Raw genomic sequence first — 72,089 nt, forward strand, 5'->3', positions numbered from 1 at the left:
TAAAAGAAATGTCTAAATTGGACAAAAATCATGAACACCTGCCCTCTAAAAGACATGACATTTTTCCAGGCCAGGTTTTTACAGTTAAGTAATACTAGTTTGACAGAGTTTGCAAACTTTCAAAAACGGGAAAGCTCACTCTCAGTGTTGGAAAATGGCACATAGGAAAATGAGATTCCTGGTGCAGGTAGTAAAATAGTGGTAAAATAGAAGGAAAACTTCCATGTGCCCCTTACTCCATGCTCAATGAACCGCTTAAAAAGACATTCCTCTGACACAAACACAACCAATGTCGTGTTCATCCTTGAGGCCAAAAAACAATATTTTCGTAACCACCTTGTTCCCTTGGTGAGATTGGTTCTGTGTAGAGTGAACAATTAACACATGACAGTATGAGCAAAGGTCAACAGGAATCTCCAGACAATCTCTCAGGAGCATATGTTTCAATTATTCACTGATTTATATCACTGTCATATTTCCAAGAGTTGGCAAAGAGAAGGATTTCTTTACAAAAAGAACAAAGTGAAAGATAAAGTCATTATCTGCACAGCTGGTTGAAATCTCCAGGGGAGACTTTCATGGAATTATGCATTTTGTAGTAATTTGATCCCATCTAGTGGTACATTCAGGTTCTGTTTCAAGCTCAAAGTTTTTCAGCAATTTGCCAGTAAAACAAGTGGGTTCAGATGTATCCACTGAACTCCGTTGTCTTTGTTTAGTTTGTCATTATCTGTTTGTTCCAAAAACAATCCAAAAGAGGGAAACTGGTACATAAATACAATGCATTGCACCTGTATAAGCACAAAAGTTCACACACTACATCATAGTTCAAGTACAAATTCTGTTACTTTAAAATTTCGAATAGCAATGGGACCTAAACCACAGATTTTAACTTAACTTCCGTGAACATAATGCACCTCTTGAGTAAGTTCATTTACTTCAAGATCATAAGTTTATATATTTCACCGAGAAATGCAAATACACTTTGCTTTGGTGAGGTACCAATTTCTAGCGTGTTTATTCGCTAGGTCGCTAAGTTGTATGCCTACTCCACTCAGAGAGGTGTACAACTCCACATTTCCATCCTCATTGACACATTTTCCCATTCTTTTCATTTTAATTATATTACACTCAAACAAAACAGGGTTTGCCCATTAGCGAAACTTATCAAAGTCAATTTCCATTGTAACATGTGGAGAGGTGTTAGTAAATGGTGAACTGTGACCAGGAGATGGTGATATAGCGCAGACCTGGCCTTCTGATCACAAATTTATTACAACACTGGTCATGCTCCTCTGTGTTGGGGATGAGGCTTTTTTGGCCATCAGAGAGGTTTTTGGGACCTTTTAAAGCTCTTTTTAAACACTTATGGGTTTCTGGGGCAGGGATAGAATAGGTGAATTCTGTATAAGAACCTGACAAGATAATGCTTTTCAGAGACTTTTATTGTTTTTTTTTTGAAGTGTTTAATTGTTAAAATGATCAGTCAAAATCAGACTGAGTGTATATTGAGAGCACAGCTATAAATGATACTGGAATATGATGCAAGGCTATGTTTGTAAAGGCTATGGCAACAGCCACATGAAAAACCAACAAGACAGCATCTGAAAGTCAATGAATGAAGTGAATAAAGAATATGCTAAAAAGCCCAAACTTCACCAAAATTCTGAATAATTTCTTTCTTTCTTTCTTTCTTTCTTTCTTTCTTTCTTTCTTTCTTTCTTTCTTCATTGACTTACCTCTTTGAACATAGCACTGGTATGAGAACAGCATATCCATATGAGGTAAGGCATTACATTTCTTAAGAAATCAATTTCATTTGAATGAATCAACAAGCTGAAGCTTTTTGGGAAAAGAAAAGAACAGAAAAGCAATAATAAAGGTCCATTGTTTTTGTTTGCTTGTTTTTGATTGATTGATGATTGTGAAGTCATATATTTTATGGTTTACTCAGTGAGAATCATGTTCTGACATTAACTACTAAAGAGAATTAGTGTTACACCTAGGATAGGACTGCAGATGAGATGTTGACTCAAGACATGAGCATGTCAATTATTTTAAATAGAAACACAGCAATGGTAGATATTAGCACTGCACAATAATTTGATTCAAGTGAAAAAGTTTCCCTCCTCCCTGAATCCACTGAAGTATTTTCATGTCATTGGTCTCTGGCAGAATGTGAAGCATTTCTCCCTCAGTCTTCTCCAGCTTTTCACCTGAATGGGAATATAGCATATAGAATATAGTACATAGAATATAGAATATACCCTGTAAAAGACAATAACACATAGAATTAAAAAGAAACTGTTTAGCACGCAGGACCAGAAGCAACTTTTTCCACTTGATATCTTCCCCTTTGATGAATTCTCCAAGAATTTCTGCCGCCCGAAGAATTTCTCCAGACTTGTTAATGATGTTCATTTGATCAACTTCATCTGCTGCATCATCCTTAACTCCTGTGTTATTGCATGTCCCCCTTCATTGTTGATGCTTGAAACATTTGTGAATCAGGGCAGGTAGCAACGGACATTAGTCCATTTGCTAGACTTGTCATACCTCCTATTATTCCCTCAACGAAATCCATGCCAATCATTTCCCATCCACTAGGAAGTGAATCGATTGCTTTGCTGTATTTCTCTTGTGCATCTTCCAATTCCTTCTCCATTGTCTTCATTGCTTTCTTAGATCTTTCACTGGCTTCTCATGATGTTTGCTCCCTCATTTTGGCCTGTTCCAGTTTCCTTTTAATTTCATTCAGCTCCTCTCCATAAAATGTTCTGCATTCACACATGCCTCCAGGAGGTCTTGAATTATATTGATGACATCAGTAAACTTTTGTTCTGCTGCACAGGCCAACTCCACACAGTCATCTGCAATAACCCGAATGTTCTCCAGCTGGTCAGGTAGAAGGGCCTAGACAACCTCATCACTTCCCTGAAACAGGATCTTCACTGCAGTCTTCATGTAGGCTGTTACAGTGGAAGTGTGAAGGCGGATCTGATCCATATTCTTATGGGCTTCATTAAAAGCCCACCAGCCAGAGTTACACACTTGTTTGAGGCAGGCACGGAATGACTCTGGGTATTTGATGTGCTTGTAGCCATCTTTGGGTGGGTTTTTGTTGATAGAGAAGTCAGTTTTAAAGGAAACGAGGACCAGTTCTCCCAGTATAGCTATGAAGAGTGGTCCTGGTGTGAGGCACTCCTCCCAGTTGGCATAAGGTTTCATTATGAGCTGGGTGGACTCTCATGTCTTTTGCTGTGGTGATACTCTGAGTCTTCTTCACAAGTTCAGAAGCCATCACTTTGCTGTGTCTGTGATACAAACAAAGGGGTATCTTATGGAATCGCTCATTATGTGTTCTGAAACAGAACTACAGTTAAATGCAGAGTCATTCCAGGTTGAGTTTCCCTAAAACATCAGCGTGTTACAAATATAAAAAAAAATCCAGTCTTGAATTAATTTGTTAATTTACGAGTTAAAACCAACTGATTAATTACGAAAAGCCAACAAAGTCTTGTTTGCAACACCAAATATGGACAGTGGCCAAGAATTCCACCTGTGTCACAACGTGGACACAGTTTAGGACAACATTTTGCAATTTGTCAGGCTGAATGTATTGAAATAGCATAAGATCATTTGTTTTGTGATTTTTTTGTAATGGAGTAAACAACAGGTGAAATAGATCCAGCTATATTTTCACTTCTGTATTTATTTTCATAGTTATGTGTGGTTGTGGGCTTCTAGGTCTATGCACTTGATGAACAAGAGACATTTCACTACATTCAAATGTAGTGTAGAGGATAACTCCTTAAGGATATGCTTAGAGAGGGGAATGCTTCTCTGGACTGTATAGAGACCAGACGCAGCTTCTTTACAAGTATTATCACATGGTAGGTACGTTCAGCTTTTTCATCATAGTTTCTTATGGGAGCAACAGTCCTGTTTAAATATTTGTACTGATTTGCATTAACTGGTCTCTTCATTTCCACTGGTTTTATTATTTCCAAATTCATCATATTCATTTTTATTATCAGTCTTCCCACCTTCATCTTTTCCCCAACATCATCCTCACATTCTCCACCAATGTCCTCACCTTCATCTTCTTCTTCATCATCCTCATTCTTAGACATGATCAACACCCTCCTCATCCTCACCCTCTTCATCTTCGCATCCCTCTCTGTTTTCATCATTTTGATCATTTCTTTCATAATCATCATTATCATAACTCATACAGTGACAGAGTCTTTTGTAATGTCCACTGTGTTATCAGAATTCGCCATGGGAAGTATGAGGGCCTGTGGTCGACTATTTAAAAAACAGATAATGAGTGATTAAGTGTTTTCTACAATCCCTTTATTTTTCATAATCTTTTTATCTTTAGAAAAAAAATAGATGATGTGAGTACAATGTAATTATTAAATACACAGAAATTCATACAGACATGAATCAGGGTTAAACTGGCATTATCCTGACAGACATTTCTCATTTTTATAGTTTTTCGGAAAACCCTGCTTTAATCAGTAATGAAATATGAAGAGATATTTGAGGAGGGGAACCCATAGTCTGAAATAAAACTGAATATTTTTTTGTGAAAAACATTTTTTAAAAGTTATTATTTATTTACTTACTTTTTTTTTACTTGAAATAGGAAAACATAGAGTTTAAACTGGATGCATGTGCAAATTTTCTTTACATGTCAGAGCAGATAGGACACTGATGAGGACAGTATAACAGACAGGATGGCAGGTTACAGGATGACAGGTACTGTTTATTCTTTTTTCCATCAACAAACTGTGAAAATGTTTTATACATAAAATGTGTCATTTACAAAATTTTTCAGACAGCCTGAATTCAAAGCCAGGTGAACAGGGTTTGGCAGAATAAGAGATTTCATCCAAGTCTGTCAATCTCATAAACTGCATAAACACTAGAGACATACTAGCATTGTATTCATTTAATAGAAATAGTCATATGACATCACTTGCATTAAATCCATACATAAGTTCATACTGTGTTTGGTATAGTGTGTTGTATTTATTCACATTTATCATGCTTGCCAAAGCTTACTCTTTCCTGAGAGATTTGTGCTGTAGAAACATCATCAAGATAAACAAGATAACTGGGTTCAGACCAGCTTTCAGAAAATCAAGTTTCTGATCAGAAATAACATTAATGACAGAGACAATAACAGTAGAACAATTTTCACTTTATATTTTGCTTTAAACAGAGATAGTATCAGATCTAACTGTGCTGTTTCACTATCAAGCAACACTTCACTGGTAAGACCCTCAGAGGAGAGTGATTATAGCCATTAGCAATGCACGGAAACATTCTTTCAGTAAAAGTGTGTTTGAAGGTGTGTAGGTGTGTGTTATTTATAGGATCAGAGAATGAGAGTTTTCCTCTGTCCCAGTCCAGTTCCACTCTGATCCTCTGGAGTTTATTATTCACTGTCAGTGGAGTCCATGACCCTCCTGAGGCCTTTGATTCATACTGACCATGATCAAACTCAACACACCAGACACCAGTATCAAAGAATGTGTCTCCCTTCCTCTGGTTTGACTCTGTGGTCACGCCCAGGGCCCATTCAGTATTGTCTCCAACATCAACATCCCAGCAGTGTGTCCCTGAGTTAAAGCCCTCGGAACCCAACACACATGGATGGAAATCAAATCTCTCTGGATTATCAGGAATCTGCTGTTTATCTTTACTGCCACACAAACTGGTCAGATCCTCAGACAGGATGAGCCATGGTGCTGCAGTGTTGGGGTCCAGAGTCACGGGAGCTGAAGAGAGAGATCAGAGACAGAGAGAGAGAGAGAGAGAGAGAGAGAGAGAGAGAGAGAGAGAGAGATGAAACATAGATTTACATAGTTATTCTTATGTTATTGTAGAGAACTTGGACCATTGTGCATATAATTACGCGAAAGGTATGGAGTCTATCACATGTTAAACTCCATTAATAAATGACACTGTAATGCAGTAAATCATCTGTGTCATGTGAGAAAACAGACCAAACATAATCATAATACATAATCATGAGAATATTTCACATTTTCTTCATGACAGAACAATGACTGACATATTTGTGGTGCATACGGCGTATTATATGCTGTGGTTATTCCACAAAGAGGTCTTCTGTATGATAACAATGTGAACTGTGAATATTAATATAACAAACTGTCGTTCAGTCACATGAACTAAATGTGACTGAAATAAATGGGAAATATGTCACTGTTTCATCTGAAGACAAATAAAGTAACAGCTGTACAGCGTGTCATGTGGTGTCACTGAGATAAAATTAAAAATGTCTATATCTATCTATCTATCTATCTATCTATCTATCTATCTATCTATCTATCTATCTATCTATCTATCTATCTATCTATCTATCTATGCATACATATTGTCCGTCAACCAACTTCCAAAGAATATTTGAAAATAGCTGTGAAGGTAATTTGACATTGATTTATGAAGACATTAAATATTAGAAACTGCCTTTTATTGCACCATGTGTTACTGTAAAATCAAACTCACTGTACTGAATAATGTCCTGCATCTTCTCCCACACTCTGAACTTCAGGTTGCCCAGGTGCTTTGCCACATTGATCAGTGCTCCTGAAACCATCTCTGGATCCTGCGGTGTGCACTGGGCTCTAGAATAACAGTAAGGAGTCAGTGCGGCTGTGGGTTTGAGTACTGAATCACAGAGGAGAGAGATAAAACTTACCTTTTCATTGTGCTCTTGAAGTTCTGTGGAAATACCAAAGAGTGTGTAAAGATTAGGTATAAAGCTGTGTATTTTAAGAGATCACATAGAAACAGGCACGGAAAGGGAGAGAGGGAAAGAGTTGTGATTTTTACCATCAAGAGTAAAACATCATTGGTGCCTAACTCCTCTTCTATGGCTCTGATTTTGTCTGAAAAAGATGATATCTCTCTACTCATCTCCTCAATCTTCTCCTTCATCATCTGACTCTTCTGCTCCTCTTCCTCTCTCAGTGCAGTTATCCTGACTGTCTCTTCATCTTGTAGAAACTGGTGAAGTTTCTCAAACTCTTTCCTAATCTGTGTCTCTGTGTGTTGGGCCTGGATCTGGAAGGAGAAATATTTAGATTTGTGTGAGATTTTCTTAAACATATCTCTTCCTTCTGTATTAAGTCATTAGATATTGTCAATACAGATTCATTCCTCATTTCTCACCTTAATGTACTCTGCTGATTTATGATAGTTTTGCTGAACTTTTAGAAAGACTTTAATTTTTTCCTGTAAGTGCTTTAGTGCATACCTCAATTCCTCCTGGAATATAACAGAAAAAAAAGGTTAAATGTTTTTCCCAAGGCATTGAGGTGTCCTTTAGAAGCAAGCTAGACGTCTTTCTTGTAATAAATTAATCTACACCAAAACTGTTCTTAAAATGTGTATTTTACTGCACAGATTGGCAGTTGTGTTCTCTGTCGTACATTAACATGATTAATATTTCTGTAATGTCTGTTTGCAGACAGAAACATCAGCAATGACAAATTTTTTATATCTGAATGGCTGTGTTGAGCCAGCTACTGCAGAATAATGTACTGGTGATTAGTCTAATTGCTTACAGTGTGTGTGTGTGTGTATGTATGTGTGATTGTGTGTCTGTCTGTCTGTCTATATATGTTTGCTTTGTTGTCAAACTATTAAGATGCTACAGATATTTAGCTATGAATTCATTCTGAATTCATTCCGTTTTTTTTTTTTTTTTTAATAGGGTTTTTAAATATGTAATAGGCTTAGTCTGTTGCATACTTGTACTTGTTGGTTTAAATATTGTTGTTAATTACTGCTATTTGACCGTATTAAGTCCAAGGTATATGCACTATTGATTAGACCCTGTTGTTCCTGTTTTGACTCTACCAAAGTCCGTTATTACTGTAAGCCCCCGCATGACCCCACCATCAATACAGGAAGGTGGAGACTTGAGTCCCAGCTGCTCGAATATTACATACATGCTAATATGTTTCATAATACAAAGGCAGCACAAAAGAATGTAAAGTTTTGGTGAGAGCAACACCATATTTGCTCAGGGATGGAAGTTTTATGGTTTTACTTTAAAAGAAAAGTCTTACCCTGTAACCAGGAGCAACCTCATCTACTGGACAGAATCTGTGGTTTGTGTGTTTTTCTGAAGTTTGACAAACCAAACATGCAGGTTGTTCATCATCCAGACAGAACAGTTTGAGTTTCTCACTGTGCAGACTGCAGAGTTCCTCAGACCCTGATGAAGTTTTTGGAGATTTTTCCTGTAAATACGCCTCGCGTGTGTTCATTAACACAAGGCTAAGGGGAGGCTTTGCTTTTGAAGATCTTCTCCTGCAGACAGGACACTCCTTGGAAGTTTTTTTCTTCCAGAACTGCTGCAGACAGACTTTGCAGACGCTGTGACTGCATGACAGGAGAACAGGATCCTTTAAGCCATCACAGCACACAGGACAGGAGAAATCCTCTTCTGAGACTCTTGATTGAGAGGCCATAACAGCGTAACCAGTGTGACGAGTCCTCTGCTCCTATGAGTTCCTGGGTAGTAACTGTATTTTGACTTTATGATTTTGAGTTTTAAAACAAAGTCTAAACTCACAGGAACATCTGTCTTCTGTCTGTACTCCACTTTGATCCTTGGACTCTGTCAATCCTTTATTCTTTATTTGCTTAACAATAATTAAACTTTAATATAAGTTTTGTTCACAGGGTCTAGGCATAAGGTCGAGCTCTTTTTGCACTCCAGATAAACTGACACTTTCTGTCTTACTTCATTCTTATGAAGTGTGTCAGAGGGCAGGGTTTACAGGTGAGGGATTCTGATTGGTTTATAATATCTTTTGTTTTCAATATGTCTGATGTATTCAGTTCTCCTGCAGAGGACCAAGTGTAAGGGCTTTCCTCCAATTATCAGCTTATTCAGGCCCTTAGCAACCTTTCCATTAAATATTCAAGTGTATTATATTTCAGATGGGGAAAATCTTGTGCTAATACAGACTATGAGAATTTCCTACACTGTAACTATTTCATAGTATGTCAACATTAAGTAAGAAACTGCAATATACATTATAGAAAATATAATAAACTATATATACAATAACAGGCCTTTTTTATATCTATAACAGCAGGTTTGAGGCAGACTGACTTTATTTTGCTTGTTTTATAACCAAACATTCCAAATACATTTCACCCCTACTCTAATCTTCATCCAAATGTAAAGTTTGAGAAAAACGCCAATTTTGCCAATTCAGCTTGTGATTCTGTATAATTTCAGACTGGAAATTTACTATCGGAAAGATATTTTTATTCTCTTTTTTTCCATCATAAAATGTCTAGGTCAGTATTGTGTGATACAGCATAATCATCTGTATGTCTGCTATAAATGAACACTGTTAATTAACATAATAATTAGCAAATGTTGTGGTTTCTTCATCTGAGCCACACTCATAATTAACTTTACTACTTCACTTAAATAATGCTGACATTAAACACAGACATACATGAGTCATGATGAAATTGGCACAATCCAGTTTGATGTTTATCACTAGCTAACATAAGGCATCTTTATGTTATTCTAAAACATACCAGACAGATATATGTGAAATGACATCACAAAGCCTGGTAAGAACTTTCTATGGTTTTGTGTTTTAAGGAAATGGAAATGGAAATGTTTTCTGGGGGCTCTGATGGGCAACTACACCTCAAGTAATTGTTACTAAATGTGGTTGCTTCCAAAAACTGCCACCAGCAGTGACCTTGGGGTGGAAGAAGACTGAAGCTTCTTAGCTTTTTGATTGACAGGACCCCCTGATGTCTGAGAACGCAACAGCTGGTACCAATGACTGACAATGCCAAACATCAAACACTACCATGGCATGAGATGGCCAAACACTACATCTTGCCCTCTGTTTGACCTTGACAGCTATCCACTGGGGGTGGAGACTGACACACTGGAAGATGGTACCACTCGTTTCATTGGGCTGGAAAGATTAGACTCAAAAAACAAGACAGACAAGTACCTTGTGTATGAGGGAAGGAGGAGTCAACATTCCCTCTGAAAACAGAAAGGGCAAAGTAAGGTTAAAGAAACTTTAGAAACAGAAAGTGAACTGACATGAACTCAAGAATCACTCAGTAATGATCAGTACTAAACCCCTTTGGGCTTTCCAGTCCCCCCTCTCTCAGCCAAGACTCCTCATACCTTTTAAACCAGACTAAAGACTTATCTGTTTTCTTATGGATAATAAAACGTATGGATAATAAAATTGTGATTTGACTTTGTTATATACATGTAATGCCCTTTGCGACCATAAATATTGATATGGGGCTCTAAATAAACTTGTATTATTATTATGATGATGATGATGATGACGATGATGATGATGAAGTGGAGATGCCTGTCGTAGGGAATGCATAGTGCATTTGCCAGTATCAGTCAGCAGAGGGCTCTGTCATCACTGCACTAATAATCTTTGCAGGGACAGCAGGCTAAGGAATCTGAATTTATTAATGCACATTTGTAACCCATTAGGGTAAGCACATAGACAGAATGGAGCAGACATCAGTGTTTACCAATGAAAGAGTTGTTTTGTTTAATGTTAGTGAGAAACTTGATTATTAAATAAACTAAATAAGCAACTGAAGTGGATAAACACTTTACAATACTATCCTACCAAAACAAATATAAGCAAAAATCTAACAAATATAACATAACAGAATGGATGGAGCATCATATCACAATCAGAATTCTCAACACAGTTGCAATATTAGTTATCAGCTGATAGCTGACATGCTATGTCCAGCCTTACAAAAAAATCAGTGTGTGTGTGTGTGTGTGTATCTGTGTGTGAGTGCATTTGTCCTGTGAATGGACCACACAGTCATACCACGCTACACAGTTCAAAGTTCATCAGGTGAATGATGGACATTACAGTTACAAAAGTTTCCTTTGTCTGTACACAATTTTCGTTCCTAATCTGGGTGGCTCACCATCTCCTCAGCAAATCCTATCAAACAAATAATAAAAAAAACAAAAACTATCCTGTGTTGTAAAACAAGTCCACAGCAATCTATTCACAACAATTGTGCTTTTACCTCTTCCAGAGCAATAAAAAAATGAAACTTTTTCAATATGTTACATGGTATTGTATGCACTATTATACATGTATTCTTCATTTCATATATTGTATCATTACTTGGTGGAGAAATACTATCCGTTCCTGCAGACACACTTCTTCATCATTCCCAGATACCAGTGCATAATGTGCCAGACCTCAACATCCCAGCAGTGTGTCTCTCAGTTAAAGCCCTCAGAGCCCAGCACACATGGATACATGAAATCAAATCTGTTTAGATTTGCATGGATATCCTGTTATTTTTCTCCTTTTATATTTATCGTATCTTGCTCATTCACAATGTCTGAATCACAGTTCACATTTTCACCCTTATCATCATTCCTGGGCACATTTGGGAAGTGTGTCAAAGCTCAGATTTAAACCGTGATGTCCACACAGAAGATAATCTTGTACCAAGTTAGACATGAACCCTACTGCGTTCTCAACTTTTCCAACACATTGAGGACTTATATATAAGTGAGGTCTTTGAAAATTTTCACTTGTTTTTTCCTGTCTGAAATCTTTTCACCTTCAACCTGCTTGTAAAAAAGGAGCAAATTAGCAAATAGTTAAACGTTACACTAGAATGTATGACCTACATCACCAACAGTGATTGGACCAAATGAGAATGGGAGGTCCTCTCAGCAGGCAGTCAGATAAAAATGAAACACACGTCATAAACTCTTGAGAGGAGCTAAATGGAAACAGTGACTTTAAAATAATGGTGATTAGATGGAGCTCAAGTGTGTGTTTTTCTTACTGATCTGTGTAAAACAAAGAGAAGGAAAATAAGAACTTCCCGTCTTTATTTATTTTCTCTTTGTGTCCTTTGAATGAGAACAATGCGTTATGTAATAGCATGAGGAACAAATCTTCAGGGGGTTGAGGGGTTTGAAATGAAACAGTTACCTGAAACAGTACAATGATGAGGTGTTTTAGTTTTTAGGAGAGGAGAGACTGAACTCACATGCATTTTTCCACTCTCACATTCAGAACAAATGAAGACATATTAGTCATGTTTTATAGTTACACATTTCAATAAAGTCAAATGCTGTTTGTCTCAAAAAGGAAAAAAAAACTTCAGAATGTGTGAGTAAATTTTGAAAACCTGAAATCTTACAGTGGCCAATCTATGACTCAGTGGTTCATTATTATCCAGGTGTAAGACCAGTGTGAAGGCTCAGCAGATATAAAAAGTGTGATCAGTAAAATGAAAACTGATGACACCGAGATCTGGGAAGAGGGAAGTCAGAATAATTAGAGAAAGTGTTGGACGTAAATAAGTCAGAAAAGTTGAGGAAATGGAAAAGAATCATTTAAAGCCCATAGAGAAGAAAACTTAACATCTGGATTCAGTCACACATTGGAGATCTTAATTCCATATTCACAACAGTGACACTGTTTATAAAATAAAACAGTCAGGACAGAACAGAGAGAATACATATGAAGAGAATGGATTCAGTGACTATGCTACAGTATATGATATGTGCGGTACTAGTCAAAAACCATTTCAGAGAAATGGCATGAATAGTGAGTGATTTTGCCAAACAAATATTGTCTATGGAAAAATAACAGGCAATAGGTCTCTGTCATGTAAAATTTCCAGTCTACGGCCTAGATCGTTCACAATATTTGGAAGTCTGTAGTATAATGTTTCCACTTTCTCTGTAAAGACTCAGTCTAGGCCTTTTGCTAGGTTGTATAGCCTTCTGCCGTTTAAATGAAACATCACAGTTTTATTCATTTCACCTTGTGCATTGTTTTTCATGCAGTACTTTGTCATGCTACCCTGTCATGTTGTTATATGTGTTGAAATGGTTTTCCCTGCTCTGCTGAATGAATTAATATTGGAGAAATTTGCAAACAAGCTCTCCTTTAAAAAAAAAAAAAAAATAACAGATGACTTAGACGACTGAAAATTGCAATAAAATGAAGTTTTTTTGTGAGGGCCCTTAGCAGGCATTCCACAAACACCGAAACTCTTAATTTCTCTAATGTGTGTCCTTAGAAAGGGAAATCACCATTTGCCGTCATTAACAACAGTCATGTTGTAAAATAATTAAGTAAAAACATTCACTGAGACTGAGGGAGATTCTGGATGATTGTGCAGGTCTCTAGGCATAAACAGGATGAAACAAATGACTTCTGGGAACTTACAGGTTTAGGGTTCAGACTTCAAGTATACACATCGACAATTCAATTCCAAACTACCAAAGGGAAAACCAGGTGTATTTGTCCAAAAACAGAACAGGACTAGACCAACCTAAACAGGTAGAACTAATGATTCACTAAGAAAGCAGCAAGCTTATATGCAAATATAACACAGAATGGCCAGCAGAGGGGGGAAGAGAGAGAGAGTGTGTGACAATTAGCAGAGAGCGTTTTCCAAACCCAGATCCCTTTGAGATAAGATGAAGTGATGAAATTTTAGGTTAATTACTCCACTTGAATTGTTAAATCTGACAATAAATGAATTGTCAGTAAATTTAAACATCAAGCTTTTACTCCCTTCAAATCTGTTAGAAAATCATGCTGAGAAAATAATCAGTGAAATTCATGTAAATCATTTTTAACCATCATATAACCTTACTGTCAGTTAACTGGATGTGATGTGAAGTGTAGAATGTTGATATCAGTTTGTTAAACATAATAACGGACATTTGACGTGAGTTAATGCAGAGACATTATCAGATCTAACCGTGCTATTTCATTGTTAGACAACACTTCACTGGTAAGACCCTCAGAGGAAAGAGTTTACAGTAAGTATAGAAGAATGGAAACATTCTCTCAGTAAAAGTGTGTTTGAAGGTGTGTAGGTGTGTGTTATTTAGAGGATCAGAGAATGAGAGTTTTCCTCTGTCCCAGTCCAGTTCCACTCTGATCCTCCGGAGTTTGTTATTCACATTTAGAGGCATCCATGACTGTCCTGGGCAGTGTGTCTGATATTGTCCATTGTTACACCACACAAACCAGATTCCATCAAACACCTTTTCCCCTTTCGTCTGGTTCGACTCCATGGCCACATCCCAGTCTGCACAGTTCTCAACATCAACATCCCAGCAGTGTGTCCCTGAATTAAAGCCCTCAGAGCCCAGCACACATGCATATCTATCAATTCTCTCTGGATTATCAGGAAGCTGCTGTTTCTTATAACCATAACCCACACTGGTCAGATCCTCAGACAGGAAGAGATATGGTTGTGCAGTGTTGGGGTCCAGAATCACAGGAGCTGAAGAGAGAGAATAGAGACAGAGAGAGATTGATTATACAGTATGTTTACATATTCAAAATTATTCACATGTTTGTGTGTGTGTGTTTGTGTGTCGCTGTGTGTGTGAGAGTGTGTGTGTACATATTTCCGCTAATATAGGAGGACATTATACTGAAAGGGCTGGCAACGCCAAAAACTTAGGTCAAAACCACAGCCCCGCTAGTAAACAAAATGCATAGGTGCTCTCAGAAATGTTAAACTAAAACTAAAAACTATAGAGTTAAGGTGTTTTCTTTGGTTGGGGTTAGTTTTAGGCTTTGGGATAGGTTGTTATTTTCTACTAATATAGACTATATATTATAAATACATCTGTCTCCCTCACTTAGAATATAGACTCTATATTATAAATACATGTCTCCCTCATTTAGAATATAGACTCTATATTATAAATACATCTTTCTCTCTCATTTATAATGTAGACTCTATATTATAAATACATCTGTCTCCCGCTCTAATATTTCACGAACAGACTGCCTCAATCCCAGTTTCTTTTAGGAAAAGACTCTGTCATCCTACAGTCAGACCAATATCTGACGAAAACTCTTAGTGACCGTTAAGCGCAGTGGTAAAATGTCACCTGAAGTTTGTTAAATTTTCCCTCTTTCGGTCTCATTATCCAGTAATCAAACTTACTGTACTGAACAATCTCCTGCATCTTCTTCCAGACTCTGAACTTCAGGTTGCCCAGGTGCTTTGCCACATTGATCAGTGCTCCTGAAACCACCTCTGGATCCTGCAGTGTGCACTGGGCTCTGGAATAACATTCAGGAGTCAGTGCTGCTGTGGGTTTTGAGTCACAGAAAAAGAAGAGAACTAAGAGTCAAGAGGTTGCTTACTTTTGCTTTGTGTCCTCAAAGTTCTGTGAAAGGAGAGCAAAGGATTTAACCATCAGATACCTACCGAATAATTCTGATTTATTGATGGGGGGGGGGGGGGGTGGTAGAGAGAAGGTAGAGAGGGATAAATAGAGAACAAGGAAATGACAGAGGGTGAAGAATCTTTCACCTTCAGGACAGAGATGTCTTCAGCTTTTATCACCGCCTCTATTGTTCTGATTTTTTGTGAAAGAACAGATATCTCTCTGATCATTTTTTTGTTCTTCTCCTTCATCATTTGACTCTTCTGCTCCTCTTCCTCTCTCAGTGCAGCTATATTTATTGCCTCTTCATATCGTAGAAACTGGTGAAGTTTCTCAAACTCTTTTCTAATCTGTGTCTCTGTGTGCTTCACCTGTAACTGAAATGAGAAATATTTAGATTTGAGTTAGTTGTGTAGTTTTGATGATGTTTATATAATGTTTTGCTGATGTTTATTTCTGCGATGTAACGTTAATGTTTCCATTTATATATTAGACATTGTTAATACATACTCATTCTTCATTTCTCATTATTCTCACCTTAATGTGTTCTGCTGTTTTATCGCAGGTCAGTTTGACCTTTTTAAAGATCTCCAGTTTCTCCTGTAAGGGCTTCAATGCAGTCTTCAGCTCTTCCTGGAATAAAATAACAATTTACAGAAAAAAAAGTTGATAAATTTAAACTATTTAGATGTGTGCTTTCCTAATGTACAATTTTCCCTCGACAGAAGCTAGATTATTCTCACTTAACAAGATTTAGAAAATTTGTGTTGTAGCGTACAGATAAAAATGTATGAGCCAGTTGTGTTTCCTGTATATAAAATTTCTGTATTTTAGGAGGTTTTATGTGTGTCAGTGTTGTCAAGCTCTTAAGATGAACACATCTCCTCTGACACTGATGTTGCTGTTGTTGGGATTTGGGAATGTGGGAATAATAAGTGTAAACTGGTTGAGACTGGGAATTACTGTCATGGACTGTGAGGTGTCCTGTGTGTTCATCCACACAGAGTTGAGGAGTAAAGGGATGCTGGTTTGTGGGAAAATAAAACACTGTTCTTGACTGGCCCGTCAGCATCTAACTGGGTGTTTCTATTGGACAATCACCAATGTAACTGATACAATCTCATATGAAGCATGACCAGACCAGGATGGCCAATGTCGCATTTTTAATTACAGGTGTTTAACTTTTTATAAGTTAACTGGTTTTTTCCCCCCTAGGGTTTGTGAACAGGGTTAATTAATTGCATATTTCTAACTGCTGTTTGAATCATTACTATTTTGACAGTTTTGCTTAAGCCCTATATATGGTATTACTTATTCCACCTCTCTCACACGTTCATGGTGCACCACTCACGCTGGTAGGTCGACTGGAGGGATACCCATATTATGTATGGTAAAATTATTTTGCTTTCATTTGCATCTGTTTATATACTGTTATTTGCTGTGATAGAGATGCTGGTGTGCAGTGGTTCCTCCCTGTAGACACCACAGGGGGACGCAGAGTCAAATAGTGGCTGTGGAAACACTTTAGAGCACAGACAGAATGGGCACCAACTCTGTGTTTGTGTGGGTGTGTGTGCGTGTGTGGGCTTTTTTTCTTACCCAATTACTTATTTTGACTTGATCAAATTCCTTTATTATTGTAAGTTCTCACACAACCCCCGACACCTATACAGGAAACTGGAGACTTGAGCCCCAGGTGTGGGTGTATTACATATTTGCTAATATATTCCATGATACAAAGGCAGCACAAAAGAAGAAATCCAAAGTTTTGGAAGGAGCAACACCATATTTGCTTAGGGAGGGAAGATTTATTGTAAAATTAAAAAGAAATAATAATATTAGTTAATTAAAGAATTAATATTATTAATATTTTAATATTCATTAATTTTAATAATAATACATTTGAAAATTAAATGGCCAGGAAAAGGGGCTTACCCTGTAACCAGGAGCAGCCTCATCCACTGGACAAAATTTGTGGCCTGCGTGTTTCTCTGAATCCCGACACACCACACACACGGGCTGTTTCTCATCCAGACAGAACAGTTTGAGTTTCTCACTGTGCAGACTGCAGAATTCCTCAGACCCTGATGAAGTTTTCTGAGATTTTCCCTTTAAAAAAGCCTCACACAGGTTCTTTAACACAAGGTTAAGGGGAGGATTGGATTTTGAGGCTCTTCTGCAGACTGGACACTCCTTGGGAGTTTTTATCCTCCAGAACTGCTGCAGACAGATTTTACAGACACTGTGACTGCATGACAGGACAACAGGCTCTTTAAAAATGTCACGGCACACAGGACAGGAGAAATCCTCTTCTGATAATGTGGACTGAGAAGCCATGACAGTGTAACCAGTGTACCACGTCCGCTCCTGCTGTGACGCCCTGGATAGCAACTGTACTTTCACCTTATGATTTCGGGTTGCAAATCAAAGCGTAAATTCACACGAACCTTCGTCTTCTGCCTGTGCTCCACTTTGATCTGCAGGCTCTGTAAATGCTTTATTCTAAGTTTGTTTAACCGTGGTTTAATTTAGGGTTGATTCGTGGAATCTGTTTGTAAGTTAGAGCTCTTTTGCGTTTAAAATACACTGAGACTTTCTGTCTTGCTTTCGTTCTTACTCTGTCTTACTTACTTCCTGTATGAGAGGGCAAAGTTTCAGATGAAGTATTCTGATTGGTTTACAATACCTTGTGTTTTTAATATGACGGAGGTAGCAAAATCTCCCTCTACAGGGCTAAGTATAAAGTTTTTTTCTTTTTTTTTCTTTTTTTCTAGCTCCTAAAACCACCTGCGGGCGTCCCATAACGTTCTTTGGTGGTACGCTGCCTCCAGTGCTCAGTTAAAGAGAAACTTCTCTATGTCGCTTGGAAGAAGCAGCCCCGTGACCAAAACAAATGGGTGTATTTTGACCATGATTATGCAGTGGACGTACAGAACAAGAGGAAGGTATACATACTCGTTAAAAAGGCGCCGGAGGAGAATGGAACACGCTTCGAAACTCCGTTAACCAGAATGCACGTTTACCATCCTGGTAAACGCGCATCATCCTGTACACCAGTGCCACAAACAGCGGAAGATCTGTGGAAACGAGGATTCAGCGTGGGCAAAGTCACGCGTGGGACGAAGAGCGAGGGCATAAGGGAGGAAACGCTAGCCCGACTTCTGCCGTGGGAGACGTCCAAGACTCGGCGTGGTGGAAATAAGAACCAGTTTCAGCAACAGGTTCGGGAGAGATTGAGACGAGTATCGTCGGACGGAGTCAGGAGCTACAGCAGGGGATGGGAGAGCGATTCACTCCTGACTCTTTATAATCGGATTATAATGACAGCTGATGCCTACAGTTAGGATCAAAATTATTCATACCTAAGCCAAATTTGGATTTATAGTTAGTTTTGATTTGACCAGTAGGTTTCATCTGGCTGGAAATGACATAACCAAGTGACAAAAGACGGTAAGACATTGTGTCAGAGATGTTAATGGTAAATTTTAACTAACTTTAACTGTTTTTGTCCATTTTTACTAAAAATGTTGTGTCCAAAATTATTTTTAACCCTTGAAATTGTCGCAAATTTGTGAGAAAATGAAGCTCTTATACCATTCCAAATGGTCCTAGTAATTTCTACTTTGTTCTAGAGTATTCTAATCGACTATAAATTGAGAACAATTCATGCAGTAGTTCTCATTTGCCATTTTAAACTCGACCCTAACCTGACTGGTTGGTTAATGGACTTTTTAACTGATACAGTAGGTCACAGTGTGTTAACGGCGTTCTCTCTAACCAGCTCTACTCATCTGCTGGCTCCCCTCAAGGCTGCCCCCCCCCCCCCCCCCCCCCCCTTCTTTACATCACATACACTAATGAGTGGCACAGCAACTATAAGAACAGACACATCCTAATGTTTGCTGATGATTCTGTTATTCTCAGCCTTCCTGTACGGGGAGGAACAGGATCATGGGCTGGTGGTGGATTACTTTGTGGTTTGGTGTGATGAGTCTTTCCTCCAACTTAATGTGCCGAAAACAAAAGACATGATCATTGATCTCAGAAAGGCATCACCTAGCACACTGCCAACTGTTATAAAAGGTACTGGCATTGACCTAGTGGAGAGCTACAAATATTTGGATTTTGTTCTTTATAATAAACTGAGTTTCCAACCCCATGTTGATGCTACCTCTAAAAAGGTCCAGCAAAGACTTTTTTTTCGTGAGGAAAATCAACTCTTTTAATGTTTCTACTGACATGATGACTCTGTTTTATAGAAGTTTCATTGAATCCGTTTTAACCTTTTGTATAATTGCTTGGTTAGGAAATATAACACTATCCAATAAGAACAGACTTGGAAGTCTTGTTAAAATGGCCAGTAAGATCTGAGGGAGAGGAGCCAGGCCAAGTGTTTGGTCATTTATAATAGGCAGGTCCTTAGGAGGACACATGGTATATTGGACTGCCAGGACCCTCCACTCCATATGGAGTTTGAGCTATTGCCCTCAGGCCGTGATTACTCCATGTCTCTTTCATCCCAAATGCTATTAATATGCTCAATGGCAATTAACACTCTGGGCGGCATTCCTTGCACTACCCTGGCACATTTGCACTCTTGCACATTTGTATTTAGCAGGATTTCCATTTTCCTGTGCTATTTTTTAAAAATTAATTAATTAATTATTTTTGTTTTGTTTTGTAAAAAAAAAGTAATTTATTGTTTGTTGCTGTTGTCCATTTGAGTTCTGTCACTAAGTGAACCCTTGCTGCATAACAAGTTTCCCCTAGTAGGACAATAAGATAATCTTGAAAGACCTCTGCTCAGTTACTAGTCAATTGCAAGTCATGGCCAAAACCAGAGAGCTTAGTGAGGACCTCTGGTTGCACATTGTGGCTGCTCACAACACAAGGAAAGAAAATAAGGCCATATCCAAGTGTTTTCAAGTGCCAGTGGCCACAGTGCAAAGCATAATCTAAAGTACAAGGAGTTCTACACTGTGAAAAATCTCAGAAGGCAGGGGTAGGAAGCCAAAAGTGACCCCTGTGCTGGCAAGAATGGCAGTGTGAGAGACCAAGAAGAATCCAAGGATCGCCACCAAGGCCATCCTGATGAGTGTAAGCAATTCTGGTACCAATATCTAAAGGCAGACACTCCAGCGGACACTGCACAAGGCTGGTCTCAATGGACGCTGACCAAGGAGGACTCCACTTCTCCAAGACAGAAAAGAAGAAAGCTTTTGGTCATCAATTCTGTGCTTGGATGACCAAAAGTTTTCTTCTTTGTCCAGGTGAGCTTTTGCAAAGGCTAGGCGAGCCTTTGTGTGCCCGTCTTGGAGAAGTGGAAACTCAGTCACAATGTGCAACCAGAGGTCCCCACTAAGCTCTTTGGTTTCGGCCATGACTTGCAATTGACTAGGAACTGACTAGAGAACTACTTGAGCTGTTCTCAATTTATTGTTGATTAGAACGCTCTAGAAGATGGTAGAAATTACCAGGGCCATTTGGAATAGTATAGGAGCTTGCATTTTCTCATAAATTTGCGACAGTTTGAAGGGGTATAAATAATTTTGGACATTTTTAGTAAAAATGAAAAAAAAAAACCCATAGAAATAGTTGAAATTTATCATTAACATTTCTGACACAATGCCTTACCATCTTTTGTCTCTTGTTTATGTCATTTCCAGCCAGATGAAACCTATTGGTCAAATCAAAATTCACTATAAAGCCAAATTTGGCATGGGTATGAATAATTTTGGGCTTAACTGTATGTACCGTATCATAGACAGAAAGCCACAAGACACAATATGACAGGCTGTCACAGCCTGCACCACATCTTTTGGACTCTTGTTTTGATATGTCTTTGTGCTCCTCTTCCGTGTGTGTTTCCACCCCTCACCTGATCCTGTTTGTCTCATTTATTAACCTCGTTCCCCCCTTGTTAAGTTTATCCAATCATGTTTGCCCTGTTTAGTTTTCCTCTTGTATTTAAGCCCTTGTGTTTCCCCTGTCTCTGGTCTATCGTTGTTTGTGTTTGTTTGTACACTGTTATGCTGCACCTTTTTGTTACTGGTTTTTGTTCCAGTTTGCACGTGTATTTTTATCTTCAGTTTGCAAGTAAAGTCCTCCGTTTTGTCACTTCCATCATTGTGTTTTGCACTTGGGTCCTGCACCACTCCACCAGCGTGACACAAGCTCCTGAGGGGCCCCACTCTGTGGCAAGCCCCTTCCATTGCCAAAGGCAACATAGCACCTTTTTTGCTGGAAGCTCATTTCAATGGTTTGTATTGTAGTTTGAATTTTCTTGTTTTATTTGACTTTATTTATTTTTTGGGGCCTTGGATGTTACAAGTGCAATGTTTCCAATGTAAATTGAATGTATTACCATTATAAAATACTCTCTTTGATTGTAAATGGGTTAAACAACACAGCAAAATGATAGCTGAAACAAAAAAGAAGATAAATATAGCATTTTGGCAGGAAACAAAAAAAAAAGCTTTTAGGAATACTTTCTTCTCATCATACAAAAATAGTGAAAAAGAAGAGGAGTTAATATACTGATCTCAAATTCGATTCGGTTTGAATTCATATCTGAAATGCCATAAAGAGGGCAGATTTGTTCTGATAAAGGGGATAGACCAAACAGACCAAAAAGAGGTGACTTTTTTTCATGTTTATGCTCCCTCTGGGAGTGATTTTTTTTTTTTTTTTTTTTTTTATAGAAGGTTGTTTGACTTGATTGCGTCAGAAACGTACGGGACCCTGATCTGTGCAGGAGATTTTAATATGCTTCTTAACCCTTTATTAGATACAACCAACAGTGTAAAAGAAGAAGGAATCCTACTGAAAAACGTATAAATAAAATACTCAAGGAAATGGGACTGATTGATGTTTTGCGGTCTCTGCATGAATTGCACCCAGGATATACCTTTTATTCTGCTCAACAAACAGTCTATTGAAGAATAGACCATATTTCTGTATGCATAACAAGAACTTACATAGATTGAAAGATTGTAAATTAGGCCAGAGGGATCTTTCAGACCATTTTGGGGTTTATCGAACTTTACATCTAGAAGGCAGACAGTGTAAAACATTGTGGAGGCTAAACACTGGCATGTTGAATGATCCCACTTTTAGAGGCTCAGTGGTGACAGACCTAGGCCGAGATTTACAGGACAATGAAAATGGGGATGTAAATCCTAGTATATTATGGGATGCGGCCAAAGCTGTTCTCAGGCTGAAGATCATTGCCAGGATGGCCATATTGAAAAAGATAAAAGCCCAAAAACTTTCAAATCTACAGGAAAAACTGAGAGATCTAGAACAAGCGCACACTGATAACAAAGAGCCCTCTTTTATACACCAAATTAGAAATGTCAAGCAGGAAATAGATAAAATACTAAATGAGGAAGTTGAGAAAAACTTAAAGTTTATGACGCAAAGATACTATGAGGCAGGCCCCAAAGCGACAAAATTGCCAGCTTGGAGGTTTAGAAAACAACAAGTAGAAAACACCATTTATAAGATTAGAGACCCTGTCACAAATAAGGCTACTAGTAGTCTGGATGGTATACAAAAAACATTTGAAACGTATTACAAATCTTTCTACTCCCAGCCGGGAATAGACAGCTAATAGACACACAATTATTGAATTTCTGAATTCCTCAGACCTCCGCATGCTTGGTAAAGTCATTAATGATACACTTGTCTCACCAATAACAAAGGTTGAGATAGACAGAGCTATTTCAAGCCTGAGCACTAACAAGTTCCCTGGTACTGACGGTTCCCCCCAGAATGGTATAAATCTATGAGAGATCACCTTCTCTCTTTACTGGAGACCTGTTTTAAATATATTTCAAAAAACAGATCTACCCCCCCGCCCCCCCACACTCTTCTTGGAGGGAGGCTTTTATATCAGTTATCACCATGGAAGGAACAGACAGGATGGACTGTAAAGGATATAGGCCTACTGAGCTAGCGCCTTTGTCATCCTCTTCACCATGTTCTTCAGAGGGAAGGAAGACCTTGTTGTCTGTGATAGTGGACTAGGGTGACTCGCTGCTAGATGCTTGTCACTTTCATACTCTGTGCATTTGATTACCACACTGCCACACTGATGAAGGGTCTCCAGAGTTGTCTCTAAGCGGATCCTCTCTGCTTTAGCATTTGCCCCAGTCCCTGCCCTCTCCATTTTCATCTCCATCTCTTTCTGTACATAAGCTGCTCTGACTCTGACAGCCTGCACCTCAGCTTGACTGGCCCACTTATGAGAGAAGATCTGGAAGAATATCTTGTAGACAGTTTAGATCTTGAGGAGCAGAATGGATGAGCAGAGATGGATTGTGTATCTTCACTCTCCTGTTTGATCTGAGCTTCATTGTTTTTCACGTCATGGTCTGGTGGAGATTTAACTTGTTGATGATCTCTAGTGCTGGTGATGTCAGAATCCATCTTTCTTTTGTGGTATTCCTTTGTGGAGTGTCATTATTTCACAGCTACCCATCAGTGTTGCCACACTGAGCTGTACTGGGCTTTCACAGTAAGTTAAACTCCACTACACTGAAACCTCCAAAGAATGGGCAAATTTGTTGTATTTGGCAAATTTTAGTGTAAGAAGGGTATGTGCCACTGAAGGTCCTCACAACAAAAGATAAGGTTCTGTGCCTAAAAAAAAGAGAAAAAAGAAAAATGTGAAATGCATAATGTGAAATGTTCAGGCCATGTAGGAGTTAGCAGAGCACTTCAAACAACAACAGGACTTGAAGACTTGACATCCAGATTTGTTAGAGGACACTGAATCTGTTAACACAGATCAGTTTTCATTATTCTAGAATATAATCTAACATCTTTTTCCATAGGGAGAACTGATTACACTAACAATCACAGATGATAGAAGAGACACATTTAGAATTGTGTAACTCTAACTTTGACCTTTAATCCCAGGTGAAGGACTCACCTCTGTCTTTACAAGGAGAAATATTTAAGAGATTATGTCTTTTTATTTGACAAACTATGAATAGGATGAGATTAAGTGAAACATATGTAACACATGATTAACTAGGTGAACCAAGGGAAACTAGGAGGTGAATACAAAAGCCTAACATAAAAATGCCCAGCAGAGGGCGAGAGAGAGAATTGGGGCGTGACACCTGGTTCATAGGTCTTCAGGAAGCAGGATATGCACAAACTCCAAGTCAAAGTCCATATTACAAAATGAATAATTAAACCACATCTGATTGGAAATTTAATGTCTGACTTTAAAGACATGGGAGCAGAGAGCAGGAACCTCACTGATCTCAGTATAGCACAGAGAATCAGCACACACTGTAACACACACACACGCATACATACAGAGATTTTATTAATTTATTTATTTCACTTATGTTTTTTGACAGACACTGATAAACAAAAGTTCTGCTAAGCCAAATAGAAGACAGTTTTAACTGTAATGCTTGACCCACACCACACGGTTACAGAGAGGATCTGTGTGCTTGCGTGTGTGTGTAAGAGAGAGATGGACAAATGGACAGATGGATGGACAGAATTTGACATATGTGTCTAACAAACGAAAATGCACAACCAGGAAAGGACTATATATGGTTTGGTGTACTAAGTAAAACAAAACTCTTTGTGGGATTTTGAACTGAAAACAGGAAAAAGAAAATATTTTTTATTCATACATTTCTTTAGGGGTAGCCTGTGTTACATGGCATACTGTAAAATAAAGAAAATGAGCTGTAAAAATCTCTTATATTGGCAGATGGGGATCGTTAAAATATTTTTGACCAGCAAGAAGCCAGTAAATGTTGAGACAAGAGAGGAAGAAGAAAGAAGGTGAGGACTTCACATAAAACATCAGAAAATAATATGACCTGGTTTTTACTTGATTTTGATCGCCATTATTTAATTAAAGTTACAATTGAATTTTAATCTTATCTTCATGATATGATATCAGACACTGAAAACACTCTCTGAAATGTGAAATGAATGCTCTTAACCCTTATACACATTTAAATCAGACATCACAAACAGAAATTTCACATTAATGTCAAGCTTTTTCTCATTTATCTTCATATGTTTGATCTTTCTGTGCTGTTCCACTGTTTCACTGATACACTGTCAAACTGTTACCTCTTGTAAGATCCTCAGAGGAGAGAGTTTACAGTAATTATAAAAGAATGGAAACATTCTGTCAGTAAAAGTGTTTGTGAAGGTTTGTAGGTGTGTGTTATTTAGAAGATCAGAGAATGAGAGTTTTCCTCTGTCCCAGTCCAGTTCCACTCTGATCCTCTGGAGTTTATCATTCACTGTCAGTGGAACAAATGGCCCTGCTGAGTCCTTTGACCAGTATTTACCATCATATAACCACACACACCAAACACCAGTGTTAAAGAATGTCTCTCCCTTTCTTTGGTTTGACTCTGTAGTCAGACCCAGGGTCCAGTTTGTGCTGTCCCCAAAATCAACATACCAGCAGTGTGTCCCTGAGTTTAAGCCCTCAGAACCCAACACACATGGATATTTATCAAATCTCTCTGGATTATCAAGAATCTGCTGTTTATCATCTCTGTATCTCACACTGGTCAGATCCTCAGACAGGATGAGCCATGGTCCTGCAGTGTTGGGGTCCAGAATCACAGGAGCTGAAGAGAGAGACAGAGGGTGAGAGACTAAACAAACACATAATATTTACATGTTTGGGCTATTTATTTATCGACATGGATTGTGAAAGTCCAGAATTGTGAAGAAAACAAAAAGAGAGAATCAATTAAACAACAACAACGACAATAATAATAATAATAATAATAATAATAATAATAATAGAGACAGTGGTTTGTATAATAGTAAAGTCAACTTTGCAAGTACATATGAATTACAGTGATATCAGTGCTGAGATTATTCAACCAAGTGTGTTAAAGAGTACTGCACTCTGTGTGTGTGTGTGTGTGTGTGTGTGTGTGCGTGTGTGTGTGTGTGTGTGTGTGTGTGTACATTTCTCTCTCTGTACACACACACACACACACACACTGGATAGCTCAGTCAGGTAACACCACTGCACAGTGCAGAACATCTGGAACCCCTGCCGGTTACCAAGACTAAGTGAAGTTGTTTTGTTACAATTAAGTTAATGTGTTAGAAGTATTGTTTTTGTTTTCTTTAGTAATTCTTTATCTGTTTCTGTATTTTGTTGCAGCCACTTTAAGAATTACAGGATGTTAGTAATAGGAAGTTATGTCACGTGATTAGCAATTAGGAAGTAAGTGAGCAGGATACTGAGAGCTGTTGTTTTATTATATCTGAGATAATCCAGCAACATCTGCATACATCTCATGCCTTTGGTAGCATCGTGGGTATGTACTGATCGTTTAATTGTTATCTGTGGTCGCAGACCATTATTTTTTGGGTCCGTGTTACATTCTGTGAGGTTAGATTCCAGAAATCCATTAGTTACGAGCTACTATTGCTATTGACTGCATTGTTCCTAGGCCACTGGAAGTTCATACGGGAATAATTACAAATAAATAAACGAAGAGATGACTGATTACATGTTAAAATATAGTGCTATATATTACATTTGAAGTTAAATTTACAATAAATACATACAACCTCTAACACTAAAAAATGAGAGGATTTAATTCATGTTAAAATTTAATTGATACATTTACATTGTGAATATCTGTACATGTTAAAAGCAAGCGTAGCGTTGATTATGCTTTGTATGTTTCAGTTTCACCCTTCTTTGCAACGTCAATAAACCTGTGGACAAGGGGTTGACTGTCTTCAGAGTCTTGATGTTAGGAAGGCGTTTATCTGACTGTCAAGTTATATACAGCACATATACCGAGGACAGAACAGAAGTACCTCCTGAAAGTCTACTCGAAGACATGAATGCAGCACTACGGACAATCCGTACTGCGACCATCACTAAAATCAATAACACAGCAACAGTGATCCTTGAGATGCTTGGCTATAAGATAGAGACTAGCCACAAGGAGCAGTATCCCCCATGGAGATGGAGGCTGGCGGCCAAGATCAAGGCAAAAGTTCGGAACTACAGAAAGGCAAAAGCAAAAAAGGGTTACCAGAGAAGTACAACAAGCTGTCCATACCTGAGGCCCTTCAGACTTCATACTACAAAGACTCATAGCCCTGGCCACCCACCTGAAGAGGTACACCAAAGAAATAGAAGCCAGGAGAATAAATCGGATGTTCTCCACTGTGCCAGCCAAGGTATACTCTCAGTGGCAGGGTAATAACAAAGGAGTAGATCCTCCAAAGCTGGAGACTGAACAATACTGGAAGAGCATATGGGAGAAAGAGGCATCGCACAACACCAGTGCTCAGTGGCTAGTGGACCTGAGAACAGACCACAGCACCCTCCCTGAACAAGATCCAGTAACCATCACAGGGGCAGACATCCAAGAAAGAGTCTCAGGTATGAAGAACTGGCCGGCACCTGGCCCTAACATGATCCATGCCTACTGGCTAAAGAAGCTAACTTTGCTCCATGAGGGCATGGCTGCACAGATGAACCAGCTGATAATGGATGGAACCCACCCTGAAAGGCTAACCAAAGGTAGGACAGTCCTGATCTTGAAGGATCCCCAGAAGGGAGCAATCTCATCCAAGGCTGATAACCTGCTTTTGCACAACATGGAAGCTCACGTCAGGCAACGTAGCAGATAAAATGAGTAGGCACATAGCTCAATACATGAGCAGGGCCCAGAGAGGTATCAGAAAGAACACCAGGAGAGCAAAACACCAGCTACTGGTAAATAAGACAGTCGCTTGAGACTGCAAGACCAGACAGACCAACCTGTACACCGCCTGGATTGACAACAAGAAAGCCTATGACTTGATGCCTCACACATGGATCCTGGAATGCTCAGAGCTGTATAAGATCAACAGGACACTAAGGGCCTTCATCAAGAACTCAATGGGGAAAACAACGCCAGAGGCCAATTTCAAACCAATAGCACAAGTCGCCATCAAATGCAACATATACCAAGGAGATGCTTTGTCCCTGCTGTTGTTCTGCATAGGCCTGAACCCCCTCAGCGAGATCATCATGAAAAGTGGCTACGGCTACCGACTACAGAACGGAGCAACCATCAGCCACCTCCTCTACATGGATGACATCAAACTGTACACCAGGAGTGAGTGAGACATCGACTCACTCATCCACACTACCAGGATCTGCAGCAATGACATCGGCATGACATTCCAGCTTGAGAAGTGTGGTCGGATGGTATCAAAGAGAGGAAAGGTAGTCAGAACTAAGGGGATTGTACTACTGGAGGGCAACATAGCAGAAGTCGAGGAAAGCCACACAGGCAAATTTCCCACAGGCAAATGGGAATCACAAAGAGGTTGCTAGGAAAGCAGCAACTGCCAAATACCTGCAGAGAGTAAGGCAAGTCCTGAGAAGTCAGCTGAATGGGAAAAACAAGGCCCTGGCTATCAACACCTATGCCCTGCCGGTCATCAGATACCCTGCTGGAGTAGTAAGCTGGCCTAAGGAGGAGATAGAAGCCACTGACATCAAGACAAGAAAGCTTCTTACAATGCATGGAGGATTTCACTCCAAATCCAGCATCCTGAGACTGTCCACTAAGTGGAATGAAGGAGGCCAAAGACTAGTGAGCATCAGAGCCAGTATCCAGGATGAGACAAGAAAGATCCAAGACTAAATCAGGTAGAAGGCAGCAGAAACCTCTGAAGGAAGAAGAACAGGGACAGGATCAGGAAATATCGTGGAAGGGCAAGCCCCTGCACAGCATGTGCCACCATCAAATAGAAGAAGTGGCTGACATTGAGAAATCCTACCGGTGGCTGGACAGGGCTGGATTGAAGGACAGCACAGAGGCACTGATCATGGCAGCACAGGAACAGGCCCTGAGTACAAAATCAATATAGGCCGAGGTCTACCACACCAGATAGGACCCCAGGTGAAGGCTGTGCAAAGAAGCCCCTGAGACAATCCGGCACATAACAGCAGGGTGTAAGATATGTGGTATAGTATACAGAAACATCTGTGCCGAGTATGAATTGGAAGTCCCAAGGTCAAAATCCACCTTCAGAGCTCCAAAATCGCCTGGTCCTGTCTCCTGCTTCGCCTCCAGGCCGCCCAGCCTCGTCTCCAGCTCCACCTCCAGTGCCTCCGGATCACCTACTTCTGTCTCCTGCTTCACCTCTGGACTGCCCAGTTCCGTCTCCCAGTCCTCCACCAGAGCCTCCAGGCTGTCCAGCTCCATCTCCTGGTCTGCCACCAGAGCCTCCGGATCATCCTGTTTTGCTTCCCAGTCTGCCACCAGAGCCTCCAGCCCCCAGCCCAGTCTCTTGCTCGACCCCTGTCATCTGCTGGTGTCCTCCGTGGCAGGAGCTGCGCATTTAGAGGGGAAGGGGTTTCTGTCACACCCTGTTCCTCATATTTCTCCCCCTCGTGATCAGTTTGGGTTCTGTTCCCCTGTTCCTCTCATTTTCCAGCTCCTCCTGTTTCATGCCCTGGTCCTCTGGTTTCCCTTTTTCTATTGGTCAGTGTGTGTTTTCCTGACCCCACGGTTCAGCTTTGTTTAACCTTGTTAGTTGAATCATTTGTTCCACCTGTCTTTTGGTAGTTCAGCCTCACTTAGTTCTGTATAAATACCCCTGCTTTTTTTTTTTTTTTTTGTCTGAAATTGTTTGGTTTTACCCTACATTGCGCTTGGTTTACTCTGTCTACTTGAAAGTCCTGAATCTACGATCTGTATGTTCTTTAAGTCCTGTTGTTATATTTGATCTTAATAAAGTAAAACATGACCTGCAAATGCATCCAGTAAATTAATTTTATTAGTTGACATTCTTTTAATTTTTCGTCTTTTTTCATCTCATTATCTTGTACATTAACTCACAGTATTGAGCAAAGTCCTGCATCTTCTCCCAGACACTGAACCTCAGGTTGCCCAGGTGCTTTGACACATTGATCAGTGCTCCTGAAATCATCTCTGGATCCTGCAGTGTGCACTGGGCTCTAAAATAACATTCAGGAGTCAGTGCTGCTGTGGGTTTTGTACCACTGAAAAAGAAGAGAGTTAAGAGACAGGTTACTTACCTTTTCTTTGTGGCCTCAAAGTTCTGTGAAAGGGGTCAGACAGATTAATCATCATTTACTGAAGGTTTATGATGTATTATAGTAAGAGAACGAGAGAGAGAGAGAGAGAGAGAGAGAGAGAGAGACAGAGACAGAGACAGAGAGAGAGAGAGATTCTTACTTTCAGAAAGAGAATGTCTTTTGCACCTATGTTGTCTTCTATGGCTCTGATTGTGTCTGACAGAGAGGAAATCTCTGTAGTCATCTTCTCAATCTTCTCTTTCACCATCTGACTCTTTTGTTTCTCTTCATCCTTCAAAGCAGCTATCCTGGCTCTCTCTTCGTCTCGTAGAAACTGGTGAAGTTTCTTGAATTCTTTCCTAATCTGCGTCTCTGTGTTTTGGGTCTGAATCTGTTTAGAGAACATTTAAAAAAGACTAAGTGTTTTCGTAAAGATTGTAGCTGCTGATTGTGTGAGACATTGTCAGAGGAGGAGCACAGGACAAAATTTATCATGGGTCAGTGTAACAGGGATATTATATAGAGCACTGTGACACTTGTAATGGTTATATTGTGCTGTGCCTTTAAGAGCACATTGCCTATTATGCCGCTGCGCCTGCGTATATTGGGGGGATTGGAGGAAATTAGTCTCTCTCTTGTGTGGAACAAGTGAAGTGCAGTGCTACCTGTCTGACTACTACCAAGAAAACCTGTATCGCGACAGCTTGTTTATCCTCATTTCTGTTTTATTTTTGCCAGTCTGAAGTGCATGTATGTCCAGATTAGAGTGCCGTTGAGACCCGGCATTACATGGTCGATGCTTTATTATTAAACTGACCCCTATGAGTACCGCCAACTACGTTGTCGTGCCTCTTCCATGGTGTCTCCAGTCTTCAACCTACGAAGCTAAAGCATTACACACTATAGTCATGTTTTTACTGACATGTCCACAGTCACAACATCTGTCTCTGCTCTGGAACAATGTGTCAACATGGAAAACATTAGACAAAAGTTTATTTTGATATTCTCCTTTTTGGTCCTCTTCACCTTTTAGGACTTCTATGTCAGTGGTTATATTTGTGTGTTCAGGGATCATGCATATATCACCTTTTTAGTGACTAACACACAGTAGAGTTTATTAAACTGATGAGGACCTTTCAGTTGCTGTGAGTCAGACATAAGTCATAACTCTATAGTAGGACATTTGTAACATTACATTATAACTGATCTGTACAGAACAAACAACAATACACACCATGTACATTCATCAGGAGATTAACCACAATCTGTCATCTCTGTCATGTCTAACTCCATCAGTGTAAGAAATTCATCTATACAGATTTAATATGAGTAAAATGATTTTGTTTACCAAGTAACAGCTTGGTTATTTGCAATGGACTTTGTTTATTTGTAATGGTTTTTGGTTATTTGTAACGGGTTGTGTCACATTAATTAGCACTTTTATTCATCTCTTAATAATCTTGGCGTCCCTCGTTCTTCCTTGGAATCAGAGACAAAACTAACTTGCTTTTAAGTGAACAGACAACGCTAACACGGAAGTGCCGGCGGAAGCGTCATCCCTCATGTGACATCCTTATAGTGTAAAAACTTTGTAAGTGTAAACCCCAGTGATTCCTCGGAGCGAGGAAACTGAGGAATTCCTCAGACATACACTCAGCTCCAAACTGCACTTCATAAATCACAACTCAATGTGTGCTTCCAGTTTACCCCTACCGGTCATAGTAAATGCAAGTGCAAATTCATCTACAGACAATGCAATCCCAAGCGTGTCAGTTTGCTCCAAAGTGCAAAGCTGCAGAGACCGCCTTTTGTGTTGGGCTGTGGAACTGCTGATCCGCTGTCAAGAAATCAGTCTTTGTCCCTGCATTCACCACACACTTTTCACTACAGGTCCCAGAATTTACGGAGACATGGATCTGACCAGAAAATACTGCAACTCCAGCTTCTCTCTCTACAAACTTCTTCTCCCACACTCTGCATTCATCTGGTCATGGAGGGGAACAGGTTTCCTCATTTCCATGCACAGAAAGTTCTTTCCCATCACTTTCCTATGCAATAATACCTCATTGTCATAGCTTCCCCAATCTCTGATGCACCAACCACTCTGCTGACTCCCCGTCAATCTTCATGAAGCGCCTGAAGACTCCTCTCCTCCGCAAAACCTTTACCTCCGCAAGTCACAAACTAAATCAACCTCCTATACTCAACCCCTATGTACCACCCTGAGAACTCTATCCTCTAAGGCACTACTTATCACTCCATGATGTATTCTACGTGGCACTTCTGCCTGTACTGACCTATGAGCACTGACTCTTTTTATGATGTAGATCAATGTAGCACTTAATTGTGATACTTGGCACACAATAGCTTATCTCCAAGGTAGCTCACTCTAGTATTGTTAATATATATTAGTACAATCTTTTCATAATAGAGCAAAAACCAAAATGTGTTATGTCTCACTCTTAAGTACCCAGGAGTCATGTTTATTCTTTTCACCTTAATGTGTTTTGCTGTTTCATCACAGGTCAGTTTGACTTTTTTAAAGATCTCCAGTTTCTCCTGTAAGGGCTTCAGTGCAGCCTTCAGTTCCCCCTGGAATAAAACTCCACTTCAGTGTCCATGTAGTTCATTTAGTTACATGTGCTTATGTCTAGTATCCAGAACATTCCTCTGTAACAACTATAGATGGCTGTTCTTTAATACTGGTTTAGTTTTTTCTGTTTCAGGGTCACTGATGTTCTTTGATATAAAAATTCTTAATGTTTCATATCAGAAATCAGATGATACAGAGTATTTCTTACCCTAGGACCATGAGCAGCCTCATCTACTGGACAGAATGTATGTTTTTTGTGTTTTTCTGACGTTTGACACACCAAACACACAGGCTGTTTATCCTCCAGACAGAAGAGTTTGAGTTTCTCACTGTGCAGACTGCAGAACTCCTCAGACTCTGCTGAAGATCTCTGACTTCTCTCTTTCACAGAAGCCTCACACAAGTGTTTCAAAGCCAGGTTAGAAAGAGGCTTTTCCTTTGAGGATTTTCTTCTGCAAATTGGACACTCCTTCGATCCTTTGTTTTTCCAAAACTGCTGCAGACAGGCTTTACACACACTGTGACTACATGACAGGATAACAGGATCTTTAAAGACGTCACAGCACACAGGACAGGAGAAATCCTCTTCTGATAGCGATAACTGAGAAGCCATATTGTAACTGGCCCACTCCTGACGTGACACTTTGAATCTCAAATTTACTTTCACTCTCTGATTTTTGATTAGAAAACAGCTTACAAACTCACAAAACTGTCTTGCTGTCTGGACAAACTTCACTCTGTAGACTCTCTGAATTCCTTATTCTCTGTCTCCTTACCAAAAATGAAACTTCAGCTTAAATCTTGGTTTATTTTTAAGGTTGAGCTCTTATTACATTCGAAGTAGACAAACGCAAGATGAATCACTTCCCTCTAGCAAAGTGCCAGTGGGTGGGATTTTTGGTAAAGATTTCCGATTGGTTCCTGTTTTTTTTTTTTGTTTTTTTTTTTAAAGTCATTTCAAAGGCAAGCAGTTATCCCCCTACAGGAGAAGGTATACATTACACTACATAAATAATTCAGCTTACTCAGGACCTTTGTCTAGTTTCAATTTAATATTACACTGTGTTATTATCCTGTAGAAGTGATATTATTTACAGTGAGAAATGCCTACATACACATTATATCATGGTTAATTATATCCTGCTCTAAAATCCTGTAAGGGTTTAATCACAGTCCTTAGTTGGCAAAGAAATACAGGGAATTGAACAAGACAAATTAGGAGAAAAAGGGAGACCCCACCCCCACACCCAAAAGACAAAACAAAAGAGGTAATGCTAGAGCTAAGGTTTATGCTCTTCATGGCTCAAAGACACTGAATCAGAGAGCCCATCCACATAAATGGAGTTTTGTATACTATACATACATACATTTCATCATATACTCAAAATTGTACCTTGTCTATTCATCTCGTGATGTTTTGTTACTTCAGCATGAAAAGCTGTTACCAGAATGAGAGAATTCTTTTATCCATTCTTTCTTCTAACTGTCATGAATGTGGGTGTAATTCCTCTTTTTGGGCCATAGGGGTCCTCAGTCTTTCTGTTGTCCTTGTCACATGTTCTGTTTCCCTAATGTTCATTATTGTTGTATGTGTATCACCTGTGTCTTGTCTTGTCTGTCTATTTAAACCCTGGTCTTTTGTTCAAACTTTGCTTAGTCTTTGAGCCATTCCCCTGTGTTCTAGAGTCCTGTTCCAAGTAATCCATCTGAGTTTTTTTCCTTGTTGGACTGTGTGATGTTTTTGCCTAAAGAAATGTTTTTGTTTGCCTTTTTGGACTGAACCTGTTTTTCTCCTTTTGGACCAGTTTGCTTGTTTTTTGTAAAGATATTTTGCCTGAGTTTTTTCCCCCATTTGATCTCTTGTTTTTTCCCTTTTTGGATTGAGCTGTCTCTTTTGGACTTGAGTTTTTTAGTTAATTAAAAAACCTTTTGAGATCAAACCCACACTCAAGTGTCTGTCTCTGCAACTGGGTTCACCCTAGTCCTGGGTGGGACGTTCACTGGGTACCTGTCTTCTGCCCTGGCAACCTGGGTTCGAAGCCCACCAGGTCCAGCATTGTGACACTAACACTTATACAGCTTCCTTGCATAAGTCCTTTTTTTTTTTGAAGTCACACACACTAGGTACATGGGATGTTTATCCTCCTGAGAGAGGAGTTTGAGTTTCTCTCAGGTGAAAAAAAAAAACTCACACAGGTTGTTTATGGTAAGGTCAGGTGGAGAATCAAACATTCAGGAACTTCCCTTGCAAACTGCACTTTCCTGAAATCTCTTGCTTTGCCAGAATGACTTCAGGAAGACTTCAGAGATACCATGAATACACAACAGATGATGTCACAGAACACAACGAATCCTCCTTTGGACCATGGTCAACACACCCTCAGGAAACAGTCTCTGAAATGGTGGAGGGCTCAATGTCTATTTGAGTCGATTTACTGTTTTGTGTTGTCTTTGGAGGTGGCGCTGTCGCCTCACAGCAAGAAGGTTTCGGGTTCGGTTCCTGGCCAGGGTCCTGTGGAGTTTGCATGTTCTCCCTGTGTCTGGGTGGGTTTCCTCCCACAGTCCAAAGACATGCAGGTTAGGTAAACTGGAGACACTAAATTGCCCCTAGGTATGAATGTGTTTGTCTGTATGTCTGCCCTGAGATGGACTGGCAATGCGTCCTTTCGCCCTATGAGCACTGGGATAGGCTCCCCCCTGCGACCCTAATCATGATAAGCGGCTTAGATAGTGAGTGAGTGTTGTCTTTGGAGACTTTAAACTTTGATAACAAAACATGTTTACTGTTCATTGTGTTGTAGTTTGTCTCTGCTTTACTCTGTGTCCATGGAAACCTGGCCACATACAGAAATGGAATTATAGTTTCAGGACAGTTTGGGGTTTCAGTGGAGTGAGTGTTGATATGAAAATAGGCTTTAACAAACACCTCTGAGATGCTCACAGATGAATTAGCTGAGACTAGCTGTGTGGTGATTGTATTCTTCTATCTATATTACAAATACTTTCTCTTGCTCTCTCCCTCTCTCGCTCTCTCTCACTCTCTCACTCTCGCTCGCTCTCTCTTGCTCTCTCGCTCTCTTGCTCGCTCTCTCTCTCTCTCTCTCTGACACACACACATTTTCTCTGTCCAAAGATGATTCCAGTCACAGTGTTTCTGCACCCTGTTGCACAATCAGGATACAGACAACAGAGAGATTCAGTTTTTCCAGCTCTTCACAAATCTGACCACAGCATATTTTACAGGTGATCGAAAGATGATGTATAGTTATGTGGAAGATGAATGAAAGCAGTTATCTCGGTGTTTTACAAGGTTTATAAAGAGACTTCAAAACAGAATGATAAGAGACTGTTCACTCTGGCTTATAGAAAGTGAAATTGAACTTGATTTAAACTTGAATCGTGACAAGAAAGGATCTCATAGAAAAATGGCCTGTAAAGCTTCAGTGTCAGAAGAGGATTTCTCCTTTCCTGTGTGCTGTGACATCTTTATAGATCCTGTTGTCCTGTCATGTAGTCACAGTGTGTGTAAAGTCTGTCTGCAGCAGTTCTGGGATAAAAAAGGATCACAGGGGTGTCCTGTTTGTAGAAGAACATCATCGAAAGATCAGCCTCCTTTTAACCTACCTCTAAAGAACCTGTGTGAGACTTTCTTACAGGGCAGAAGTCAGACATCTTCATCAGGGTCTGAGAAGTTCTGCAGTCTGCAAAGTGAGAAACTCAAACTCTTCTGTCTGGAGGATAAACAGCCTGTGTGTGTTGTGTGTCAGACTTCAAAAAACCATAAAAACCATTAATTCTGTCCAGTAGATGAGGCTGCTCATGATAATAGGGTAAGACAAATACTGTGACAATTAAACACTAGTGGTTTTTCTTTTTTTTTTTTGCTTAAACCTGTAGACAAAGAAATAATATTTATTTTAAAAGATACTGAAAATTTGGGAAAACAACATCTCTTCTTACAGAAAATAAATATATTGTTTAGTACAATGCTTTAAAATTTGTGGACAAATGAAATCAAGACATTTAGGGTGTTACATTGTATCGCTATTTAAAAGGTGGTATTTGGTAAAATATGAAATAATACATATTATATGAAACAGAACAGTTAGTAGTAATAAAATTTACAGAATCAATTCGGTCTACTGGTGGCACAGTGGCGCAGTGGGTATCTTTCATCTTTATAAAAGGTGAGGATTAATATGATTGGCTGTTTCTTTAAAATGTGATATATGAGATGCAACTTGAAAATCGCTAGTAATATGTTTGCGAATGTGTGATGAATCTGGTGACAGAGGCAGACTACAAATGCTGCTGTTAACACAGTGCGTGAACACATACGGGAACCAGTTAGCTCAGAAAAAAGTTGGGACATAACCCCAGGTCCTGTGTGAACCCACTGCTGACGCATACTAATAGCTAGCGAAAATGCCAAGTTAACATTACTGACTTAAGTCCTTTCACTGAATGTTCCATGTTCAGTTTCTGTTTTCCGCTTTTTTAAACACTGAACTGGTATACTTGCTTAATCACGATGATGATGATGATGATGGTGATCGTGAAAAAGATAATAAAACACTATAATAGTTTCTGATTCACAGAAAACACACACGCACACACACAGCTGTGTCAGAACACTGCCATGCTGTTTTTGGGGGGGGGGTTGTTAAATAAAAAAATGAAAATGAAAGTGGCTGTCATTTTGTTGATTCAACTGTGTTTCTATAGGCTCTGTAGCATATTCCACAAACCTTTGTATTCTACAGTTTCTACAAGCAAGTCAGTGCATTCAGTAGGTTGTTTCAGTGTCATTGGGTTCTGTAAATGCATTGTGGAAACAATACAACAATGCGTTGACATTAAAAAGAAAATGTACCTTTGAATTCTTAAGTATTTTTAAAGTACTCCAGTACTTTAACTCAAGTAAAAATTGGACTGAACAGCTTTAACTTGCATAGGAGTAATATTTGAGTATCGATACTTTGACTGAAGTAATGCAGTTGTTTACTTTGTCCACTTCTGCTGATAGTAAAGTTGGCTGTTTGGCTCCACAGAGAGGAGTAGGTGTCGAGGATTCAAACCTGTCTCACCAACTGTGAAGAAGACCTCTCTTTCTCACTTGATCCAGTCACTGACAACAATTAAGGTCACACTTTCCATGTTAGTTCACTCTTTTGTCATGTGAAGGTTTAACATGGTATGGCATGACTTCTTGTATGGTGTTGTGGTTGATATTTCTCAGAAAATAATATTGGAGTCAGAGATGTTCAGAGTTTAATGAGCTTCGAAGACTCCTTCTTTCGAGCGAGCTATTATATCTTTCTTTTCACATGCTCTTTGACCCTGAGGGCAATTATAACTTGTTTGCTTGGTTATAAAACAAGGCCTTAGGTCCTCGTGACTGTTTGCATCTGCACTTCCTTCACCCTTGTTTTTTCCCTTGTTATTACTGAATGCATTTGCAAGCTAGAACCACTCTCACTCATTCATTTTCAAGGCTGCTTATCCTGATTAGGGTCACAGGGGTTCATTGAATTTAAATGAGTTTTCATGTGATTCTAATGTACAAAAGAGAGAGAAAGAGAGAGAGAGAAATCAAGTGATCAGTGTACTTGTTTAAAGGTGCACAATATATTTATAGATATCTGAATGGGTTAAATCATCATAGCACAAACATCCAGCTTTTTATTATTTCTGTACAGGATTTCAGCACATCTCCGTGTCACACAATATATAAATATTTTCCTATCTGCTCAATATAGAGGGCTGCAAAACAAGAGGAAGAAATAATGAGGATTTATAATGGGTTTGTCTTGTTTGAATACACTATATCATATACAATGAATTAACATTTTTTAAATATTATCACTATTAGTACCTTTAATAAGACGTTATCAGTTAGTGACCAGCAGCTACAAGTCTGTCAAATGATAAAAGAAAAATAGAAAAACAAAAACAAAAAAAACCTAACCACCAGTGAAGAATGTATTGGCAGCTATAAAGCATTAGCCCTCCCATGGTTACCATTCATTCATCAAGGCTAAAGGAGGTAACATGCTCATACTATTCAGTACTATAGCATGTAGCTTTAGTGTCTGTGGACACTATGTCTTGTCTCACATCGCAGTAAGTGACATGACATAACATGTACAACATACAAGCACGCCCTTAATCCACAACTTTCTTTCATCATTCATGGTTTCCTGTTCTCCAGTGTTTCATAGACAAAACTAAATTGAGAACTAAACAAATAAAGTGTTTTGTTAATTTACAAGTTCTGAAGAGAACATAAATAACCACTAACCGTTTATTATTTTATGAAGTTTTAGCTAAAACTGAAAAAGCTTCGGAAGGAATTCACATAAATTTTGTTCTGTTCCACTGTTACAGAGTATTTCACTGGTAAGATCCTCAAAGGAGAGTGTTTGCAGCCACTATAGAAGTATGGAAAAACTCTTTCAGTAAATGAGCATGAGAAAGTGACCAAGTGCGTGTTATTTAGAGGGTCTGAGAATGAAAGCCTTCGTCTGTGCCAATCCAGCTCCACCCTGATCCTCTCTGGATTCTTTGGTACTGACAGGCAGGTATTCTTTCCCGCTAAGGCCTGTGACCAATACGTTCCATCCTTGTACCATAAACGCCACACGGCATTGTTAAAGAACAAGTTTCCCTTTCTTTGATTTGACTCTGTGGTAACACCCAAGGTCCAGTGTGTATTATCCCCAACATCAACATCCCAGCAGTGTGTCCCTGAGTCAAAGCCCTCAGAGGCCAGAACATAGGCATATTTATCAAATCTCTCTGGATTATCAGGAATCTGTTGTTTCTCATCACTGTATCTCACACTGGTCAGATCCTCAGACAGGATTAGTCGTGGTTCTGCAGTGTTGGGGTCCAGAATCACAGGAGCTGAAGAGAAGGAAAAGAAAAACCAGGAGAGACTGAATATACAGTGTATTAACATGTTTACTGTTATATGTTAATATGTTTATATGTTTATACAATCACATACTAAAAGAACTTGTTTGATGATGTGGACTGTAAATATAAACATGTAATATGCATTTATCATATTTGCATTTCTGATAAATTCGACTGATTAAAATGACTTCATCTTGACATTTCACCTATGCCATTACATCTGCATGATCACAAGAGTTCATTTGACTATAACCAAATAAACATCTGATAATAAGTTTAAGAGAGTGAACAAACAATGTTTACAAGAAAAAATCATTACAAGTCAATGATCTTTTGACCCCCCCCCACCCCCCCCACCCCGTTTTTTAAGTAATCAAACTTACTGTATTGAACAATCTCCTGCATCTTCTCCCACACTCTGAACTTCAGGTTGCCCAGGTGCTTTGCCACATTGATCAGTGCTCCTGAAAGCATCTCTGGATCCTGCAGTGTGCACTGGATTCTGGAATAACATTCAGGAGTCAGTGCTGCTGTGAGTTTGGGTTCAGAACCACAGAAACAAAGAAGAACAGATGACAGCTCACTTACCTTCTCATCGTGTTTTCAAAGTTCTGGAAAAAAAGTTAAAAAATACTAAATTATTTTAGCAGTTATATCTTCAATATTTGAATATTTGTCAAGAATATCCGTGATGGATAGAGAGAGAGAGAGAGAGAGAGAGAGAGAGAGAGAGAGAGAGAGAGAGAAAGAGACACGCAGACAGACAAACAGGCAGACAGACTGACATGCATGCATTTCTCACTCACACTAGAACACTAGACTCACATAAAGCGAATATGAAGATATCAACTCTCAAACCAAGCCTAAACACATGGAATCAATCTGACATGAAAAATGAGTTACAGACGTACCAGAAGAAACAAGATGTTTTCATCTTCTATTTCCTTTTTTGTGGTTTTGATTGTGTCTGAAAGAGATGTTATCTGTCTACTCATCTCCTCAATCTTCTCCTTCATCATCTGACTCTTCTGCTCCTCTTCCTCTCTCAGTGCAGTTATCCTGGCTGTCTCTTCAGCTCGTAGAAACTGGTGAAGTTTCTCAAACTCTTCCTTAATCTGTCTCTCTGTTTGGTGGACCTGGATCTTTAACACCAGCATTTAGAGCAGATTCAGAAAACATTTCAGTAATTATTTTTTTCTGTAACACATTGTGAGATGTTGCGACTAAACATTTATTTCTCGTTACTGAGCCAGTCTTACCTTATTGTGTTTAACTGTATTCTCACAAGTTCGTTTGATTTTTCTAAAGATCTCCAATTTCTCCTGTAGGGGCCTCAGGGCGGTCTTCAATTCCTCCTGGAAAAAAAGCACCATTTCATCTTGGCTTGTCATTGCCATCCGGCCGGTTTGATGCTTATCTCATATGTGTTATTTGTAAATACTCAAAAACGTTTCCATTTTAGCTCTTTTTATTTTGGATAAAAGTGGATGAAAATCATTTACAAAAATACCTTGTATAACAGGGTATTTTTACCCTGTGCATTATTTCTTACCCTGTAACTTACTATTCACTCTTGTACAATGAAAAAATAGACTAACATGATTCTGTCAAGCCTTAACACAAATTTTTAATATGAATAATTTTATATAATATGTATTAAGTCATATGTAACTTCAACCCAAACACAAAGTTTTAAACTGTGATACAACACAACACTCTAGGTGTATTGATCTCATTGTTCCACAGATTTTAAAATATTGTACTAAACACTATATTGATTTTTTGTATGTAGAGATGACATTTTCCCAGTTTTACAGTATATTCTAAAATAAATATCATTTCTTTTTTTTTTATACATTTAAGCGAAAAAAAAGTTTAATTTTCACAGTAATTTTCTTACCCTGCTATCATGTGCAACTTCCTCTACTGGACGGAATTTGTGGTTTGTGTGTTTATCTGAGGTCTGACACACAACACACACAGGCTGTTTATCCTCCAGACAGAAGAGTTTGAGTTTCTCATTGTGCAGAGTACAGAACTCCTCAGACCCTGATGAAGATCTCTGACTTCTCTCCTGTAAGAAAGCCTCACACAGGTTCTTTAGCACAAGGTTACTGGGAGGATCTGGTCTTGATGATCTTCTTCTGCAAATGGGACACTCCTTGGAAACTTTACTATTCCAGAACTGCTGCAGACAGACTTTACACACGCTGTGACTACATGACAGGACAACAGGATCTTTGAATATGAAATAGCACACAGGACAACAGAAATCCTCTTCGAATATCGATAATTTAGAGGCCATTTCCAAAAACTTGCGTTCCCTCTTTGTTATGGCTTTTATTGTCAGCAGCACACAGGTATAAACAGGCTGATCTCTGAGGTTCTGGAAAGGTTGCTTTCCTTTCTTCCTTCAGTTAAAATAGGACAAAGGGACAAAGGGAGGGGCTTAGGTAGAGGAATGTTCTCGCTGACTGAGGTTGAAGTACAATCATCTCTCTCTCTCTCTCTCTCTCTCTCTCTCTATCTCTCTCTTTCTCATTTTCCATTAGCTATTAGATATGTGTATGCTCAGAGGTCAGCTATACCACATTACACACATTACAAATATTGTAATTGTAACTGGGGTAAAGAGCAAATTGGGTTGTATTTAAGTCCTGGGTGACAGGTAAATACTAATGTAGTTGGACTGGTTAATGAATAAATACACATGTGGTAGGATTGTGCAATGGGTAAATGTACACTTTACTTTGTTTTTTTTTCTTTTCTTCATCATAAAGACCAGTGTACAGAATCTTGCATTTTTTTGGGCTTTGAGAGTTTATCTATGATATTATATTTTATTTCATAATATTAATCTTTTCATGTAATGTGTGACATATGTATATTTCATGCAAATTCTGGGTACTGCAGAAATCATTCTGGGATAATGTTATGTAATTTAGTCATATATTGTTTTATGTCACAGATGCTGAAATGAGTCATGCAGTTTAAGTCCTATGACACCCAGTCTCAGAGACATATTTAAAGACTTCAACAAATAACAGGATGTTATGACCCTGGGTCATAAATGTGTATTATTTTGTGTTGCTGTTGTTTTTCTCCCCCTGCCTGTGTGTGGTGCTGTTTCCTCCCCTGTCTGTTGTGTTTTCCCGTATGTCTCTCTGTGTCTTTAATGTGTTGCTCTGCAGGTGGCGATCGGGGATTGGCCCACGGTTGACGGCGCCGGTTTTAAAAAGATGCGCCATCCAGATGCCGGTTGCCTCTCGTTTGTCCTGGCCACTTTGACCGTATCTGTTCGTTTGTGATTTGATAATTCGTTGTGTGTGTTGCAGAGAGATTCGTTGTATCGTTTGTAAAGCTTTATTTGTGTGTTGGTGATTTTCGTTGTGTGATGTTTTGGTAGACCTTTGTTGTAAAATATTGTAGATAATTTTTGTATTAACTGTTCGGGTAGTGGTAGGGGGTGTGAAGCCATTTTTGTTCGCTCCTCTTTTCTCCTGTTTTTCGTTAGGGAGTTAGGGAAGTTTTCTGTATTTTCTTTTCTTTTATTTTTGTGAAATAGTTTATTTAGTTTGTAAAATATAGATTGTTTTGTTTGTTGTTTTGGCCGTGCTCACCCCCGAAGCTTTTTACTACCACTTGTAAATAAATCACTTTTTGGATTGTAATTCGTAGGCATGGGTCATCACTGGGTACAGGAAAAGGGGGGGTCACTTTTGTTATGCTTGGTAACCCCTAGGCTGGGCATAACACCTTTAGTGTAGAAACATTCCTTTTCATATTTGAACACATTCTTACGAACACACTGCACTGTAATCTTCACCACATAGTTATACCAGTGGCTCTTAAGTCAACCCTGATAACAGGGAATATTAATATAGTAGAGAACAAGGCTCTCGTTTACTCTCTCATTTACTCTCTGTGTACTTTTACATGTTACATACAGCTGAGTCTGATGAGGACATGTTAACCATACAGGTTATTTGTTTTGAGTGGATATAAAAATTTGATTTCTTCAATCTGTGTGGGGAGAGTTTGAAAATTTACCAGGAATTTTCTCTAATGATGCTTCAATGTCTCTTCCAGCCCAAGACACAACTGGACAGAAAGCCAGAATGAAATCACACTCTTCCACTGACTGGACCTCAGACAGACATTGTATTTCCCTCTGGAGTTTTCTCTCGAATTCCTCGTGGGCATTTAGAGTTTTTCCACAGACAATGGTGAAGTATTTTAACCCTGTAAGGACCACAGTTGTAAAATCAAATACATCACTTTTAGCTATCCTAAAAAAAAAAAAAGAATGTTTTTTTGTTGTTGCTGTAGTTTTTTTTTTTTTTTAAAGACCCCATTTATATAGTCAGTGGGTCCTATTGTTCAGCATTGCAGTGCTGTTGGATTGTAAATGTGTATATACTGTATTTGTTCAGACAATGTGAATATAAATACAGAAATTCTTCTCCCAACTAGACCCAACATTTCAACATTACATCATTTTCCCAAAAACTTAGTAAAACATAATAAAATTGAAAATCCTTTAATTTCTGCATCACAGGCCTCCTACAACAACATCTGAAACTTCTTTCTTTGCTCATTTTTATTTGGATTAGGTTTAACTTCTCTCCTCCGGACTTCAGAAAAATCAACATTCGTTCATATTATGCTCATGTGGACTTACTCCCTTCAAAAAACAAACAAACAAACAAATCAGTTGTATTTAAAAAAAAAAAATAGGGAGAGATTGAATATTCAGTATGTTTACATCCTTGTATTGTTATTAATTTATCTTCACTGATTACTGAGAATCACAGTAAAGTGTTAAACAGTACTACACTTTGATAAGTTGTGTGTGTGTGTTGGATTGGCTGTGTGTGTTGTATTAGTTATATGAGTTGTATTACTGCTCTTTGCTGTATTAGTTTGTGTGTGTTGTATTAGTTGTATATTGAGAGTTAGGTTAACACTCAGATTCTCCTCTTATTCCACTACATTACAATCCTGGATTAAATCCACTTTGTTCAGTCATAAGTGGCATTTGTGTCTATAATGTATTTGACTCACTGTGTATGGTTTTATTTTAAGATGAGGTGTGTGGTGTCTGTGTTTTAAACACCTGCAGTAATTTCTGGTTTCCTCACGTTTGTGTTTTGATCTGTGTGTTGTGTTTCATACTGCCATATAAATTCCTGTCTTTTAATCACTAGAGTCCTAAAAGGAAACATTTTAAAAAAGGAAAAACACAAGAAATGGGACTGTGACAAACCACTGTCACATGACAGTGTCAGTGTGTGTGTGTGTGTGTGTGTCTGTCTGTCTGTCTAATATTCCACAGTTTTATCTGCCAGTTTTTCTTTTTATTCTATACTGAGACCAGTCTTTCATCCTATATTCAGACCAGTACTTGATGAAAACTGTAAGAAAGTGATCATAAATACATGAGCAATACGCATCACTGAATGACTTATTAAATCTTTTTCATTTTTTTTTCTTTTTGTCTAAATATCTATCACATAAACTCACTGTATCTTCTCCCAGACTCTGAACTTCAGGTTGCCCAGGTGCTTTGCCACATTGATCAGCGCTCCTGAAAGTATCTCTGGGTCCTGCTGTGTGCACTGGGTTCTGGAATAACATTCAGGAGTCAGTGCTGCTCTGGGTTTTGTATCACAGATAAAGAAGAGAGTTAAGAGACAGGTTACTTACCTTTTCTTTGTGGCCTCAAAGTTCTGTGAAAAGAGATTATAAATAAATAAATGCCTTGATCATCAGGTATCAACAGAATGTTTAGGATTTATTAGAAAGAGAGAGAGAGAGAGAGAGAGAGAGAGAGAGAGAGAGAGAGAGAGAGAGAGAATCAAAAACAGACTGTACCAGAAAATGTGAGACCTGTGTAGGTTCTTACTTTAAGGAGCAAAATGTCTTCAGCTTTTATCTCCTCTTCTATGGCTCTGATTGTGTCTGCGAGAGAGGAAATCTCTCTACTCGTCACCTCAATCTTCTCCTTCATCATCTGACTCTTCTGCTCCTCTTCCTCTCTCAGTGCAGCTTTCCTGGCTGCCTCTTCATCTCGTAGAAACTGGAGAAGTTTATCAAACGCTTCTGTAATCAGTGTCTCAGTGTGTTCAGCCTGAGTCTGAAATGAGCAGGGGCGGTTTGTTCCTTTGGGCGATCGGGCGCCGCACCGCCAAAGAGGGAAAGAGAGGGCTTTTTTTCTATTACGTTCTACTGCAATGTTACAGTAGCTGTGACTGTTTTAGACAGTTTGTCCAGCCTATGAATATCATAGTCTAGAGCCAATCAGCGTCACTTCATTTTTCGTGGAGTACCGCCCCGTTTTTGGGCGATTTCAGTCTGATTGAAAATCGCCCAGATTTCTCTGATAGACTCTCATGTTAAGGCATTTATTTTTAACTGCAGGCACTGCAATGCAATCTGTATGGCTTCCGGGAGGGCTTACACTAACGTGCTTTGGTCATACGTAACGTTGTGTAGGGATCACCGGGGCAGCCAGCAAACTTGTCAACATGGCTTATGCTGGCCCAATTTCTCTTAATGACTCGATCGTGTCATTAAGAGAAATACCGTTTATGTGTTTATGTTTTTGTTTGTGTGTAGATCACGTTAGCAGTGTTGATAATTCACCGATGTCGGAAAGCATTTCGCATGCTTAGTAAAAAACGAACTCTTAATTGTGGTCTTGTATTAAATTGGTAATTAAGTCGGGGATAACGGTTAACGAGACGTAGGCAAACTTAGCATAGAGTTGCAGTGTGGCGAACTGGCATTTCACATGCATAGTACCAACAAGCTCAGAATGGCCTTTTAGGAAGAACAGACATTGTATTTTGTTACCTCGGTAAATTGTGGTGTTGTGTTAATTTGGTGGTTGTCAGGGATGAAGGCTGACGAACTGTCCAGATACGGAAATACTGGACGTGGTGCAGGGAAATCCCGCTTCAAGTTGTGGAGTTTGCTCAGCCAGTGTCTTTCACTATGCTTTTAAGGCTATTCATTTACGCCTGCGTGTGTTCAAAGGAAATGTTAATCTAAAAAAAGCTCAGCTGTTCGTGGTACTACTTTTGGCAGATTGCTTGGTGCACGTAAAAAAGATTCTGTTGAGAATAACAGACTGTGACATTTTGTCTAGCCTTTGAGTTGGCCTTGCATGGACATAGTAAGAGTGAGAGCTTGAAAAGAATTAAAACTTTTCTGAGAAACACCATGACCCAGGAGAGGCTGAATGCATTGGCCATTCTGTCAATGGAAAAGAGACTGGTGACTGAGATGACTGACTTTAACCACAGTCATTGAGAAACCAGAAGGAAAGGGGAGCAAAACTTATGTTTAAGCAGGACTATTGGCCAGTGTTGAGGCAACATTACAGTGTGTTGTGTTGTTTTTACATTTGTCTTTTTTGGCTAGGAAGTGCTTCAGTTTGTTTGTGACTTGTCCGACACGACTCACGAAATGTCTGGACTTTTGTTATGGATCTGTCATGACAGCTTAGAAATATCTTTGTGGAGCTTCACTCGGTTTATCTGACCACAACGTTGTGTATTTGGTTCCCTGAAGAGAAACAAGCCGGAGCGACGTTTAGTTCCAGTCCGGTCTGGTCGGAGGAGTCTATTCAATGTCTCCAGGACTGTTATAGCTGCACGGTCTGGGGCTTCTTTAAAATTGTCTGTGTCGATCTTGATGAACTCACAGAGACTGTGTCAGCATATATCATCTTCTGTGAGGATTTAGTCATCCCCTGGAAATCAATTTTCATTTATTCAAATAATAAACCATGAGTCTCAAAGTTATTATTATATTCACTGTCGGTGGAGTCAATGACCCTCCTGGGGCCCTTGGCCAGTATTTACCATCATGATACCACACAAAACAGACACCAGTGTTAAAGAATGTCTCTCCCTTCCTCTGGTTTGACTCTGTGGTCCAGTATGTACTGACTTTATTTCCTTTTTACAGTCAGGATGTGTCAGTGGGTGGAGCTCAAATAAAGGACAGAGACATGAGCAGCCCTACACAAAATTAAATAAAACATAAATATGTCAACAGTATGGCGATGGGAATCAGCCATATCTCTTCTGCTGGAGGTCCAGTGATGACCATTCACATACAGAATGCCCCAGACGTAAGAAAGAAAGAAAGAAAGAAAGAAAGAAAGAAAGAAAGAGACAGCCGTGTGTAGGGTTAAACAAGACGTGTTCCAAAGCTGAACTGTGTGTGTTTTTGTTTATCTCTGTGTCTTGTTTGCCTGAATTCATTGATATTCAAAGTGTTATACTTATCTTTCATCTTAAATTTCAGACACTGTCTGAAAAGTGCTCAGACATCCTGTGTCAGATACCCTAGGGAAAGTCTGAGTTGTTGTTAGAGATGCACTGTTACCTGTTTTAGAGACTTTCTGCATGATGAATATGAATGTGTCCATGTGAACACAGTTGGGAATTAAGTGCCTTGTCCAAGGACACTTCAGCCATGGGTGTTTTCCTGCCGGTCCTGTGAATCGGACCGGCGACTTTTCAGTCACAAGGCTGTTTCTCTAACCATTGAGCCTATGGCTGCCCTACCTTATATAGGAGATTTAGTGTATGATAAACCTTCCTCATAATGAATATTTTGAAATAATAATTTATATGAAAAAAATATTATGCCATAAAAGTTGACTCTAAACAGAGACACCATCTATCAGATGTGGCTGTGCTCGGTCACTGTTAAACAACACTTCACTGGTAACATCCTCAGAAGAGAGACTTCACAGACACTACAGAAGTATGGACATACAGTCACAGTGAGTGTGTCAAACTGTCTATGAGTGTGTGCTCTGTATATGTGCATAGTTTTGTATGCGTGTGTCCTGTGTTTAACTGTGTATGTGTGTGTATTGTATGTGTGTATAACTGTGTATGTGTGTGTACTGTATGTGTGTATGTGATCCCCCTCATATTACATATTATTATAATACAATACAATTATTACATGAGGCAAATGTTATATATCACATTACTCATCCTTTATTATATATGTTCCACCCACAAATACATAGCAGGTACTGTATCAATGAATAACTGTTTGGAACCCCCCCCCCAAAAATCACTTTTACTAAAGTTAATCACTTTTACTAAACTCTCTCATCAACCACTGGCTGTTCTCAGATCAGCTGCATCATTCGTCTTAAGGAGGGTACACAGAGATCACAAGAGAAAGAATTTAACAGTTTGCTTGGGGGCAGTTTGGAAACTGGATGCATATACAAAACCAAGAGTCTGTATCCAAGATCAAGAGCAGGTGAAGAGAACAGATTGACAAAGACGGGTTTTGGAACAGAGGGACAGACTGGGGTTTTCAGACTAATGAACATTGACTTGACTTCAAAATGGGAACTTGGTTCAGGAACGGGTTCAGCCACGGAGTGGAACTAAGCTAACTAAGGTACTCTTAAGTAAGAAAACAAAGTAAAGACTTTACACAGGACCTACAGAAAGTCATGGCTGGATCAGACTTGATTAACAAAACCAGACGAAACAGATCATTCAGTGATTGAACCAAATGAAACGGGATGCTGACTAAATGAGGAAAAAGTGAAGGCTGACTGTCCATGGAGAAAAAAAAACTATATACAATGTCAAAATGAAAATCACCATACATTCAAACTGGGTTCATTACATAGAAAGCTTTATCAGTCTTCAACTGAATCCTGTCATCTGATTCCTATTCAGCTGAAACACTGTGGGTGGAGAAACCAAACATCCAACATATTTTCAGAAATATAAACATATTTACTTATTTTGTCACACCCTGGTTCTCTCTTTCCCCCTTTGATGGCTATTTTGTTAAATTAACACATGCATTTCCTGACTTCTTAGTTAGTGAATCATTAGTTCCACCTGTTCTCTGTTAGTCTAATCTTGTCCTGCTCTGTGTATATACTCCTGGGTTTCCCTTCTTTCTGGGGTTGGAATTGCATTGTCAACCTGTTTTGTATACAGGTTGAGTTTCCCTTATCCGAAATGTCTGGGACCAGACGTTTTTCAGATTTTGGATTATTTTGGATTTTGGAATTTTTGCATATACACACTGAGATCAGGGTTTCAGTTACCTGGTAATTATGCTACCGTTTTTTGCCTGGTAAAATTTATATAAAAAAACTATAAATTAATTAAAAAATTAAAAACTTCTCAGTCAAAATTTCCGGTAGTAATCCAAAACGTAGCTACAACGAAGGCTATTCCTAAACAGTAAGTGTGTGTTGACAGCAAAACAGCCTATTAACAGCACTGCAAGCTGCAAAGACACACTGGACACGTCTGATTTCAAGTCGGCAGCGAAGGAGTTTGAGACGTTACAGGTTACAGATGTTTCGTAATAGGGTACATTTTAGCAGCTAATGCTGAGCTTTTGCTCAATCTAATTTTCCACTTTTGGCGTCATGTCGGCGCTCAAAAAGTTTTGGATTTTGGAACATTTTGGATTTTCGGATTAGGGACACTCAACCTGTACATATTACAACTTGGTTCTCCTGAACTGGGATTACTGAAGTATTATGTGATGTCTGAACACTTTATCGGCTTTCTCAGTTTAACCTGTGTTTAAACAAGGCTTTTTCAACATTACATAAACATATTTTTTTCTACTTTTAAGTTTGTAAAAGAATAATTATTTACTCAATAAAGTGGTATTAGATCTGTATATTGCCTGTTGTTTGTCATAGAAGGTTTTGCAAACAAATTCATTATAATTCCCTTTATGTAGATTTACTATTGAATACTACTAATGAATACTACTACTATTCCTAATGAATATCGGTCAAAAATATTGGCTGAATATTGGTTATTGGCCACCCTAACCCATTAGATATCGATATCGGTATTGGCCCTAAAAATGCATATCGGTCGACCCTTACTCAAAACAGACACCTTCAGAGATAAGACACTGGAGCGCCTCAAATTAGATTTTGTGTGTAGAGTGAACGTCAAGCTCAAACGCAATGTCCAATGTGTCCAATCAGAGAACACCCTGGATCCACTGTCAGTGTTGAGATAATGTGATGGAGGATTCTGTAAAGGATTGCACTGTCTTTGATTTGTGTTTGAAATTAAGAATAATTGTAATTAAGAATGCAAGGCAGGGGTAATAAACTGACAGCTTGTTTTCTCAGTGAAAAACTCTCTAGACTTTAATGATAGCACTGTGTTTTTGTTTTCTTTCTTTTTTTTTTTTTACTTACGTTTCTGTAGCTGCCGAGTTCTCAGAAACTCTCACATTCTTCTGTTTTTCATCCACCTTTCTAAGCCTTGGATATTTTTCACACAACTGCAAGGAACATTTCTAAGTCAGGCTTCAAAGTGTTGTAGTAAAAGAACCATGAATTTACTGAAATCAGTTCAAATAATTTTAATTTGACTCAGGTAATATTCCAATAGTTTTAGGCACAGGTGTTAATTTAACAGTTGACACCCTGAACAGATCTAGTATTACTGTGTCTACTTCCAACCAATGTACGTCATCTTACTACCTCAAAGCTTTCATGAGGGGCTTGTTAAGAATCCAAATGTAAGGGACTATAAACTTCTTTCTTCATGGCATAAAATATTTTCTAGAATTGATCATGTTCTTATTTCTGCCGCCTAGCTGAAATCAGTTTTTGTTATGGAAATCCTACCTATGTTTATATCTCATCGTTGTCTGCTCAAAATCATCATATCTAAATCCCATTTTCAGCTCGTTTCTAACGATGCCGCTTCAGTGTTTTCCCTCTTCAGGATGAAACTTTTTTAGAACATATCCAAAAGAAAACCCTTCAATTCTTTTTGGATTTATCTTGCTAAACGCATCCTCAAATGTAAAACTTCGTATTCTTTGGGAATCCACAAAATGTGTAATTAGAGGCAGCTGTATATTATATTTCTCTAAAATAGCTGCAGCCCGAAAAGGGAAAATTAGCTCACTACAAAAATACAATCCAACAAAAAGAAACAATGCAGAAGCATCACTATGACACTGTTAGAGATTAAACCTTAGAGTCCTTAAAGGTGGAATATAAGGATGCAACAAGTATATGGGCAGAGTTTTTATTGCTCAGAAGTGGACATTATGAGCAGTCAGACAGACCAAACTGACTTCTTGCGTTACGACTCAAGTAGTCAGAATGTCATGCCTCGGTGGATGCTGTCAGGGACTCGTCTGGCATTGTCTTTACACATCCTTCTCTTTTTAACAATGTTTTTAGTGACTTCTGAACGTTACAAGTCGGAGGCACTTGACGATCTTACAGATATGATTGCATTTATGGACCCTCTGGACCTCCTATCTCTCTAAACAGCACAAGCCAAGCAATAGGATGCCCCGATCATTTTGGAGGAATTGAAATTAACTGCTGCCTCAATGAAAAGACACAAATAAGTGGGTGGGACACCCCCAGAGCTACTTCTAGAGATCTGGGACTTGGTTGGACTTTTGTTGCTTAATTTTGTTCAAGACTTGCTGTTCACTTGTCTTTGTTTAACATTGAATCATTAAAAAGTAATTTAAAAGTAGCATTAAAATAAAAAATAAGGAAACAGACAATTGTAACAAATAATGTTTTGCAGACAGTGTGGACGAACTGTGAGCAGAGGGAACTAATAGAGTCAGAGTAGTATCTCTTGCATATATTTCCAATTTACTGTAGTCAATCAAGAAATGCTGCAAATGCAGATACAAAAAGGCAAACTGTCCCATTGCTCTTTGTCATTTTATAATGATGCTACTGGGACTGTATGTTATCAGATAACTTTTCCTCTCTTAAACATACAACACACTAACATTAGCATGGAGACCAAATCCTTTAAGCCATTAGCGGTCTGTGTAAAAGCTTTGTAAAATGATTAGATTCCATAGTCTTTGATTTGTGAAGTTTGAAATGAATTTTTAATTAAGAATACAAGGGGTAAGATACTGACAGCTTGTTTTCTCAGTGAAAATGTTTCTAGGCAGTAATGCGAGCACTGCTTTTTTTTTTTCTTGTACTTACATTCCTGAAGCTGTCAAGTTCGCAGAAACTCTCACATTCTCCTCTTCCTCATCCTCCATCTTAAGACTGGGGTATTTTTCACACAACTGCAAGGAACATTTCTCAGTCAGGCATCAAAGTGTTGTAGTAAAGGAGCCATGAAATTACCAAAATCTTTTCAAATAATTTCAGTTCAAATCATAATTAAGCTTATTTTAGTTTTCAGTCTGACATATACACTTACAAATGAAGAATTTTGATTTTATTTTCCAAACCTGTTGCACACAGTGATGGAGAGCGTCACTGTTCTTTTGACATGTCGGTAAGCCGTAGTCCTCATGGAAAAGACAGTCAACAACAGTGAACACATTTCTCTTTTCCACACATCTTCTACTGTCTGGTACAACTGCCTCTGTATTAATAGTGTGGTGGAACACCACTAGAACAGCCGGTTTATTTACTGTTAAAAATAAAGAAACTCATTTTAGAGTTAAAGGAAATTTTTCAAGGCTAAATGTTGTTTCATTTAGTGTAGAACCATTCCTTTTCATATTTGAATACATTGTTATGAACACACTGGTATGAACACGTTACACTGTACCAGTGGCTCTTAAGACAACCCTGATAACAGGGAATATTAATATAGCAGAGTACAAGGCTCTCATTTACTCTCTCATTTACTCTCTGTGTAGTTTTACATGTTACATACAACTGAGTCCGATGAGGACATGTTAACCATACAGGTTATTTGTTTTCAATAAGGATGTACCATCTGGATGTAAAATCTGACTCCTTCAATCTGTGTGGGGAGAGTGTGAATATTTACCAGGAATTTTCCCCAGTGCTGCTTTAATGTCTGTTCCAGCCCGAGACACAACTGGACAGAAAGCCAGAATGAAATCACACTTCTCCAGTGACTGGACCTCAGACAGACATTGTATTTCCTTCTGGAGTTTTCTCTCGAATTCCTTGTGGACATTTAGAGTATTTCCACAGACAATGGTAAAGTATTTTAAGCCTGTAAGGACCACAGTTGCAAAATTTTAGCTATCCTCAAAAAAAAAAAAAAAAGGAATGTATTTTTGTTGTTGCTGTATAGTTAGTGGGTCCTATTGTTCAGCCTCGCAATGCTGTTGGATAGTGAATGTGCATATACTGTATTTGTTCAGACAATGTGAATATAAATACAGAAATTCTTCTCCCAACTAGGCCCAACATTTCGACATTACATAATTTTCCCAAAAACGTAGTAAAACATAAAAAAAAGAAAACCCTTTAATTTCTGCATCACAGGCCTCCTACAACAACATTTGAAACCTCTTTCTTTGCTCATTTTTATTCGGATCAGGGTTAACTTCTCTCCTCTGGACTTACTCCCTTCAGAAAAATCAACATTCGTTCATATTATGTTCATGTGGACTTACTCCCTTCAAAAAACAAACAAAAAACAAACAAACAAACAAACAAACAAACAAACAAACAAATCAGTTATATTAAAAAAAATGGGGAGACATTGAATATTCAGTATGTTTACATGCTTATACTGTTATTAATTTATCTTCACTGATTACTGAGACTCACAGTAAAGTGTTAAAGAGTACCACACTTTGATAAGTTGTGTGTGTGTTGTATCGGTTGTGTGTGTCATATTAGTTATATGAGTTGTATTACTGCTCTTTTCTGTATTAGTTTGTGTGTGTTGTATTAGCTGTATATTGAGAGTTAGGTTTAATCTGGTCAAACACTGATATTCTCCTCTTATTCCACTATGTTAGACCCCTTGATTAAATCCACTTTGTTCAGTCATAAGTGGCATTTGTGTCTATAATGTATTTGACTCACTGTGTATGGTTTTATTTTAAGATGAGCTGTGTGGTGTCTGTATTTTTGACACCTGAAGTAATTTCTGGTTTCCTCACATTTGTCCTGTGTTTTGATCTGTGTTGTGTTTCATACTGCCACATACATTCCTATCTTTTAATCACTAGAATCCCAAAAGGAAATATTTAAAAAAAGGAAAAACACAAGAAATGGGACTGTGAGAAACCACTGCCACATGACATTGTCAGTGTGTGTGTGTGTGTGTGTCTAATATTCCACAGTTTTAACTGCCAATTTTTCTTTTCATTCTATACTGAGACCAGTCTTTCATCCTATATTCAGACCTGTACCTGATGAAAACTGTAAAAAAGTGATAATAAATACATGAGCAATATGTATTACTGAATAACTTATTAAATCTTTTTAATTTTTTTCTTTTGTCTAAATATCTATCACATAAACTCACTGTACTGAACAATATCCTGCATCTTCTCCCACACTCTCAACTTCAGGTTGCCCAGGTGCTTTGCCACATTGATCAGTGCTCCTGAAAGCATCTGTGGATCCTGCAGTGTGCACTGGGCTCTGGAATAACATTCAGGAGTCAGTGCTGCTGTGAGTTTTGTATCACAGAAAAAGAAGAGAGTTAAGAGACAGGTTACTTACCTTTTCTCTGTGGCCTCAAAGTTCTGTGAAAGAGATTATAAATAAATAAATGCCTTGATCATAAGGAATCAATGGAATGTTTAGGATTTATTAGAAAGAGAGTGAGACAGAGAGAGAGAGAGAGAGAGAGAGAGAGAGAGAGAGAGAGAGAGAAAATCAAAAACAGACTCTACCAGAAAGTGTGAGACCTGTGTAGGTTCTTACTTTTAGGAGCAAAATGTCTTCAGCTTTTATCTCCTCTTCTATGGCTGTGATTGTGTCTGAGAGAGAGGAAATCTCTTTACTCATCACCTCAATCTTCTCCTTCATCATCTGACTCTTTTGCTCCTCTTCCTTTCTCAGTGCAGCTTTCCTGGCTGTCTCCTCATCTCGTAGAAACTGGTGAAGTTCCTCAAACTCTTTTCCAATCTGTGCATCTGTGTGTTCAGCCTGAGTCTGAAATGAAATAAAACATTAAAATATTTTTAATATCACTGTACACTGTTTGAATTGATTACTATTGTTAGAGAGACCTGCTCTGTTGATTTACTTAGGTTATTTTGCTTTTATAAAATGTTCATAATGGTATTTGTGTGTCATATAAACATCGTAGGATTTTTAGCGAATTAACATTTTGTATGAAATTGTTGAATTTGTAACAATTATTCTCACCTTAATGCGTTCTGCTGTTTCATCATAGGTCAGACTGAGTTTTTTAAAGATCTTCCATTTCTCCTGTAAGGGCTCCAGTTTAGTCTTCAGTTCCTCCTGAAATAAATAAGTATATTTTTAGAAAAAGTGTCTGGTTTCCAGTTGGATTCCTTGAGAGTGTGCATGTGTGATATAATGACCATATCTCTGTTATTTGTACAATCATCTGACACACACACACATCGACGAGATCTGACCTGATCATCTACAAGTTCACTCCTCTATAGCATCAAAAATTCACCAGCTTGATATTGTAAAATTGATTACCACCAATTGTACTATTTCACATAACATGTATTACAGTTTTTTATGATTGCTTACACACTTGTTGCAGAATTTCGCTCATTCTGTCAAAACTCTACACACAAGTGAATGAGACACAACACTTGGAGACAAACATCTCACTTCTATGTCAAAATGAAACTCTGCAATCAAAACCCAACAATCCTTTTTCAAAATGGCATTTTTGCGACAAAATGATGCACACATGCACCATTTGAATTACTCTTTGAAAGCAGCAACAACACACTGATGTACTTTATACAAAACACTTCTGTCTTTCGTATTTCCTATACCTTTTTAATTTTCTCATCCAGGCTCCTGTGAAAGATTGTTCTAGTACAGTACATCTGCTCTCATTTCAATGAACCCACAAAAAAGAAAAGCTTCAGAACAAAAACAACATACCGCTTATTTTTTTTGCCATTGTAGGTTTTTACAACAACAACAACAAAACACAGCGAAAAATAGAATTGCAGTACAGTAATCAATACAATATGTTATGCTAAATAATTACAGTAAAATTACAGAGAAATAGTAAACAAAAATTAGTATTGTAAGGAACTGTAATGGATGGGGTAGATGCTTTATGGATCCCGCCCTCTGTCAGGGTCTGGCCACATCAGCTCGTTCACATCACAAGCAATGTCATCCCTGGCTGGGCAACAGGAAAAAAATATCATCTTGTATGCCATATCCAACCCTGGACCGACCCCACCTCAATGTCTCCATATGCCTCTCCCATTGCTTGCAGAAGAGTCAGGCTGACATGTGGTTGGTGGTCATTCACTTTCCAACGCCAAGCCGAAAAGAATTCCTCAGTAGGACTGAGAAATGGGGAGTAAGGGGGCAAGTATACAACTGTGAAGTTATTGTTGTTGGTGAACCAGTCTCGGACCAGAGCAGCCTGGTGGAAGCTAACATTGTTTCAGATCACAACAAACCTGGGCTGCTCTGGTCTGTCCAGTACAAGTATGTAGTGCATCCAGAAATGTGATTATGTGTGGTGTGTTGTAGCGACCTAGGGTGGCATGGTGATGGAGAACATCTTGCAGACTCCTTGCAGGAGCCCCCACTGACACCCCACCCCCACCAAAAGCTTAGCTGGGGTCTATTTGTACTGCTATGGCTCAGACTGATTGGTGTACAATTACTGTACAAGTGATTTCATGTGTGTTTGGGTGTTGCCAATTTCAGGTATGTTTTGCATTTCTGATGCAAGTATTTTCCCAATGATTGCAAGAGGTTCATTCTTGAGCAATGTGTCTAATGTAAGAAACAGTGTGTAGTGTTTTGAAAACAGTGTGTTACAGAATTGCAAACAAAGAGCAAAGCAGAAAATGTGTTTGTAGTTTTGGTGCCTTTGTTTAAGACATGGTTGTAAAAGTTAAGGTTTTGGTACTTTTGTCTAGGCATTCTAGGCATTACACACTTCCAGTGTGTAAGCAATCAGCAAATACTGTAAGTCATACCTAACCCAAATACAACATTTAAATAGCGATACAACACAACACCGTAAGTGTGTTGATTTCATTGGTCCTGCCACAAAGGGAAACTAGGGCAGGACGCAAGTCCGAAGCTCAGAATGTATTTCGTAATGGCAGAGTACAAACAGAAATCAGGCAGAGAATAAACAGTCTCGAAGAACAAGCTGGACATAAACAGAAAAGAAATTGAGCTGGATTCAAACAGGAAACTCGTTTAGTCAAGTCAGATTTCGTCTAATGGAGTTCGACAGGCAGAATTTCATGCACACATCAGATGAGGACTTCGCAAAGAAAGTGCCAAACAGATCGACATGAGAGGGGGAGCAAATCAATGAAAACAGGAAAGAGAGATGAGTGATGATCAGTGATCAGTAGACCGACGACGCTGAGTGACTGAAGCTGGCATGGGAGAGGGCGAGATTGCTACAGTTCCACAAATTTTAAAGCATTGTGCTAAACAATATACTGATTTTCCACATGCAGAGATGTTATTCTCCCAATTTTTCTATATCTTTTAAACTTATTTTTTGTTTATGTATTTAAGCAAGAAAAAAAAAAATCATGTGTAGTGTTTAATAACCACAGTATTTGTCTTACCCTCTTATCATGTGCAGCTTCATCTACTGGACACAATTCATGGTTTTTGTGGTTTTTTGAAGTTTGACACACCAGACACACAGGTTGCTTATCATCCAGACAGAAAAGTCTGAGTTTCTCACTGTGCAGACTGCAGAGCTCCTCAGACCCTGATGAAGATCTCTGACTTCTCTCCTGTAAGAAAGTCTCACACAGGTTCTTTAGAGCCAGGTTTCTAAGAGGCTGATCTTTAGATGATCTTCTCCTACAGACAGGACACTCCTGTGATCCTTTTGTATTCCAGAACTGCTGCAGACAGACTTTACACACACTGTGACTACATGACAGGACAACAGGATCCCTGAAGATGTCACAGCACACAGGACAGGTTAAATCTTCCACTGATACTACAGCTTTAGACGCCATTTTCTTACAGCTCTTCCCCTGTAATGGCTCCTGCAAAAATCAAATTTACTTTCACTTTCTGACATTCAGAGTTAAAACAAACAGACTCACAACATTCTGTTCTTTATTCACTCCACTGACCCATTACAACATTAAGTAACTGATATCACTTATTTTCCAACTGCACAACATCATTTATTACTCACCTGTTGTGTTCGATCTTGTATAAAAATTTAACTGTAGTCAGATATACGAAGAACCAATAAGACTGCCGAGTAGTTCCTTCTGTCTGTAGTTCCTGAATGTAGATGGGGGTGGAGTTCAGCTTAATACTGATTCTGATTGGCTGTTTCCCTTGCCTGGTGGTGTCCAAAGGTCAAGGTAAGTGGAAGGACACTGTTTTTCTAAAATAGAAATTTAAATTTCAATTTGTTACTTTGTTATTGATGAACAGGTTTATCTGGCCTATTTAATAATTATATCTTCCTCCTGGTAATGATGGCTCGTACTTGTTAAGGTTATAATTTTTTTGACCAGCCAAAGGTTAAATGTTATCCTGATGTAAAACACCTGTATTGTGCAACAATCATTTTCTCACATCACACACACACTCCCAAAATAACTTTAGCTAGCTGACTTAGCAAAAATAAGCAAAGAGAGAAAAATAACAAAGGAACCATACAATTAAAATGTCATACATTTTCCGTGTTATTGCAGGGGGATTGATATTACAACAGCACTCAAGATTTTTCATTTTTCTCATTTTTAACCTCATTGTGATAAAAGACTGAATTAAGTGAAATAACACAGGGTCTATAGTCACGCTGAAATGTGTGTCCTACATCACCAACACTGACTGGATCAGGTGAAGTTGTGAAATTTTCTTAACATCTCAGACAAATTCTGAACACAGCTAATGGTGTTTTATAAGATGTGGAGTAATTAATGCCATTATTATAATGTTTTCATCAGTGTTTAAATCATGTTCTCCTTTCCTGTAGCCCAGACTCAGAGACAATGTTCAGCTGTCATAGAGATGAGTAGAGAACTGAAATAAACAGGATGACTTAACAATAAGAGTGTGTGTGAATGTGTGTTGGTATGTGTTATTTAGAGGATCAGAGAATGAGAGTTTTCTTTTGTTCCAGTCTAGTTCCACTTTGAACTGGAGTTTATCATTCATTCTCGCTGGAACAAATGACCGTCCTGAGTCCACTGACCAGTATTTACCATCATAATACCAAACACGCCAAACACCAGTGTTAAAGAATGTCCTTCCCTTCCTCTAGTTTGACTCTGTGGTCACACCCAGGGTCCAGTAGGTATTGTCCCCAACATCAACATCCCAGCAGCAGTGTAGTGCTGCTAGTAGACCTTTTTTTCTTTAGTGTATCAGATTTAGCAGAATGTCTGTCTGTCTGTCAACCAAACAGGTTGTTCACTATGGCCTGTGGAGAGACAAGCTGTCTGTTGTTCTCTTAGGATGACAGACATCAGGAGAGAAAATGCAGACAGTGCTCCAGGTGACTTGGATTAAAGCCTGTTTAAGAGAGAAGATTTCTCCTAGCCTCTCACACACCCATTACCCACCTCCTCACTGCCTCCCTCCATGCCAGTCGGACTCCTCAAGTCGTCAGATGGAGTCCCGTGAGCAAACTGTTTTTATTCTTTTATTCCTCCTGCTCTTGCTCAACTATCAATTTAATAGTCAACTTTATTATATTCACGATGGGGGAAATCCTCCTATTACAGATAATGAGAACTGCTCACACTGTAACTATATCATAACATTTCAGTAGGAAATAAGAACATGCAACTTACATGATAGTAAATATAAAATACATTAAAGAAAATATATCAAGTTATAGATACCATATTGGACTTTTCATATGGTGGGTTTCAAAAAAGAGTGAAATTATTTTACTTGTTTAATAACTATACATACAAAATATACCTTGCCCTAACTTTACCATTCATCCATAAATAAAGTTTGAAATGACTGGAAAAAAACATCTCCTTGTACTGTATCACCCCGCGACCCTAATTAGGACAAGCAGCTCAGAAAATGAATGAATGAAAATGAATGAATATACTTTATCTAGTCAGTTCAATATATGGTTTCATGTAACTTGAAACTATAAATTTGCAATGAAGAAGAGACTTTTTAATTTATTCTTCATCCTCAAGTGTACAAATATCTATTTAAAATTAATATAGTAATTAACATAGTTTTTGCTTTGTCTTGATCACGTAAGACACAATCATATTTAAAATGTTTCACTTAAACTGTTCTCTTCATTTTCATTAGTTTTATTATTTCTTTATTCATCATCATCCTCATCTCCATCATCAGTCTTCTCACCTTCATCTTTTTCCCCAACACCATCCTCACATACTTCACCAACATCCTCATCACATCCTTTTCACAATGCTCATTGCAGTTACCTTCATCACCATCCTCACCCTCATCTTCTTCATCTTCACATCACTCTCTGTCTCCATTGTGTCTACAAACTGCTCAATAATCAGTATTGTCATAACTCTCTTAGCTGTCTTAACTATGTAATGTCCTAGTACAGCTGTCAACAGGTGTTTTACAGACTTTGGGACTGTTCTACAGAACCACAGGATCATTGAAAATGTCACAGCTCACAGGAAAGGAAAACCCCTCTTGTTTTAGACACTGTTTACTCCATACAGTCACAGACAGTCTTCTGTGATGTGTTCTGTGTGTAATATATTCTTCACGCACCATGTGAAGAGTGAAAAGTCTGTGGTAGACTGTTTAAAATACAGTTAATGAGTGATCAAGTGTTTCTAAAATGTCCTGATTTTATTGATTTGTTTCTTTTTCCCTCTGTGAAAGAAAGGGTAATGTGATCCAGAATGTAAAGATTAAATGCAGAGAAATCCATCCATATATGAATCAACATTAAAATGCTGTCACATTGTTAGGTTTTTATGACTTTGATATACCTTTTATGAAAACACTGCTTAATCACATAAAGTTAATAATTTCAAGAACAGTGCTGACCTCTACTCAAATAGGATGCTAATTACTAAGTAGGATGTGATTTACTAAGTGGAACTTTCTCTTCTATACAGTGAGGTGATTATGTGAGCTTTAAAGTACATTTCAGTTTCTCCTGTAAGGGCTTTAGTGGATTCTTCAGTTCCTACTGGAATATAACACAAAAGAACAATGTTTGAATGTTTTTTTTCTGATGTATTCAAGTTTCCTTGAGAAGCAAAGCAAAACATGTTTCTTTTAATAAATTAATGAACAAATACATTTTTTCTAGAATGTGTATTTTACTTCACAGATTGGCAGGTGGGTTCTTTGTCATATGTTAAAATGATATTTATTTCTGTAATGTTTGTCAGTAAGTGCCGGTGTCAACAATGACAAACTTTTAATTTCTGAATGGCTGTTTTGAGACAGCAGCCACCATGGAATATTGTACTAGTGATGAGTCTGATTACTTACAGTGTCTGTATTTTAGTGTGTGTGTGTGTGTGTGTGTGTGTGTTTGTGTGTTTAATCATGTTTCCCCTGTTTTGCTTCCCCATTTCCTGTTTTACAAGTGCCCACATAACCCTAGTACCAGTACAGGAGGGTGAGGACTTGAGTTCTAGATGCTACAGGCAGCCATGGTCTAAAGGGTAGAGAACTGGGCTTGTGACTGGAGGATTGCTGGTTCAATTCCCAGGCCCAACATCCATGGCTGTGTGCTCTTGAGCAAGGCGCTTGACCCCAATGCTCCCCAGGTGCTCACCAAGGAGGCTGCCCAAAAATTTATTTATATGATATAAAATCTTTCAGTGCTGTAGTAAAAGGTTGTTTTATCTTGTTTTTTCTTTTGTAGAATTTTTTTCTTATTGTTTTCTTCAGTTTTGTTGTGTCATCGGGCTGAATGATTTGAGGAAAATATCTAATTCTCTGACAGATATTGCGATTTAGATTTGATTTTCGGTATAATTTTTTAAAGTCAAGCTTCATTTCAATATTCACTGTGTACTAGTTTTAAAACATGTGATGGAGCATTATCACATGAGGCACCATCAAAATATTAACTGTTCTATATTCTAATGCAAAGATAATAACTTAAACATATGGAATTGCTTCCAACATGTATTTATTGCATTTTTAACTGACATAGAACATAGAACAATCGAACATGTAAGGGATAATGTATAGTCTGCTAGTCATTATTGAAAAATAAATCCTGGCAGGACAAACAGGACCCCGCTTATTATACAGTTACTTGCAAAAATGATAAACTTCACACAATGTTTCATTTTAGTGATTTTATTGCCATTTCGTGGCTTCTGCTGAGAAAAATGGTCCCTCTAGCAAACAGAACTTTTAAGTTGCAGGTGTTGCTACCTGCAAACATGTCAACTTGTTGCAGATAGGCTATTTATTTCCATTACTATAAGTGAACGGACTACCTGCGGAGTGATATAAAGATGTGAATCAGAGGCACAAAATGTCATGCCCTGGTCCCTCTCCTCTGTGCCTCCCTTTTCATTAGTTCGCTGTCTAGTGTCAAGTCTGGATTCTGTTTTTACAGTTTCTCTTATTCTCTCCCCTCTTTGTCAGGTTTTGGTTCAGCCCTGTTTCATCTTTTAGTTCAATCATTGTTCTTACCTGTGTTTAGTTTGTTATACCTCGTTAAGCCTTGGAACAAGATGTTCGTTAAGATACAGGAAGGACATTTAGGAATGGAGAGGTCAAAATGATGAGCCAGATCATTTCTATATTGGCCAAACATTAATCCATGCATGTGAAACTTGTCAAACATACAAGGCAAAGCAAAGAACCATTATGGGTAGAGGACAGTGAAGTCTTATCACCATGGAGTTAAGTGGGAATTGACCCACTTCGGTGTACTTGATTATTTCTCACATTATCCTGAAACAGCCTTGGTAAGAGAAACTACAGCATCTCCGGCCATAAGGCAAATCAAGTCAGTCCCAGCACGGCATGGCATTCCTTCAGTTGTGAGGTTGGACAATGGACCTCAGTTCAGCTGTGCTGAGTCCAGAGCTTTTGCACAGCAGTATGGGTTTAAGCATGTCACCTCAAGTCCAAACTACCCCCAGTCAAATGGGCTGGTGAAGAATGGCGTGTTAATAGTCAAGCTACTGATCAAGAGGGCAGTGGTGTCAAAGAGTGATCCTTATCTTGCTTTGCTCAACTACAGGTCCACTTCCCCAAAAGAACTGCCTTTCACCTGCAGACATGTTGTTTAATAGGAAGCTAAGAACAACCACGCCTAATCTTCTTGAAACTAAAAAAGGGGAAAAAGACAACAGCATACTGGAAGGTACACGGAGGGACAAAAACACACACAAGAGGTTTTATGACAAAAGGGCAAAAGAGCTGAACAAGCTGTACCCAAATAACAGACTGAGAATTAGAGATGTCTCAATGCTACTTTTTCATTTTCGATATCGATACTGAAACCACAGCTTTGGCTGTCTGCCGATGCTGATATCAGTCCAATACTTTGTTTTACTCTGGAAAAAAAAAAAAAAAAATTATATGGAAACACTTTGGTCATGATCGCCACCTGAAAACATTTCACACAAATGGAGAATAAACAAATACTTCCCCTGTATGTAGTCCACAACAACAGTTGGTATGAAAGACTGCCACCCTTTATTCAAACACTCCAAGAAAAAAACAGGCACTGCAGTACATAAAGTGAACAACAGGTTTAAAGTTAAAACAACTTAAACAGCAGATTCAGCATTGTGAAAAAACAAACACAGATACAAATATCCCTTCCAGGGTCCGACAGTTATGCTTGCCAATGTCCAATCACTCCGAAAGATAGGTGACGAGCTTGGGGCAAATATCAAGTTCCTGATGGATTCTGTGTTGTGTTAACGGAAGAAAGGCTCAAAAAACAAGACTCAATTTCCAATCTGGAAATCGATGATTTTGGAGTACCTTTCTCCTTGACAGAGACACCATGGTGACCGGTAAATCACTTGGTAGAGGCTTGTATCTCTATGTCAACAAAAACTGGTGTAACACAGTGGTTGTTAGGGAGACACTACGCATACCTCACACTGAACTCTTGTATGTATCCCTATGACCCTTTTATATTCCAAGGGAATTCCCACGGTTATTTGTTACGTTTGTGTCTATTCACCAGGAGGCCGATGTTAACATGACAAGTCAGACTATGATAAAATGGAACAATGGCTTCAAGGGGTTGCGCCTGACAAAGCAAACTTTGTTATGGGTGATTTCAATCACTGCAAACCAGGAAAGTCCTTTTATAACTTTTACGAGTATGTGACTTGTCTCACATGATTCACGAAATGTCTGGGACTTCTTTAAAAATGTCTGTGTTGATCTTGATGAACTCACAGAGACTACGTCAGCATGTATCATTTTCTGTGAGGATTTAGTCATCCCCTGGAAATCAATTTTCACTTATTCAAATAATAAACCATGAGTCGCAAAGTTAATATTATATATTATTATTAGATTTGTTATTTAGAAGATCAGAGAATGAGAGTTTTCCTCTGTCCCAGTCCAGTTCCACTCTGATCCTCTGGAGTTTATTATTCACTGTCAGTGGAGTAGATGACCCTCCTAGTGCCCTTGACCAGTATTTACCATCATAATACCAGACAAAACAGACACCAGTGTTAAAGAATGTCTCTCCCTTCCTCTGGTTTGACTCTGTGGTCCAGTATGTACTGACTTTATTTCCTTCATACAGTAAGGCTGTGTCGGTGGGTGGAGCTTAGATAAAAGACAGAGACATGAGCAGCCCAACACAAAATTAAATAAAAAATATATAAATATGTCAACAGTATGTCGATGAATGACAGTTTCCTCTCTCCCAATCAATGGGAATCAGCCATGTCTCTTCTGCTGGAGGTTACGTCCAGTGATGACCATTCACATACAGAATGAAGCAGTCGTCACAACAAGAGAACAAGGAAAGAAAGAAAGAAAGAAAGAAAGAAAGAAAGAAAGAAAGAAAGAAAGAAACAAAGAAAGAAAGAAAGAGACAGCTGTGTGTCAGTTTGAACGAGACATGTTCCAAAGCTGAACTTTGTGTGTTTTTGTTTATCTCTGTGTCTTGTTTGCATTCATTGATACTCAAAGTGTTATACTTATCTTTCATCTTAATTTTCAGACACTGTCTGAAAAGTGCTCACACATCCTGTCTCAGATACCCTAGGAAAAGTCTGAGTTGTTGGAGATGCACTGTTACCTTTTTTAGAGACTTTCTGCATGATGAATATGAATGTGTCCATTTGAACACCCAAGGGCACTTCAGCCGTGGGTGTTTTCGGACCGGCGACTTCTCAGTCACAAGTCACTGGTAACAACCTCAGAAGAGAGACTTTACAGACACTACAGAAGTATAGACATACAATCTCAGTGAGTGTGTCAAACTGTGTATGAGTGTGTACACTGTATATGTGTATAGTTATGTATGCGTGTGTCCTGTGTATAACTGTGTATTATATGTGTGTATAACTGTGTATGTGTGTGTACACTATGTGTGTGTGTGATCCCCCTCTTACATATCGTTACACATTATAATACAATACAATTATTACATGAGGCTAATGTCATATATCACATTACTCATCCTTTATTATATGTGTTCCACCCACAAACCATAAATACATAGCAGGTGCTGTATCAATGTATAACTGTTTAGACCCCCCCCAAAAAATGACTTTTACTAAAATTAATCACTTTTACTAAACTCTCTCTCATCAACCACTGGCTGTTCTCAGATCAGCTGCATCATTCTTCTTAAGGAGGTTACACAGAGATCACAAGTCATCAAAGTAAAGACTTTACACAGGAGCTACAGAAAGTCATGGCTGGATCAGACTTGATGAACAAAACCAGACGAAACAGATCATTCAATGATTAATTGACTGAACCAAATGAAACGGGATGCTGACTAAATGAAGAAAAAGTGAAGGCTAACTGTCCAGGGAGAAAAAAAAAACTATATACAATGTCAAAATGAAAATCACCATGCATTCAAACTGGGTTCGTTATATTGAAAGATTTGTCAGTCTTCAACTGAATCCCGTCATCTGATTCCTATTCAGCTGAAACACTGTGGGTTGAGAAACCAAACATCCAACGTATTTTCAGAAACATAATCATATTGCATCTCTGAGATCCATCATTAATGTTAAACAGTTTTACTTGATTTATTTTTGTCACACACTGGTTCTCTCTTTCCCCCTTTGATGGCTATTTTGTTAAATTAACACATGCATTTCCTGATTTCTTAGTTAGTGAATCATTAGTTCCACCTGTTCTCTGTTAGTCTAGTCTTGTCCTGCTCTGTGTATATACTCCTGGGTTTCCCTTCTTTCTGTGGTTGGAATTGAATCGTCAAACTATTTTGTATACAGGTTGAGTTTCCCTTATCTGAAATGTCTGGGGCCAGAAGTGTTTCAGATTTTGGATTATTTTGGATTTTGGAATTTTTGCATACACACATTGAGATGAGGGTTTCAGTTAGCTGGTAACTAGGCTACTGGTTTTTGCCTGGTAAAATTTATATAAAAAAATATAAATTAAAAACTTACCGGTCAAAATTTCCGGTAGTAATCCAAAATGTAGCTACATCGAAGGCTATTCCTAAACAGTAAGTGTGTGTGTTGACAGCAAAACAGCCTATTAACAGCACTGCAAGCTGCAAAGACACACTGGACACGTTTGATTTCAAGTTGACAGTGAAGGAGTTTTGGATGTTACAGGTTACAGATGTTTCGTAATAGGGTACATTTTAGCAGCTAATGCTGAGGTTTTGCTCAATCTAATTTTCCACTTGTGGTGTCAAGTCGGATTTTGGAACATTTTGGATTTTCGGATTAGGGACACTCAACCTATACATATTACAACTTCGTTCTCCTGAACTAGGATTACTGAAGTATGACGTGATGTCTCAACACTTTATCTACTTTCTTAGTTTAAACTGTGTTTTTGCTTTTTTTCACTTTAGGTTTTTCAACATTATATAAACAGATTTTTTTCTACAGTTAAGTTTGTAAGAGAATAATTATTTACTCAATAAAGTGGTATTAGATCTGTATATTGCCTGATGTTTCTCATAGAAGGTATTTGCAAACAAATTCATTATTATTCCCTTTATGTAGATTTACTATTGAATACTACTAATGAATACTACTACTATTACTAATGAATATCGGTCGAAAATATCGGCGGAATATCGGTTATTGGCCACCCTAAGCCATTACATATCAATATCGGTATTGGCCCTAAAAATGCATATCGGTCGACCCTTACTCAAAACAGACACCATCAGAGATAATACATTGGAATGCCTCAAATTAGATTTTGTGTGTAGAGTGAACGTCAAGCTCAAACACAATGTCCAATGTGTCCAATCAGAGAACACCCTGGATCCACTGTTGAGATAATGTGATGGAGGATTCTGTAAAGGACACATACAGATGGGTGAGACAGAGCTATTGTCTTTGTCCTTCACTTACTTATCTTACTCTTGAATCTCAGTGTTAACAGACAGACAGACTGATTAAAACTTTGACCTTCACTGAATCATCTTACTCTTAGATCTCAGAGTTAACAGACTGATTAAAACTTTGACCTTCACCGACTCATTTTACTCTTGGATCTCAGTGTTAACAGACAGACTGATTAAAACAGGAGCCTGTGAACTCTGGTCATTCTGAAGTTCTTGGTTTAACCTGCAGCAAATAACTCAATATAAATAAAGAACTGATCCAATGACAACATAATGAAGGATTAATAATATTAGCGTGGAAAACAAATAAATTTTGCTAGTCACTGTATGGGTAACATCTTTGTAAAAGGATTATATTCCACTGTCTTTGACTGGTGACATTTGAAATTAATTTGTAATTAAGAATACAAGGCAGGGGTAATACACTGATAGCTTGTTTTCTCAATAAAACAGTTTCTAGGCTGTAATGCAAGCACTGCATTGTTTTTTTTCTTTTCTTTTTTTTTTTACTTACGTTTCTGTAGCTGTCGAGTTCTCAGAAACTCTCACATTCATTTGTTTGTCGTCCACCATCCTGAGGCTGGGGTATTTTTCTCACAACTGTAAGGAACATTTCTCAGTCAGGCTTCAAAGTGTTGTAGTAAAAGAACCATGAATGTACTGAAATCAGTTCAAATCATTTACGTATAACTCAGGTAATATTCCAATAATTATTGGCACAGGTGTTAATTTAACAGTTGATGCCCTATACAGATCTAGTATTACTGTGTCTACTTCCAATCAATGTACATCATCTAACTACCTCAAAACTTTCATGAGGGACTTAAATGTTGTGGACAGTTGGCATGTTAGGAATCCAAATGTAAGGGACTATACACTTTTTTTTTCACGACATAAAACATTTTCTAGAATTGATCACGTTTTTATTTCTGCCGCCTAGCTGAAACCAGTTTTCGTTATGGAAATCCTGCCTATGCTTATATCTGATCGTTGTCTGCTCAAAATCATTGTATCTAAATCCCACTTTTCAACTCGTTTCTAATGATGGCGCTTCAGTGTTATCCTTCTTCAGGATGAAACATTTTTAGAACATATCCAAAAAGATTTGAATGGTTTTATCTTGTTAAACGCATCCTCAAATGTAAATCCTCGTATTCTTTGAGAATACACAAAATGTGTAATTAGAGGTAGCTGTATATTATATTTCTATATAATAGCTGCAGCTCGAAAAGGGAAAATTAGCTCCCTAGAAAAAAATAATCCACCAAATAGAAACAATGCAGAAGCATCACTATGACACTGTTAGAGCTGAAACTTTAGAGTCCTTAAAGGTGGAATATAAGGAGTTTTTATTGCTCAGAACTGGACAGCTGTATTATGAGAAATCAGACAGACCAAACTGACTTCTTGCGTTACGACTCAAGTAGTCAGAATGTCTTGCCTCGGTAGATGCTGTCAGGGACTCGTCTGGCATTGTCTTTACACATCCCTCTCTTCTTAACAATGTTTTTAGTTAGCTTTAGTTTTAGTTTTATTCAGAACTTTACATGTCGGAGGCACCAGATGATCTTACAGACATGAATGCATTTATAGACCGCCTGGACCTCCTATCTCTCTAAACAGCACAAGCCAAGCAATAGAATACCCCAGTCACTGTGGAGGAATTGAAATTAACTGCTACCTTTGTGAAAAGACACAAATGACTGGGTGGGATACCCTCAGAGCTACTTCTAGAGATCTGGGAATTGGTTGGACTTTTGTTGCTCAATTCTGATTAAGACTTGCTGCTCATTTTGTTCAAAACTGAATCAATAAAAAGTAATTTAAAAGTAGCAATAAAATAAAAAATAAGAAAACAGACAATTGTAAGAAATACTATTCTGCAGATAGTGTGGACACACTGTGAACAGAGGGAACTGGCAGGGTTAACAGAGTCAGAGTTGTATCTGTTGTGTACATTTGCAATTTACTGTAGCCAATCAAAAGATGCTGTAGATCCAGATGTAAAAAGGAAAACTGTCCCATTGCCCTTTGTCATTTTGTAATGATGCTACTGAGACTGTATGCTCTGACACAGTGTGTTGTATGTTTAAGATACCGAAGACTAACATTAGAATGGAGAGCAAATCCATGTAGCCATCTGTGTAATATCTTTGAAAAAGTCTTTGTGAAGCTTGTTAATATTTAATTAACAATACAAGTTAGGGGTAAGATACTGACAGCTTGTTTTCCTGGTGAAAAAGACTATACCACTAGCAGTGCTTTCTTCTTTTAACTCACGTTTCTGTAGCTGCCGAGTTCTCAGAAACTCTCACATTCTTCTCTTTCTTACCCTCCATCTTAAGACTGGGGAATTTTTCACACAACTGCAAGGAACATTTCTCAGTCAGGCTTCAAAGTGTTGTAGTCAAAGAACCATGAATTGACTGAAATCAATTCAATTAATTTCAGTTCAACTCAGTTCAAATCAAAATTTAGCTCATTTTAGATTTCAGTCTGTGACATACACCTACAAATGAAAAATTTTGATTTCATTTTCCAAACCTGTTGCACACAGTGACGGAGAGCGTCACTGTTGTTTTGACATGTCAGTAAACCGTGGTCCTCATGAAAAAGACAGTCAACAACAGTGAATACATTTCTCTGGTTCACACATCTTCTACTGTCTGGTACAACTGCCTCTGGGTTAAAAGTGTAGTGGAACACCACTAGAATAACAGGTTTATTATCTGTTAAAAATAAAGAAAGTCATGTTAGAGTTAAAGGAAATTTTTCCAAGGCTAAATGTTGTTACTTTTAGTGTGGAAGCATTCCTTTTCATATTTGAACACATTCTTATGAACACATTGCACTGTAATCTTCACTACATAGTTATACCAGTGGCTCTTAAGACAACCCTGATAACAGGGAATATTAATATGTCAGAGTACAAGGCTCTCTTTGACTCTCTGTGTAGTTTTACATGTTACATGCAGCGCAGTGTCATAAGGACATGTTAACCATACAGGTTATTTGTTTTCAATAAGGATGTACCATCTGGATGTGGAGAGTGTGAAAATTTACCAGGAATTTTCTCCAGTGCTGCTTCAATGTCTGTTCCAGCTCGAGACACAACTGGACAGAAAGCCAGAATGAAATCACACTCTTCCATTGACTGGACCTCAGACAGACATTGTGTTTCCCTCTGGAGTTTTCTCTTGAATTCCTCATGGGAATTTAGAGTATTTCCACAGACAATGCTGAAGTATTTTATCTTCCTTCCTTCAGAAAAACAAACATTCAGTTACATTACAAAAAAGAAAAAGAAAGAAAAACAGGGAGAGATTGAATATTCAGTACTCTCACTTGTTTGTACTGTTATTAATTTATCTTCGCTGATTACTGAGACTCTCGCTCAGACAATGTGTTAAAGAGTACTACACTTACATAAGTTGTGTGTGAATGTTGCACTGGTCATGTGTGTTGTATTGGTGTTGTGTGTGTGTGTGTGTGTGTTGTATTTGTTGTTTTTTGTATTACTTGCGTGAGTGGTGGTGAAGCTGTACGTTGTATTATTCGTGTATTTGTTGTGTTGGGTTTGTGTGTTGCTCAACTTTGTGTGTTGTATTAATTTGTGTGTGTTGTATTAGTTGTGTGTTGAGAGTTAGTTTCATCTTTTTTTGCACTCTCAGCTTCTCTTATTCCACCCTGTTACACTCTTGGATTAAATCCACTCTGTTCAGTCAGAAGTGTCATTTGTGTCTATAATGATATGTATTTCAGTTACTGTGTATGATTTTATTTTAAGATGAGCTGTGTGGTGTTTGT

At 38.4% G+C, this 72,089-nt stretch overlaps 3 protein-coding genes and 1 pseudogene across 3 annotated transcripts; all 4 read right to left on the reverse strand.

The window, feature by feature from the left end:
* Positions 1-2,461: 2,461 nt before the first annotated feature.
* On the reverse strand, positions 2,462-3,301 carry LOC115821600 (uncharacterized; annotated as a pseudogene).
* Positions 3,302-5,244: 1,943 nt separating this feature from the next.
* LOC115821036 (tripartite motif-containing protein 35-like) lies at positions 5,245-8,513 on the reverse strand. The gene is made up of 6 exons (XM_030784783.1): positions 8,109-8,513; positions 7,207-7,302; positions 6,868-7,098; positions 6,734-6,756; positions 6,541-6,659; positions 5,245-5,789 (listed from the first exon to the last, which is right to left on the reverse strand). Exons 1-6 carry the CDS (start codon positions 8,511-8,513, stop codon positions 5,245-5,247), a joined length of 1,419 nt encoding a protein of 472 aa, XP_030640643.1.
* A 4,814-nt stretch (positions 8,514-13,327) lies between these two features.
* On the reverse strand, positions 13,328-33,538 carry LOC115821037 (tripartite motif-containing protein 35-like). The gene is made up of 6 exons (XM_030784784.1): positions 33,134-33,538; positions 32,829-32,924; positions 30,493-30,723; positions 30,333-30,355; positions 15,037-15,155; positions 13,328-14,361 (listed from the first exon to the last, which is right to left on the reverse strand). The coding sequence occupies exons 1-6, from the start codon at positions 33,536-33,538 to the stop codon at positions 13,835-13,837; spliced, it is 1,401 nt and encodes a 466-aa protein (XP_030640644.1). The 3' UTR covers positions 13,328-13,834.
* A 5,709-nt stretch (positions 33,539-39,247) lies between these two features.
* Positions 39,248-58,788, reverse strand: LOC115821602 (tripartite motif-containing protein 35-like). Its single transcript, XM_030785410.1, has 6 exons — positions 58,384-58,788; positions 55,982-56,077; positions 55,535-55,765; positions 45,550-45,572; positions 40,227-40,345; positions 39,248-39,831 (listed from the first exon to the last, which is right to left on the reverse strand). Exons 1-6 carry the CDS (start codon positions 58,786-58,788, stop codon positions 39,248-39,250), a joined length of 1,458 nt encoding a protein of 485 aa, XP_030641270.1.
* Between the last annotated feature and the right edge of the window lie 13,301 nt (positions 58,789-72,089).

Source organism: Chanos chanos, chromosome 9 (assembly GCF_902362185.1).
Source record: "Chanos chanos chromosome 9, fChaCha1.1, whole genome shotgun sequence".
NCBI lineage: Eukaryota > Metazoa > Chordata > Actinopteri > Gonorynchiformes > Chanidae > Chanos > Chanos chanos.

Coding starts and splice junctions, on each gene's coding strand:
- LOC115821036 (XM_030784783.1), bottom strand. CDS start 8,513: ATGGCCTCTCAATCAAGAGTCTCAGAAGAGGATTTCTCCTGTCCTGTG. Junction 7,099..7,206: donor AATCAGCAGAGTACATTAAG/GTGAGAAATGAG, acceptor TTCTCCTTCCAG/ATCCAGGCCCAACACACAGA. Junction 5,790..6,540: donor GCAGGACATTATTCAGTACA/GTGAGTTTGATT, acceptor CTCTCTCTTCAG/CTCCCGTGACTCTGGACCCC.
- LOC115821602 (XM_030785410.1), bottom strand. CDS start 58,788: ATGGCGTCTAAAGCTGTAGTATCAGTGGAAGATTTAACCTGTCCTGTG. Junction 55,766..55,981: donor AAACAGCAGAACGCATTAAG/GTGAGAATAATT, acceptor ATTTCATTTCAG/ACTCAGGCTGAACACACAGA. Junction 45,573..55,534: donor AAGACATTTTGCTCCTAAAA/GTAAGAACCTAC, acceptor CTCTTTTCACAG/AACTTTGAGGCCACAAAGAA.
- LOC115821037 (XM_030784784.1), bottom strand. CDS start 33,538: ATGGCTTCTCAGTTATCGCTATCAGAAGAGGATTTCTCCTGTCCTGTG. Junction 30,724..32,828: donor AAACAGCAAAACACATTAAG/GTGAAAAGAATA, acceptor TTCTCTAAACAG/ATTCAGACCCAAAACACAGA. Junction 15,156..30,332: donor TTTGAGGCCACAAAGAAAAG/GTAAGTAACCTG, acceptor ATGTTATTCCAG/AGCCCAGTGCACACTGCAGG.